The sequence below is a fragment of the Triticum aestivum genome, chromosome 7A (genome assembly GCF_018294505.1).
Source record: "Triticum aestivum cultivar Chinese Spring chromosome 7A, IWGSC CS RefSeq v2.1, whole genome shotgun sequence".
Classification (NCBI taxonomy): Eukaryota; Viridiplantae; Streptophyta; class Magnoliopsida; order Poales; family Poaceae; genus Triticum; species Triticum aestivum.
Genome location: NC_057812.1, coordinates 730455363 through 730524981, shown reverse-complemented (window position 1 = coordinate 730524981; position 69619 = coordinate 730455363). Strand labels below are relative to the sequence as shown.

General features: G+C 45.9%; 6 protein-coding genes, 1 long non-coding RNA gene, 1 other non-coding gene and 2 pseudogenes across 10 annotated transcripts in view; 6 read left to right on the top strand and 4 right to left on the bottom strand.

Moving 5' to 3' along the window:
* LOC123147176 (uncharacterized) overlaps positions 1-633 on the bottom strand; it is a 2111-nt gene extending 1478 nt beyond the window's left edge. The window contains exon 1 of the mRNA XM_044566409.1: positions 269-633. Within this exon, the coding sequence (XP_044422344.1) occupies positions 269-603 (335 nt within the window). The 5' untranslated portion in view covers positions 604-633. The remainder of the gene's footprint in view (positions 1-268) is intronic.
* A 12879-nt stretch (positions 634-13512) lies between these two features.
* Positions 13513-17427, top strand: LOC123149776 (probable serine/threonine-protein kinase PIX13). Its single transcript, XM_044569512.1, has 6 exons — positions 13513-13896; positions 14770-15122; positions 15782-15917; positions 16348-16490; positions 16582-16705; positions 16797-17427. The coding sequence occupies exons 1-6, from the start codon at positions 13818-13820 to the stop codon at positions 17210-17212; spliced, it is 1251 nt and encodes a 416-aa protein (XP_044425447.1). The 5' UTR covers positions 13513-13817; the 3' UTR covers positions 17213-17427.
* Positions 17428-20996: 3569 nt separating this feature from the next.
* On the top strand, positions 20997-24416 carry LOC123149775 (probable galacturonosyltransferase 3). The gene is made up of 8 exons (XM_044569511.1): positions 20997-21176; positions 21357-21427; positions 21518-21566; positions 21662-21808; positions 21887-21997; positions 22253-22587; positions 22693-23665; positions 23810-24416. Exons 1-8 carry the CDS (start codon positions 21072-21074, stop codon positions 24086-24088), a joined length of 2070 nt encoding a protein of 689 aa, XP_044425446.1. The 5' UTR covers positions 20997-21071; the 3' UTR covers positions 24089-24416.
* A 1519-nt stretch (positions 24417-25935) lies between these two features.
* Positions 25936-29485, bottom strand: LOC123149774 (probable LRR receptor-like serine/threonine-protein kinase At3g47570). The gene is made up of 2 exons (XM_044569510.1): positions 26686-29485; positions 25936-26530 (listed from the first exon to the last, which is right to left on the bottom strand). The coding sequence occupies exons 1-2, from the start codon at positions 29483-29485 to the stop codon at positions 26112-26114; spliced, it is 3219 nt and encodes a 1072-aa protein (XP_044425445.1). The 3' UTR covers positions 25936-26111.
* On the top strand, positions 28746-35385 carry LOC123149777 (uncharacterized). 2 transcript variants are annotated; one of them, XR_006474837.1, is made up of 4 exons: positions 28746-28941; positions 29048-30917; positions 31010-32677; positions 32803-35385. It is a non-coding gene; the product is annotated as an uncharacterized lncRNA (long non-coding RNA). The 2 variants fall into 2 exon arrangements; XR_006474836.1 differs by having other exon boundaries at positions 31010-35385.
* A 1349-nt stretch (positions 35386-36734) lies between these two features.
* LOC123155268 (uncharacterized) lies at positions 36735-36869 on the top strand (annotated as a pseudogene).
* A 420-nt stretch (positions 36870-37289) lies between these two features.
* On the bottom strand, positions 37290-39352 carry LOC123153903 (catalase isozyme 1-like; annotated as a pseudogene).
* A 2260-nt stretch (positions 39353-41612) lies between these two features.
* On the top strand, positions 41613-45191 carry LOC123147175 (protein FAR1-RELATED SEQUENCE 5-like). Its single transcript, XM_044566408.1, has 5 exons — positions 41613-42518; positions 42852-44429; positions 44600-44734; positions 44900-45007; positions 45171-45191. Exons 1-2 carry the CDS (start codon positions 41645-41647, stop codon positions 43961-43963), a joined length of 1986 nt encoding a protein of 661 aa, XP_044422343.1. The 5' UTR covers positions 41613-41644; the 3' UTR covers positions 43964-44429; positions 44600-44734; positions 44900-45007; positions 45171-45191.
* A 16447-nt stretch (positions 45192-61638) lies between these two features.
* Positions 61639-69322, bottom strand: LOC542902 (catalase isozyme 1). Of its 2 annotated transcripts, none has more exons than XM_044569507.1 (8): positions 69083-69322; positions 68839-68935; positions 67670-67947; positions 66432-67208; positions 66208-66297; positions 65973-66040; positions 65779-65872; positions 61639-61698 (listed from the first exon to the last, which is right to left on the bottom strand). In XM_044569507.1, exons 1-8 carry the CDS (start codon positions 69095-69097, stop codon positions 61639-61641), a joined length of 1479 nt encoding a protein of 492 aa, XP_044425442.1. In that variant the 5' UTR covers positions 69098-69322. The 2 variants fall into 2 exon arrangements, with proteins under 2 accessions (XP_044425442.1, XP_044425441.1); XM_044569506.1 differs by lacking the exon at positions 61639-61698 and adding an exon at positions 65364-65648.
* Positions 64953-65167, top strand: LOC123155262 (small nucleolar RNA U3). The gene has a single exon (XR_006477319.1). It is a non-coding gene; the product is annotated as a small nucleolar RNA U3 (small nucleolar RNA).
* Positions 69323-69619: the final 297 nt, after the last annotated feature.

The window sequence follows — 69619 nt, the reverse complement described above, 5'->3', positions numbered from 1 at the left end:
CAAGGAAGAAAAAAAATGAAAAGAAAATAACTTTTTAGGAGTACTTTTGAAGATCCTAATTAAAAACCAATCTTTGATTGCAATTTTTGTTGGTAGCTGACCAAGCGGACCAAAACCAATCTGGATTCTAACATCACACATATCTGCCATGCACAAACCAATTTGCCGCTGCCAAACATGGTCGTGTTTCTACTGCATGCATACTTTAACTGCATGTTCATTAACCAGTGGTGGATAAGGGAGCAAGTCAAAAAGTGAGTATCCCTACTCTGTGTCGCTGGGCTTGGGGTTGTAGTTGATGACTATATGCTCCGGCCAGCCCTCGGCGAGCTTGCGGTACCAGCGGACATGCTCCTCCTTGAACGCCTTGAAGGCGATCTTGGCATCCTCCGTGTCGCACCCGCTGTCGTCCATCTTCTCCAGCTCCTCGGCGCGCGCCAGGTGCTGCCGCTTCAGCTCCTCATGCGTTATGGAACCCAACTTCATCCTGACCTCCACTTCCAGCGGCAGGGTGCGCGGGAGCCTTCTCCATGTCCCGGGCTTCCTCTTCCTCGCCGGCGCCGCCGGCTCGCTCGACGACGAACCACTACAGCCGCCCTCCATCGGTTTGGACTTGGAATCGGTGATTTCTGCTGTCTAGGGTTTATCGGAGACGAGAGGAAGGCGCAAATCCTATAAAGCGCTTTACGCACCAGTTAACGTAATATCGGGACGCGGCGCACAGTAGCGAACCACTTGGGCCGGCCCATGTATAGGCACGTACGAGGGAGGATAGCGGTTTTTGCACTGTAGCGATGGTGGATCAGCTGATTGATATGGAAAACTGGACATGGAGGCGGGATTTGATCCGGTATGTGTTTGCTGCACCCGATGCTGATGCCATTTTAAATATCCCATTGCGTGTGGGCGGTGGTGATGACTTCCTAGCTTGGGTTCATGAGTGGAGTGGAATCTATTCTGTTAAATCTGTGTATCGGTCTCTGGTAACTTGCAAAGAGCGCTTAGCTCAAGAGGAAGGGACGATTACAAACACCTCACAGACTGAAGAACAGATGTGGAAGCGACTCTGGAAGCTCAAAGTTTTGCCAAAGGTGCGTGTCTTCTGGTGGAGAGTTATTCGGAAAATATTACCAGACGAATGTACACTGCGGCATCGACACATCAAAGCCATCAGTAGATGCAATGTTTGTCTTGCAATGGATGAGGATCTTATGCATGCACTAATGCATTGTTCTCATGCCAAATTGTTCTGGGAACAAGGGTTTGCACTCTTCGGTATTCGAAGGCCGCGCCTTCACCCAGATACATGGTCTCGGGATATTATTTGTGATGAGCAGTTCTCTGAAAATGAGAGGGCTCAAATGGTCTCTGTTATGTGGGCTATATGGCATTCAAGAAATCGAGTCACCCATGACGATGATCAGTTGGATCCGTTTGTGTCAGTGCAGCGCATCAGAGAAGACCTGGCGGTGTTGGATATTCCACAATCTCATGCTTCAGTGTTGCCGGGCTATGGATGGACTCCTCCAGAGGTAGGGGTGGTCAAAATTAATACTGATGTGGCTGTCAGTATGGATTCCGACAAGGTGGGCGCGGGTGATGTTGCCCGATCTTCCACGGCCTTGTTGGGTGCATGGAGCAAACCCCATCTGGGGGTTACAGATCCGTTCATTGGGGAAACCTTGGCGCTGCGCGATGGAGTAATTTTTGCTAATCTTCGTGGTTTCTCTCATGTGATTCTGGAAACAGACTGCCTGGAGATTGTCAATCTGTGGAATCATCGTCACAATGGTTTATCTATTGTGGCACCGCTACTTTTAGAAATTGGAGAGCTAGCTTCATCTTTTGCTTCTTTTCATATTCAACATGTATTAAGATCGGCCAATGTACCGGCCCATCTTTGTGCTAAACATGCATGCACACTGCTGGTTACCGAAAGTTGGACTGATTCTAGACCCTCTTTCCTGCTCACTAGCCTTCTGGCTGATGATCCCAGGAGCACTTTTGTTGAATAAAGCTCTCAAGTTGGATTGCAAAAAAAAAGTTTGTCTATTGAATCATCCCGGTTCATCATAGCGGACTGGCTACTTTAACGGATCAGATTTTGTATTTTTTTTCTTCACTTCAACCGAATTTTAAACGCAATTTTCTGAAAAGGCAGAAAAAATAATAAAAATATTTTTTCGAATTTATGATTAAACTTGGAAAAACAATAATATGTTTTGAAATTCTGAACAATTGAAGAAAGACGCAAACATTTTATGAAATTAGCAATTTATTTTTGAAAAAGCGAATATGTTTTGAGAACAACAACAATATTTTAAAAATACGCATTGCATTAAATTCCCGGATTATTTTCAGAAATACGGACATTTTTTGAAAAAAATTTGAATACAGGAATAATATTTTTTAAAGCACAAACTTTTCCTGAAATTCTTGGACTTTTTAGAAACAGAAATATATTTTAATTGAACTATGAAAGTGGGGAAAACTTTATAATATTCTTGGCAATTTTTGGGAAAAGGCGCAATTTTTTGAAATTTCAAAAAGATATTGTAAACATGAGCATTTTTTAAAAATTCCAATATATATTTGAAATTCCTGATTTTTTTTGAAAAGGGACAATATACTTGAAAAGAAGAAAAAAGAAAAATAAACCAGAAAAAGGAAACCAGAAAAAATGATAATTCCTAAAACCCTAAAAGAACTAGTTAAATAACCTTCTGGAAGGTCCCAGAACCTTTAGAAGGTTTCCAAAACCAAAACCGCAATTTTATTTAATGCTAAAATGGGCCGGCCCATTTACTCACGGGATGCGATAGTCCTATGCAAAGCGTCGACGATGTGACGCGATGAGACTGAAACATAGCTCCATTGTGATGCGACAAATATACAGCACGCGGGCGGCTGCTACAAGACCAAAACGGCTAGCAGCCTTCGTCAACAGCCGCCCACGACCGTCCGCCTCGCTGCCACCTCCAAATCTGCGACCGTCGCACCCTTCTACCTGCCCTCCGACCGCTGGACCATAGGATTCTCAACGCCGCAGTCAGAATCTGCCGCACAACCGCAATCAAAGTCCGCCGCATCCTCGTCGCCTCTCCTCATCGCCGCCTCCTTCCCTGACATCACCGCGTCCTCGCCAACCGCCGAAGGGCCTGGACACACTGGCGGATCTAGGCCCCAGGCCGGGGGGGCCAGGCCCGGGGCGTGAGGCCATTTTCTTTGTGGGCTGTAGGGAAATACTGTAGCAACTGCTACAGTATACAAAGGGGGCCCGAGGCGCTGGGCTGGGCTAGATCTGCCCCTGCCTGGACAAAGCCGACTTCAAGGGGGTGCAGCCGCAGTCGTCTAGTCAGTTTGTCTTCGAGTTCCAAGACGGCGGGGTTACTGTCTTGGCACCTACCCGAAAGGCGACATTATCGCTCGTGCCTACGACGTGGCGGCTTGGAGGCTCGGCCCACCACACAGGAGGCTAAACTTTTCGAAGATCGAGTCTCGGGCGGTGACAGAGCACATCGGGCCTCCGGTGACCATTGAGTCCAACCTGATCAAGCCGGCGACCCACATTGCCACTAACGAGCAAGACAAAATCCGAGAGAGCACCTAGAGTACGTGCAGAACGAGATGACTTCTACTAGAAGAGGGATCTCGAGAAGTCCAAGCGCAAGAACAATGCCGAAGCAGGGCCTTCATCCGGGGTAAAGAAGGAGGAGGGTTCCGACGATGATGGCATTAACTGGGATAGCCTGTAGTGTGTTTGTAGTTTGCATGGCGTATTTTATGTTTGCATGTCGAAGTTGAACTACGTTGCATATGTATAAACGTTGAATGTGGTTAAAGTATTTCCGAAGTATGAAATATGGTCAAACTAGTTTGAATGTTCGTTTAAAGAGATATTTAGGGCAGCGGGTTGAAGACGTCACTTTCTCCTGCCTAGAAAATGCGCCTTTTATGCTCTAAATTTTACTCCAAGCCCAAAAACAAAGCAACTATTGAAGATGCTGTGAGCCTCACACAGGACTACGCAATCTTAGAGCCTCCGTCTTCTTAGAGCAACTCTAGCAGATCCCGCATCCCGCCCCAACCCGTAAAATAACCGTCAAAATGCGGGTCGGAGCAGAAAAACATGCCCGATCAGACCCTGCATCCCGCCTTGATCCGCAAAAAAAATTGAGGGACGTGGCAAAATCTCGGTCTCAACCCGCAGATTCGCGGGTTTCCCCCTCGCCGCTGCGGTGCTCCATATATAAGCGGAAGCGGTTGGCGGGGGGACATTTCAGCCCGCGCTTTCCCCACCAACCACCTCTCCCGGCAGGAGCACGCCGAAAGGCCTCCCCTCCCTCCCCCGGGCCGCCGGATTTGGCTTTTCCAGTCGCCGGTTGCCGCGCCAAGCGATGGAGTGGTCGGGGAGCCTCTCCCGCAGCCCCGGCAAGGGCGCATCGCCGCATGCAGGTACGGGTTCGTTCGCCCGCCGCCGCCGACGGTTTCCGGGCATGGATTCGTCCGGCCGTCCACCGGGCTCGACGCTCGCGCAGCGTCTCTGTGGCTTGCCGATGCCGCTCATACAGTGCGACGACTGCACGCGGACTGTGATGCGGCTAACTTCGGGCACGCCGAAGCACCCCGAATGGGTGTTCTTCAAATGCGAAAACGACGGGGTACGTGCACTTGCGGTAGCTCTCATTTGATAGCACATTCTTTAGTTCAATTGCGGTAGCTCATTTCGAACTTGCTCATTCTTTTGTGTAGGACGATGGATGCTCATTTTGATTTTGGGAAGGCCAATACATTGATTTATTGATAGAAAGAAACTTAATAGATCTTGGTGCACTCCTTAATACAACCGAAGGCAATGATGCGGCTGCATGTGCAACTAGAGAGAAAGCAATGTCTACTTCTTTCGAACCAAAGATGAAGAAAGAAGAGTGCAAAATCAAGAATCCGCAGATAAACAATAAATGCATGAAGAAGATATTAGTCCAACTTGTGGGAGTAGTTATGGAAGTTGGAAATCTTCTTAAATGCATATTTGTGGTTCTTGTTTTTTCGGTCTTACTATTCTAGCAAAGATTTGGAGATGTCTATTGTATCCAATATTGTTGAAAAAGCAAAAAAATGCATTATGCTAGATCAAATTGGTGCAAATTTAAGTTTTGCGGGCCGGGAGGAGCTGCGGTAGATCAGACGCCGCAAAGCCGACCCGTAAAAAAGTATATTCCGATAATATCTTTTTTTACGGATCCATTATGCGGGGTCTGCAACCGCGGCCGTCCGCACCGGCCCGTAAAGACGTTTTTCCGTGAACTGCAAATACGTTTTGCGGGCCGGGAGAATGCGGGGTCTGCTAGAGTTGCTCTTAGCTGCCTGTCCGAAAATAGACCGGAGTAGTCGAGTAGATGCATACGATGGATGCATGCATGTGGATGACAGCCACTGAGCTTTCTTTTAACAACCATGACAAGCACTGAGCTGGCTAGACTCGATTCCGGCGCGTGCATAGCGTGCGTGGACTAGACAAGAAAGTCGACTACCAATGTGGCTGCCGATGCAACTTGAACTTGGTAGACGTACGAGTACGACTCACTCTGTCGGATTTTCACACGGCAACATCCGCTCCAAAACCCCCGTGCATGCATGCACCGACGGCGTAGGGTTGGTTCGTCTTCGTCGTGGAAAACCAAAGCAACTAATCTCATCAATGCATCAGGTTCTTCATTGGCACAAAATATCTCCTCAAATCCTAGTCCAGTTGCTACAATCCAGCGACAAAGATAAACTCGGGTCGGATTTCTTCCGCACAGGAGATCAGAATTGTAAATTGACGTACTTCTCGAGCATTTCGCAGGGACTGAACCATCTGGCCGGGCCGAATTTTTTTAGGCGATGCAGTCATGACAATTTGCACAATCTGGACGGTGTGATCATTGAAAGGTGGTCGGAGTTGGGCGATATCCTTATTTTTCACAAGTTGTATGAATCCCCATCAGATCCAATAATGCCTTGCCTTTTCGAATCTAGTGAGAGATCCCGCCGCCGAATCACTATTTAATTCAAGATCAATGTAGACTCAGTTCCACACAATCTCGCTAAAGGGATCGGCAAAATGATGCTCGAGGAGGCGGGGGCAACGTAAACGAGCCAGTCACTCCTGTTGTTCTGCACATCGTTGCACGTGGGTGATGTCGATGTCGAGCCACTGTCATGGACAATTTTTTTTTGATGATCTCTAGGTGAGCTCAAAGTAGATGTTGGTGAATACTCGAGGGATTGCTTGGGTGGCAACTCCGTTGTCTGGTCGGAGGCCGTGTTGCAGAGTTGTAGCCTTGTAGGGCATCGATTTTGCCGGCGATGAAGATCGAAAGCCATCCTAACCATGTTACCAACATGTGCAGCCCATACCTGGCATGCTGACTGTCATGGTAGTGTCCCATAAATATCCATCTGAGGGTAGAGCATTATGCATTAGGGACCTAGATGGTGCACATAAGAAAGATTTACTCAGGTTCAAGCCTTCAGGTCGAGGTAATATCCTACATCCTGATTGTCCCCATTGATGGCCTAACCTCATATGAGAACTATGGTTTGTGTGTACAAGGGGTCGATCATAGGATCGTATAGGGGTTGTCACCTCAGATGACTGTATGTGTAAAAAGATACCGATTAGGAGGCCCCTACCTCCCCATATATAGGTGGACGGGGAGTAGGATTACAAGAGTCATGGTCGGTTAAGGTAGAGTCTTAGTCAGTTTGCAACTAGTATTAGATAGAGTTATTGTCTTCTGCCCCACAATGGCAATGTGCCTTGTATTGTCACAGGAGTTCGAGGAGTGGGCTCGGGCCACACCGTGGTTGTTGGGCCTCTTTTGTCCTCTATAGCTATACCCTAGGGTCATGGCAACGTCAATTATTGTAAGAAGAGAGGGGGTGGGGTCAGAGATCTAATGAGTGTTCATTCTCAAAGAGACATGGGGGAGCGGTCGTGGTGCTAATGAGTGTTCATCCTCAATGGTTGCACACTTGCACCAACCAACTAAAAAGGGTTCACTGCTAAAAAAACTGAAAATGTTGTTCGCTCAAAAGAAAAAAAAACTGACTGAAATGGTGGGTACATCCGGAACTAACCCAACACGATCGAGGGCACACCGACCGTAGCACACGTAAGTAAGGTAGGAGTATAGTAAATATGATGAATGCATGTATGCATGCATGTAGATGGCTAGGGAGGCACAGAGGGCAACTCCAATCACGGTTCACCAAATGCACAACGTAAATGTCCGTGGACAGTGGTAGGGGACTCGACCATCCAACCGTATCCATCAAATATCCATCACTTTGTGGAATGAAAAGAGGAGGAAGAAGGGGGGGATGAGTTTATGGTGGGGTCTAAGGCTGAGTTGGCATGTTCATAATGTGTCCGGACTCTTCCAAATCACCCACAAGTTGACGTCCAGACGCGGATTTGATGTACGGGTTGGATGACAAAAATACCCCAACAACACGGACATTTGAGGGCATTTTGATGAACCGCGTTAAAGTTGCCCTGAGCTGGCTAGATTACATAGCTGACGCGTGCATAGCGTGCGTGGACTAGACGAGAAGGTCTACGTCACGAACGAAATTTGGCTGCCGGCCGATGCAACTTGGTACGAGACGACTGACTCGTCCTGTCGGAGTTTTTCCAGGAAAAACTTGCCCCCCACGGCCTCATGCATGCATCACCAACGTACGTTGGTTCATCGTCGTGGAAAAACTCGGCAGCTGCTCTGCGCCGCACGCGAACAAGATCGGCGAATTTTATTCAGCCAATTAAACCCGGTGACATGATGGTCGAGGCCGGACGGAAGAAAGTCCGATCCATGCGCCGTGGCGTCGCAGCTAGCCAGCTGCATGCAGCTAGTCGTCTGTCTTGGACATATTCGTCGTGAACACACATACACACTCTCAGGTCGCCTTCGTACGGGTCAATAACATATTTTATTATAAAAATAAAAAACATTTTTTATGTCAACCATATTCATATATGTATGCATCGACCCAACTTGAGTGCCGGATAAGGGCACAAATACCGATATATGCTGTAGACAACTTTGGGTCGTCCCGGGAGTGGAGAGCTAGAGGTTTTATTTTCTCTTTTGGCAAAGGCACAGTTTCAATTTTCATGCTCTGTGTGGCAAGGAAATGGTCTTTTTCAATGAAATCGGCCGGGGTACGGATGTATGGACGGATCGGCCTTAGCACATCAGTGGACTAATCTACCAATCTATACTCGAGTGTGACAGTAAGCGAGCAGTCCAGATAATTACTTCACCGGACCAAGATCGTTCCCGGTACTCGATGTTGATCACGGAGATCAAGAGACTCCTGAGTGAAAGAGAGTGTAGTGTTACTCATATTAGTAGAGAGCGAAATAATGTTAGCCATGTTTTGGCAAACGACGGTAGGACGGAGGATCGCACTGTGGTTTGGATTGGCTCCGATCCATGTAATATCCGTAATCTGTCTAGGGAAGAATTCCTTTGCTCTTGAGTAATACAAACTCCTTTACGCTGCAAAAAAAAATGCCAAGGGCTATCTTCTCCCCCAAAACAAAGACTTGGAATTTTCTCTACACATCCGAAGTGTTTGTTTTTTGTTATTGTTTTATGGTCCACTACTTGACCACATATGTGGAATTTCACATTTTTGCATGAAAGCTCCACTCCGCTCATGCATTTCACATTACTCTATCGGAGTTTTCAACACGATGGACACGTGAACCATATGTTCTTGCTCGTGATCCCCGGTTTAAAAGACAAAAATTGTCGTCATTTATAAGGCTCAGTGTATTCCTATGTCATCAATTTGACCAACGAAATACGGCTTATATGTCACAAAAGATATACCTTTAAATTTGTAGTCGAGAGAGGTGTTGAATGACATAGCTTTTATGACATAACTTGAAGTATTATATTGGTCAAATTGATAATTTTAAAATATGTGTATGCCTTATAAACTTGAAGTATTACGTTGCTTTGTCCTCCATCATGAGTTTATTTGAACTAGTGTCAACCGTGAGTTGGTGAACCTGAATTAGGACGATGTAAAACAGTCACAATTTTGGGTGTAATGCGAATGGGAGGGGCGGTGGCAAGGCTTACCGTTGACCCGTTTGATGAGGCCGGAGACTAGTCCTAGACGACAAGGCTAGTCTTCTTTTTTCTTTCGTTCACAACCGACAAGGCTGGACACTTGACTACTCCAAATTCTACGATAGACAAGGCCGAATAATACCTACCAGTGACCAATGAGGCTTTGGCACGTTGCCATCTGTTAGCTTGCATTATCGGTGCACGTTTGGAGAATGACTTTAGCTATAGCTATACAAGCCCGAATACGAAGACCGCCAGCAGGAGCTTAGTCGGAGGCTTGTGGATGTAATTAACCGGATCGTCTTACCAAACACGTATCGGTCAGATTCAACTGTACACAGCCCTGTGCGCGCGAGCTGTACATCGTTCCTACTAGTAGTTGTTTGCAATAACAAATGGAATACGTACGATCCCATGGCATGTCGACGATGGAATTGAATTGGGCATGGACAGATGCAACTTGGCAGTAGACGACTGACTCAACTCGTTCTGTCTGTCTCCCGGTAAAAGAAAAAGAAAGACTGGCTCTTCCGGTCGGAGTTCCCCACGGCACAGCTCGTCTTCGTCGTGGAAAACCCGGCAGCTATGGCCGCATGCACGACGCCGACGGCCGGACACGACGAATTTTAGTAGACCCGGCCAGCCGGCACTCCGGAAGATCCACCGATGCGTTGTAGCCGGACAGCTGCGGCCTATAAGGGCATGTACAATGGAGGCTCTTGGACCAGGCGTCAGGATTCGATTCCCAGCCATTACGGTTTAATTCCACTCGATGCTGGGATCTTGGCTAGCATCGATGCCAACTGAGGCTAGTCATAGTGGAAGTAACTTAGCTAGTAGCATAGTACACTTCGAGAAAATTTTGTTTATGTGGCAAGTAATTAATGAGAGGTGGTAACATAATATGTTACTGTAATATAGCGCTTTTCAAGACAAGATGAGTCTAGGAGCTAATAAAGGAAGTCATCTATGATACACTATTATGTTACTTTGCATTATGAAGGTAGTAACTTAGACTAGTGTCATATGCATGACACCGGTCTAAGTTACTCCCCATTATGACCAGCCTGAGTCGCCGGGCGCTTCGTTTGTTTTCTGTTTTGTGACCCCTTTTAACGAGCACTACGATTAATTTTTACGAGGAGAATAAAATCCGTTAGCGCTTAAATAGGCGCCCAAGCATTGTGCAAACAGACTCTTGTACCGATGCTATCTCCTTAATTGATTTTTTTTATTATCTAAGCGTCCAATAGGCGCCTCTCCATTGTAGATGCCCTGAAAGAGTCGACGGTTAACATGTTAACCGCATGCGGCATAATGCCAGGCCTTAATCAAGTGATGATTTTCTATTTATAAAATATACTCTATACTATAAAAGTTTATCGAAAGTATAAGACATCTCAAACATGACAAAAGATATATTGAGATCCGTTATCGTCGCCAGAACAAACCGCCGACGTGTTGCTGTCTCTGCTCCCATGCCGCAGCTGGCCTGAGCTCGTCGATGACAAACAGAGAGTCTTTTGTTCACGCCCCCCCCCCCCCCCCACACACACACAAACCATCGCCATAGAGTCGTTGAACGCTTGAATCGTTCTAAAGCGCCCGACACTAGATCTCGTCGTCATGCATGCATGACCAAAAACCCTAACCTTATCGCCCCAAGAAGACGGCAGCAGTCTACGCTGGAGCTCCGTCCTGATAGACGGATTCGAGGAGGATCAAAGCTCAGAGGACCAACTCAAAGATGAAGTATCATCATCAGTTCGAGCACCACCTCTGTGAGGACTACAAAACCCTAGCCTGAACTATTAGGCGGAGCCGAGGCACCGAGATTCTCCACCCTGCCACCAGCCTTCGGAGCGGCAGACTGAGTACAGGTGGAGCTTGGAGGGGAGGGGAACTTTGCCCTAGCCTCCTATGCGTGAGGGAAAGGAGAAGATCATTGATTTCTCTATGCAAACGCACCTGGATTGACCATAATAGCTTTTTCGCTCGCTTTTCCATCACTTGAACTGAGTGATCAAGTTTAAAAGGTATTTTAGAGACTCTCAGAGCACAATATACATTTTCGCTCGATTATTCTACTTTGTATTCTTCACTAGAGAAGAAACAAGAAGGTCGTTGTGCTAGCTTCCCTACTGATATGGGTTTTCAATGAAATCGATCAGCTAAGGGACACTTTTTTTCTAAAAGTAAAAGTTTTGTTCCTTTCTCCTGGTTTTTATCATTTCTCACAACTTTAGCTTGATAATAGACCTGGAATTCCATGAAGGTGCATTCAAACTTCTCACATCAACTCTTCTTTTTTCCTTCCTCTTTGACTATCTTCCTCTCAATCTCGCACATACCACACACTCCACCGCCCACGCACACACATACACACCGCACGCACACATGCACATATGTAGGTGTATCCTAGGTGCTAGGGACCGAGAGCTTTGGCATGTATTGTCTTGGATAGCTTGTTCTTCAATAATTTGGTTGTTTGTATCCTTGGCGGTGAAGAGGGCCAGAGTGAACTGATTCTTCCTTCACAGGATAACAGATATGACTCTGGAGCGAACACCTACCAATTTCTTAACCAGTGAATGATGCAATCGAGGCACGTGTCGTGGACGGACTCAGCCATGTTGCCTCCACCACGCGAAGAAACACAAATCAAATCAAGCGAATTGTGGGTGGACCGCATAGAAATGCAATTGATTGTTGTCTACTCCATCAGAAAATACTGTTGAATCGACTCCATATCAAACCTCTCGTAACCCCGTCTACAAGGCTCTTAGGCTTTCCGCTCCTTCCACCGGTGCCACCGCTGGTCCGCCTCTCCTTCGGTGGCCCCATGGGCCTTGGTGGCGGGGCTGGGCCCGGTCCTCGCTGGCGGGAGGAACCATATTCCGTTTTTGTTAAGGTTTGGTCCTGGTCGGGGTGGTGAGACGATGGTGATGACCTAAAGTCGGAATAATGTCCACCCGCCTAGTATTGGCTTCGACGGGGACGCGTGAAGGTTTGGTTCTGGTGGACCTGGTTAGATCCGGCAGTTTCTTTGGGTGCACTGGCACTGGTGTGCTTGCTCAAGCAACAGTGCGTGATGGCGCTCTTCTGATATTGTCCTGGATGATGGTGGTTGCTTGGGTGTTTACGACGGCTTGATGTTTTGCCTCCCTTCTTTATCTTCAATGGGGGAGGGTGCTTGATTTTATAGTAGCGCTCGAGTCTCTGGGCCAGCATTCCCATGTGATTTCGGCAACAACTTTGGTTTTTGGGATGTTGGGCCGACAGAGCTGGAGTGCCGATAACTTGCCATCTGCGATGAGCAAGGTTTGGCCGGCTTCAGTAGGGAATGTCGGGGCGCCATCGATCCACTTGTTTTGGTGGCCGAAGACGACATACTCCTCAATTCTATTTTCCCAAAAGAAGGTTGAAACCCGTGACATCTGCATCATTATGATGCACCTAACCATTTTTATTCTTAAATAGAGTGCAAAACAAAGGCAACCACCACTACAAGATATAAACACAAATGATTAACTCGACTTTTTCATAGCAATACATTCTAGGGTCGATAAACACCCTCATGCTACACTAGTGCACATGTAGATGCGACGACACCACCCCCTGATCTCATTGTCGCAGTCGTCGAGGGCCACCGCCGTGCCACAATGACCAGTGGAGTCCGTCGCCTCCTCCATGACGACTATCCTTCACAGGATCCAGCCCGCTGCCACTACGACGAACGGAGGCCGTGGCCCCCCGCCGGTGCGGCGACGTCGCTTCCCTTCCCCGGTTCCCATCCCTTAGAGGATAGAATATCACGTGAAAACAAAACATTCAGTGGAAAAGATGTTTCGAAGTTTCGAAAAAATCTAAAAAAAGAAGAGAGATGTTAAGAGGGTGATGTTGTGTCGCCATGCGAAATTTCAAGCTCAAAGGCGTTAGAAGATGCTAGGTATAAAAAAAACAACAAAATCAATGTTGAACAGTGCCAAACACAGTAATTTCGCATGACAACAGGACAAAAAAAAACCTCAACATCCCATATTTTCCCTCTTAGAATTGTTTCCAAAACTTTCAAACGTGGTTTCCAAACCGTACGGCGTTGGTCGATCGACGAGGACCAGGCGCTGCCTTGCTCGCCGGAAACCACGACGGGGTCCTTGTCGCCGGTCGGCGGTCGCGAGCCCGAGTTACAGACGACGAAAAACCGCCACGGTTATAATACGGGGGCAGCCAACCGGCCGTTGACCCCGTTGACCCAGGCAGGAGACGACACGCACCCCTCTCTCCCGGGGCCCCACGCGCCAGCGGCGGGGGCGCGCGTGAGAAATTCGGCGGGGCAGAGGTATATATTTTTCTCCTCTGAAAGTGAGGGGAGAGGGGAAGAAATCAAGAAACTGAGTGGAGCAACTCCCTCCCTCGCCCCCTCGCTCGGCGGTGGTTCTTCCTCCTCCTCCTCCTCGTCGTGGTCGTCCCAGACAACTTCCTCCCACCTTCCTCGCCGCTTCGCTCCCCCTTCCCTTCTCCTTCCTGGCTTCTTGGCTTCTTCTTCTTGGCTCCTCCCGGCCGGATTGGAACTTCTTCTTGGCGCGCTCTGCTCAGGGCGGTTGGTTGCTGCGGGGTCGCCGGCAGCTTCCCCGTCGCGCACGGCGGGCCGCCTGGCCCCGACCCTCCCTCCATCCGCGAGCGATGGGGAACTGCGCCAGCGCCATGGACGGCCTCATCCCGTGGGGCTGGGGCGCCAAGGCCGCCGCCGCCAATCCCGCAGGTACCGCTCGGATGCTAATCGATTCATTCGCCCACTCATTTTTATCTTGTTTTATTTATTATTGCCCCCTTCCATGTGAGAAGAATATTTTATCCTAGTCTCTGGGGCTTGCAGAGGCCTCTACAGACTGATTTCTTTCACAAATCTATGTGGTCATTTTTTAATTTTGTTACAGCAATCTCTGTGGCCAATTTTTTAAATTTTGTCACAGCAATCTCTGTGGCCAACTTGATGGCAGCCTTGACTAACTAATATGCAGTTGGAGATTTGTTTTTCCCCCTAATCCCCTCCCAGTTTTTGGTTTGGGATGGCCCTGTGCATTCTTAATGAATTCAACTGTGATATTCCATTCATGTGGCTGCAGAATATGTATCTCTGTTCATCATTGATTTGGCCATGTAGTACTAGTACTAGTACTAGTAGTTATCCTCTCCATGCTGCCACTTCTGTATTGGAACGCACATACTTCACCAATATATGATTATGTGCGTACGGGCCAACTGGGCCAACTTGCATGCCTATACATGTGGCTGCAATGAATCCAACATTCCTGCTCTTGAAAATCACTTCTGCTGATCGCTGCGTGCCAACCACCAAGTGCAGAAAATTTTCTGTACAAATTATGTTTTATGTGCCGATTAGTTTCTTTTAGTATGGATTCACTTGTTTCATTTCTTTCGTGAATAAGTAGTAACAATCTTGCCCAAATGATACGATTTAATTCGGCCCCCTCAACTTTTTTACTTCAGTGTCATAGTAACTCACATCATCAAATGCATTGGTAAATTTTATAAATAGCAGAAACATCACCATCTAGTATCCATAGTTGAAGCCTGCAGCGCCCAGCATTTGCTAATTATTATGCATGTGCAGGGATGTCTGCGTCGAAGAGGACCACGAGCTCCTCCACCACCGCCACAACAGGGAAGCTGTCGACGGTCAGCACCAGCACATTCATGGCGTCGACGGTCAGCGGCGCCAGCACCGACGACTGCTACGAGGAGGGGGGCCACATCCTCGAGTCCCCGAACCTCAAGATCTTCACCTTCGCCGAGCTCAGGGGCGCCTGCAAGAACTTCAAGCCCGAGACGGTGCTCGGCGAGGGCGGCTTCGGGAAGGTCTACAAGGGGTGGATCGACGTGAACCCGGCCAAGGGCAGCACCGCCATGGTCGTCGCCGTCAAGAAGCTCAACCCCGAGAGCGTGCAGGGGATGGAGCAATGGCAGGTGATTGTGATCCTGATGAATTGGTTACCTTTATATTTTTCTACAAGGAATTTCAGTGATATGATTTTTTTTAATGGTGCTTTCGGTTCTTAGGCAGATTTCAGTTTTCCTACAATCGTTAAAAGTTAGTGATAGTGTTGTCTTGTACTTTTGCACAAGTTGCAATTGCCACATTTGCATGCTTTCGGCCAAGTGAATAATGCTGAACCTTTGCATTATTTGCCATGGCCACAGTACTCAGGTTTCTTGTTTTTTGTGTATACTCCAATACCATTATCTCACTAGTCATTGAAAAATATTATATTTATGGCCTTTTTGGCAAGTACTGTTACTAATTATTGGCAAAATAGGATTTTCATGTTTCATTTTTAATTGCTATAAGTAGCACCACTCTCTTAGTCCTTATGTGTTTTTTTGCATATTCCAATACTCTGCTCTCACTAGTTATCGAGCGCTTCATATTTATGCTATTCTTGACAAGTATCGGTACCATAATTGATCGGTACTGCTTATTGGCTGACACTAGGAATTTGTATTGTGCTGTTGCTTTCATTTTATTTAGTTATCTATTTATTGCTAATTCTGGAAGTAGTACCAGATTCCTAAGATTTTCGTTATGCATTTCTCTAAAAAGGAATTGCTGTATCTTTTTTATGCAGTCTGAAGTGAATTTCCTTGGGAGAATTTCGCACCCCAACCTCGTCAAACTGTTGGGCTACTGCATGGAGGACAACGAGCTACTACTCGTGTACGAGTTCATGGCGAAGGGGAGCTTGGAGAACCACCTCTTCAGAAGTGAGTCTTCTTTCGGCCGCAGACGGCCTTTTTCAAACGATAAATATCTGAAACAGTTCTCCTTTTGTCAATCTGTTTTTCCTCTTTATGCCAACTTAGTCCGCAAAGTAGCACGCCTTGCAGATGCTGGTGAAACTGCAACATCGTTTTCATCGCATACTATATATCAAGCACCATAGTCCATAGTGCTATACAACTAACGACTAGCACTTTTCAAGGGCACGAGCATCCACTAAATTGTCTGAACCCAGCCAAATTCTTGCTGCTGCTGCCTTCCATCATTCTTGCCAGGTCAATTTGCAATAGAGGGTCAAAAGTAGGACTCGGATTTTTTCCCCCTGTTCTACTTTTTTGCTTAGCTGTCAAAGATTATTTGTGATCAAATTTACCTTTTAGCTCTGTTATGGTACTAATGCATTGATGTTATCAGGAGGGGCCATCTATGAGCCACTGCCTTGGAGCCTCCGGCTGAAGATTCTCATCGGTGCAGCCCGTGGCCTCGCCTTCCTTCATTCGTCCGAAAGGCAGATTATCTACCGGGACTTCAAGGCGTCCAATATACTACTAGATTCAGTATGCGCTATTGATTAATATCTTATATATTAGCAACAAACTTTAGTCCCTGAATAATACCCTGATCACCCTGCAACCATGTCATGTTCAGCACTTCAACCCGAAGCTCTCGGATTTTGGATTGGCCAAGCATGGCCCAGATGACGGGGAGTCTCATGTGACGACACGAGTCATGGGCACGTACGGGTATGCCGCTCCGGAGTACGTTTCTACCGGTATGTTCGTCAGTTAACGGTCACATTACAAACTAACAAGGTGCATCATCTGTTCGTAGCACTGACTAACACTGACCATCTTGCATTCCAGGCCACCTGTATGTGAAGAGTGATGTGTACGGCTTCGGCGTCGTGCTGCTCGAGATGCTCTGCGGCCTGAGGGCGCTGGACCCGAGCCGCCCCAGCGAGAAGCTCAACCTGGTGAACTGGGCGAAGCCACTCCTGTCAGACCGGAGGAGGCTGACCCAGCTGATGGACAGCCGGCTCGAGGGGCAGTACCATGCCAGAGGGGCCTTCCGCGCCGCTCAGCTCACTCTCAAGTGCCTGGCCGGCGAGCCCAAGAGCCGGCCGTCCATGAAGGAGGTCGTGGAGGCGCTCGAGCAGATCGAGGCGATGAAGAGCAAGTCCAAGTCGAGGGAGGCCAGGCGAGACAGCCCGTCGATGCCGCGTGGCCGGGGGAACTCGCCGAGGAGCGACGGCGCTAGGACCAACTCTAGGGGCAGATGATCATGATCAGGAGTGTCTATAGGATATGTAACCATGTAACCGATATCCATTTGGAGAATGTAAAGGTAGACCACCACACCATGCCATTGTTTCCCGTTGTCATGACGAAGTTTGCACCGATCATGATGATCAATGTAATAGTGTAGCGATATACGGAGATATTTAGCTGTTGCCATACTCGTACGCATGAATTCAATGATTTTTTTCCACTGAAATGCCATGGGTTGGTTGCATTGCATCAGGTTGCACTAAGAACAGCATTCAGTCATTATCAGTTATATAATGCCCCCTTTTCTGGGTCTTGCCAACAACATGCTTCTGTACAAGTGCTGAAATTCCATACATCTTCTGCTCTGAAGAACGCAAACATTTGACTCATTACCAGAAATATTTCACCAAAAAAATTTCTGGTTGGATATTTTAGTTTGGTTGCTGAAAATCATGAGACAGAAAAAGTGATGGTAGACTTTCAAGCATGGTTCTGTTCAAGTGTTGAAGTTCTGTACATTTTCCTGCTGTGAAGAAAGCAAACCTTTGAATCATTACCTGAAAGATCTTAACAATCTATGTTAAAAAAAGATCTTAACAATCTTGCTTTCACCTTTTTTAATCGAAAAGGGGTGTTTTAACATTTTCCGGCAGGATATTTCTGATGCGGTCAAGATTTTGTTTTGTTGCTGAAAAAACATTTCTTCAAATTCTACCTATCAATGCAATGATACACAAGCCTTTTGCGTATTCGCGAAAAAAGAGACAGAAAGTGATGGTGGACTTTTGCTTTCTGCTAACTACTGCAGATTACTCCTGGATGAAGCTGGTTAAAGTGCTAGACTGAACCAAAGTTCTTCAGAACAATTTAGGCACCCTTTCACTTTCCCTTTTCTTTGTTTGCTCCTAGTGGGAAGCTCACTAACAAAGCCCCAATCTTATTATCAAATAAGGAGCTTTCTTCAGTGGATACAAATGATTTGAGGACGCTTAGAGGATCAGATCATGCTTTGATGCCTTCCTTGCAGTAAAATAAAACTGAGGATATGATGCTGCACTAGGAGAATGGCTGGTCAAAAAAGTTGGAGCTTTGTTGGAAGTTGGAACTATACCTACCTGTTTGTGTTATCACTGCAAAAAATATTTGTCTATCCTCTACATGGCTAATATTCTACCTTCTAATAAAACAAAGATTGTGCCGTCGAAGTAGAGACCGATGTTTATATTGTTTTTTTGTGGGGTCCGATGTTTATATTCTTTTTAATAAATTTGCAGGAAGACACTCCTTCAATTAGGACATAGTTAAATCTACACATGAACTTGTTTTTGGTAAAAACAAGCTTACGTTCCCGTCATTTATATGTGAAGTGCGTCCAAAATGGCGTTCTACGTACCCTCTCCGTCCGAAAATAGGTGTCTCAAGTTTAGTACAACTATACTTCCTTTATTTAAGGCAAAAATATGTTACAACCCCCCAATAGATTAACCCAAGGACGTTGAAGTCATGCATGCTCCTTTCCTTGCACACACTTAACATGACATACACATTGGTTGTGGTCCAAGGATGCATTTAGACTCGCATTCCACCAATCATCGACCGATGGGAACGAGGGTTGATGGGAAACTCCACGCCAAACCACTAGTTGACAACCATACCACACTTTGTACGGTGAAAGAGCAATCTTTATGAAGGCAAGAAACCCTCTTTTGGACCGGAAAGACAAAATTGACATGTGGAGTTGTGAGGCCATGATCGCAATCACAAAGCACGAGCACGACAAGAGGTTGCGCTTGGGGCGTGCCCTCCCAACCCCTGTCGGCCAAAAAGGCCTATCTTGGTTTCGCCCTCGATCTTTTCATGAAAGGGCGTATCTAGACAAATTTAAGACAAGAATTTTGGGACGGAGGGAGTACTACGCAGTTGTGGTTTTACTCGCGGTATTCTTCTCCACCCGTAATAATTCTCAAATTCAAGAACAACTAGCACGTCACAAGACTCGCGCAAATATGAGTGGAAAAAAGGAAAGAACTAGACCAATGTACCTTATCCAATGGTGGAGCTCGGTGAGGATAGTGGCACAAAAATTTGATGCAAAATGTTAGCAAGAGTCAATAATGTTGGAAAAGATTCACAAATTCGCAAGTGAAACAAGTAGACCAATAGCAATATGTGGCACACGGAAACACACACACAGATAGATAAATGGGGTCGTGCAACCAAGGAATGAGCACAAAATGTGGAATCCACGGGAAACGCTTGTGTTGCACAACTCAAGAGAGACGCTAGCACGATTGCTCAATAGGCGGATACGACACTTGTGCACAACCTATAAGATGCAAAATGTATGAGCTTTCTATCCCAAGTATGCTATATGTATGATGTTCCCGTTGTTCTTCTCAAGATGATCCAAGATGATCGGATATGACAATCTTATGTGCAACGTGGTATTATGCTATCGCACTTGCTTACAAGCTCTTTGCTCTTTCTCTTCTTTTGCTTAAAAGCTTATTCTTTTCTTTTTTTGTATATGGCCACTTTGCGAAATGCACAAACCAAGATAGTGATTGTGTATATGCGGGAACAAACTTGAGGCACAAGGGATGATATGATACCGATATGATATGATATGTATGCAATGGGAGGTGTAGATCACTAATGTGCACAAGTAACGTTGCCGGCAATACTCAAATGGCTAGTCTCGATAGGCAAGTGACGCAAAATGGGCTAGGGGTTATCAATGCAATTGCAAGGGTGATTGTACAATGGTGTCGTCGAGGTTACCGTCCTTGAAGATGGTGAGTGGCGGTGTTCTTGATGTAGATACCAAGATGATGGAGACTCGTCCCTAAGTAGCCGAAACACCTTAGGAAACGGAAAAACCGCGAACTCAAAATCTCAAGGACAAAAGTCAAATGGTGGTAGTGGAGATGGCAATGTGGAAGTGGTGGTGGTGGATGATGAAGAAGCAACCGTCCCTAAGTAGCCGAAACACCTTAGGAGACTCAAGTCACCACTCAAACAACCACAAATGCTAAATGGAGCAAAATGGGTTAGGTTGCAGAAGGCTATGGTGGATTTTGCGGATAATATGGTGGAAGGCCTAGTTAAAGAAGCCAAAATGTCAAAACTTTGATGGAGTCAAATGGTGATGGAACCTATCTAGGTGGATGGGGATGTCAATAGCTACTCAACGAGCTAAAGAACGCAAAAATCGGACTCCGGATGTGGAAGTTATGGGCGAAATGGTGAAGTACTCACGACTGTCCTGGGGGTCGTGCGCACGGGGGTAGGAGCCCGTGGGCACGGGGTCCCGTGCGCACGGTACAGGTCCGTGGGTACGGGGTGTCCAGAGACTTTTCGGGGGCCCGTGCGCACGGGGTCTGGGGTCCGTGGGCACGGGTGGGCAGAAATTTCGCGATTTCGTGGCGGAAAATGGAGATTTCTTGGGCAAAATTAGGGAGATTTTGGGGATGGATGGTGGGGAAAAGATGGAGGAAAGCTAGATCCACTTGAAACCAAGCAAATTCATGGATCAAATCCAACAAAACATCATCAAAACCGACAAATCACAAAAAAATTTGAAACTATTTTTGATGAGGAATTTTTGAATTTAGGACGAAATTAACAAAACTAGGCTAGAAAACAAAGAGGGGAGCTTCAATTTCGTGAGAAACCATGGCTCATGATACCAAATGGACGCCGCCACTGCCTTGGGTGTACCACCACATGTGGCCGTAACAGTTTCCCCTCCATTCCCGTTGCGATCCGAACGGAAAAACGGCGGCCCTGCTCCCGCTAGCGCCACCCGGCGATTCGTCCCCCGAAAAATCGACACCGGCCCCACCCCCATCACCCCACCTCCACTCCTCCATGGCGTTCCCCTCCCTGCCCCCCAACCCCTCGTCGGCGGCGGCGTGGCGGCGGCGCTCCGGCCTCGTCGCGCTCCTCCTGCTCCTCCTCTTCCTCTCCTTCCAGGTACCCCTCCCCTCCCGTCCGCACCGCTCACCAGCCCGCACGCACGCGCACTCTTATCCCCTGCCCTCGCCGGCCGCAATGGCGGAATGCGGCGGCGCAGCACGAGCCCGCGGAAAAAAAGGGGTTCTTTTCCTCCTTCCTTCCTCGCTCCTGACGATTCCTCCCGCTCCGGCCCCGCAGGTCGTCGTCCACGTCCCCTCCGTCAGATCGGCGGTGTCGCGGCGGCTCTTCTCCGACCACCGCCACCGAGCGTAAGTACCGCCGTTGCCGCCAGACTCTCCGTTCCGACGCCCGCGCCGCGCTTGAAATTCTCTCATTCTGACGCCACCTTCATTTTCCAGCGCACGGGAGGCCAGTCCCCGGAGCTGCCCCGGGTGCGGCGATTTGCAGGTTATACTGTACCTGACTTCTCAGCCCAGGAATTTTGGAACCGTGTGTGTGATTGTGCAATGTGAAACAATGTGGGGTTATGTTTGCTTGGGCAGGATGTGGAGGATTTCAACAAGACCATCGCGTACACGGACCAGGATGGCCGGATCAAGCTGTTCAAGGTCACCGCCAGGGAGTTCGCGTCGTCCTCTATCTGGGAGAACCCTCTGCTGCCCAGAGATAGCTATCCGGCTGCTGAAATTGTATGCCATGAACAAAAATATTTGGCTCACTGTTTTAGTTTCTAATTCTCACCGGTGGTTCTTCTTCTGTTATGGTAGCAAGAGACTGTAGAGGAGCAGCAACTGGCCGCTGGATCAGAAGCCAACAATGTTTCAACTGCAGCGGTTTCGGCAACCCAAAGACCCGATCCAATAAAGCTAAAGCGAGAGGTCAAATATTATTTGTCTTGCATAGTTGTTTTGTAAGATGGTGGATATTCGTTCATCTTTACTTCCTCCGTTCCAAATTACTCGTCGCAGAAATGGATGTATCTAGAACTAAAATACATCTAGATACATCCATACCTGCGACAAGTAATTCGGAACGGAGGGAGTACATCGCAAGTGTTTCTGGTTCACTCCCTAAATTGTCAAGCTCATATTCATTGTTGCCGCCTTGTTGTAAACATCACACGGTTCCTGCAGGTATTTCGACGTAGAAGAAAGGAGCAGCGGATTCAAGAGTTGCTTCAGATGGACAAGGAGGCCGAGCTCCAGCTGCGAAATGCGGCCACAAACAGCTCGAGGAACTTTGATAATAAAGTGAAAGTCAGTTACAATATCTGGAGGCAGGAGTTTCACCACACAAATACAGACTCCACGGTGAAGCTCATGATAGATCAGATAATAATGGCAAAGGTGTACGCCACCATTGCACGTTCCCAGAATGAGCCCGACTTGTATGCATCACTCATGAAGTGCATAAAAGAAAGCAAAGCAGCTATTGGAGATGCACATATGGACAGTGAACTGGATTCAAGGTACTTCATTTTACACCTCTGAATTTTTTCAGACTTTTCTTCAGTTTCTTGTTCACATTGGCATGGAACGATGTGTTATATTTATCACCCTCTCTTGTTCTGCAGCGCTTTAGAGAGAGCAAAAGCAATGGGGCATGTGTTGTCTTCAGCTAGAGATGTTCTGTACAACTCTGATGAAGTATCCAGAAGATTGCGTGTTATGCTGCAGTCCGCGGAACTTAATATCGACACTGCGAAAAAGCAAAACACATTCCTGGTTCAGCATGCTGCAAAGACGGTTCCCATGCCCTTGCACTGCCTACATATGCAGTTGATAACCGATTATCATCTCCGTGATGGTGTGATCAAGGAGTATTTTCAAGCTGCTGCTTTGAAGGACGAAGAAGATAAAGCAAAGCTCGAGGATCGGTCACTCTATCACTATGCTATATTTTCTGATAATGTCCTTGCAGCCTCAGTAGTTGTCAGATCAACCGTGACAAATGCCAAGGAGCCAAATAAGCATGTGTTCCACATCGTCACTGACAAGCTTAATTTTGCAGCTATGAAGATGTGGTTCATCAGTCATTCTCCCCGCCCTGCTACTGTCCACGTGGAGAACATTGACAATTTCAAGTGGCTCAATTCGTCTTATTGTTTGGTTATGCGGCAACTTGAGTCAGCTCGTCTCAAGGAATTCTACTTTAAAGCACATGACCCGTCATCACTCTCTGATGGGACTGAAAATCTGAAGTACAGGAACCCAAAATATTTGTCTATGCTCAACCATCTAAGGTTCTACATGCCAGAGATACATCCCAAGCTTGACAAGATACTGTTTCTCGATGATGATGTTGTTGTGCAGAAGGACTTGACACCCCTCTGGGATGTTGATCTTAAAGGGATGGTAAATGGTGCTGTTGAAACCTGCAAAGAAAGTTTCCATCGCTTCGACACTTATCTCAACTTCTCACATCCTAAGATCTCTGAGAACTTTGATCCACGTGCTTGTGGTTGGGCTTTTGGAATGAACATGTTTGACCTGAAGGAGTGGAAGAAGCGAAACATCACTGGAATATACCATTATTGGCAAAATTTGGTAAGTAATGGAGCAAAAAAATATTGTTATATTGTTGAACTACATTTATCCTACCGTGTATGTTATGTCTACGGTGTATCTTACAACAATCGCTTGTCAGTAGCTTTTATTGGTTTCACTTACTAAGAGAAGCTCTTTTGGCAGAATGAGGATCGCAAGTTGTGGAAGCTGGGCACATTACCTCCAGGACTAATTACATTCTACAATTTGACACACCCATTGGATCACACTTGGCATGTCTTGGGCCTTGGCTATGATCCTGCTGTTGACATTGCTGAAATCGAGAATGCAGCGGTAGTTCACTATAATGGGAATTACAAGCCCTGGCTGGACCTTGCCGTTTCCAAGTACAAGGCCTACTGGTCCAAGTATGTCGATGTTGACAGCTCACACATTCGGCATTGCTACGCAAGCAAACAATGACATATGTATCATTCTGTTTTGGTACTTTTGTGCCACGAGTTTTTCACCAGGAGCGAGTTAGGTAGAGCAGTGATATGTCTAACATTGTTCAGCATCATAATCTTGTCATTCTTGTGCTTAATAATCTACTCCCTTCATCCCATAATGTAAGACGTTTTTTAACACTGCACTAGTGTCAAAAGACGTCTTACATTATGGGACGGAGGGAGTAGCTTTTTCTCATGTATCAACTACATGCACAGTGATTTCTAAGTCACAGCATAGTAAATATTCTTCTGCTCATTCAAGGATACAAAAATGAATTGGAAGAACAGTAAATGTTCAACAAGGTAATAAAGAAACCCAACTGTTTATTATCTGGTATATGAATTACAGGCCCAATAAGTATGGAGTAATTATGCGTAAGAATTTGGAAACAAATGGAGTAATTTTTCTATGCCTTCTCTAAGAAGAAAAGAGAAGCTGAGAGTGGAGAATGAACAGGTAGCTGTTTGCGTAGAGCTTGTGCTGGATTTTTTTTAGGGAAAAAGGAAGGTTCAGTGCTCATTCCCTATGAATACTAGAACTGAACCTGAAGTTGTTCCCTTTGAAGTAGCACTGAACCTGAAGTTGCAGCAAGAATCTGAGTCAACGAGGGATAGTGCTTCAACAAAGGTGGCTAGAAATGCAACAAAAGGTAACTCTGGAGAACTGACTCAGTTATGTCTAGTGATGTGCTCATGTAGAACCTTTTTACAGCACCCATTTTAATTGAATTTTCTCTTCACATGTAGCACCTTTTTTCACCTCATCTGGTAGTGATATTTTTTGTTGGTTAATACAGTACCAGCTCATAGTTTGAATCACAATATACTACCGATTCAAGAATAAATTCAGAGAACCCTTGTTAATCGGCATGTGGTACTGGTTTGTTCATATGATTTGACATGAATTAATCACTGATTACTGAGGTAGGTGTCTCTGATAGCATGCATCTCTGCAGCAGCGTCACTTGTAGACATTCCTTTTCTAGGCAGTTGTTTGAGCATAGGACACCAAACTGGATGATGGCAGCCAAACATTCCTGGTCTCTGGTTATATTTTCTGTATTAGTGCTATTGTTTGCTTCATCATGCAGCCAGATGTTGGAATCTGCTATTTTCATGACATTCGCAGGAAGACTTGCTGCATGTGCAAAGTATTGCAGGGTTTAACCCATCTCCAAGTACAAGGCATACTGGTCCAAGTACGTCGATATTGACAGCTCACACATTCGGTATGTTTTGGCATGTTTTTCACCAGGAGGGAGTTAGGTAGAGTAGTTTAGCTTCATAATCTTGTCATTCTTGCGCTTAATAATCTAGCTATTACCATTGTTGAGGAAATCGTTACCTGGTAGCTGCTCGTTTGGCTGGCGAGTAGGGGATTAATAGGCTACGGCAAGTTAATCGGCTGATTTATCAGTTTATCGGCTACTCGCTGACCGTACGAGTAGAGATTAATCGGACGAATCCTTGAACAGGGGCTATTACTTATGTATCAACTGTGTGTACTGTGTACAGTGATGAATGGTTAGTAAATATTCTTATCATTGTTGTTTTTAGTAAATATTTTCTTTTATTTGCTCAAGGGTACACTAGATATTCTATGGAATATGAATTGACAAAAAGTAATTGTTCAAGAAGATAATAAAGAAATTCAAATGTGTATGCTCTGCTATGAGTTATAGGCCCAATTAAGAATGGAGTAATCATGCTTAAGAATGTGAAACCAAATGAGGAATTCTCAATCTCAGAACCATATGCAGCTTAGAAACAAAAGTCACCCCGAGCCGCGACTCTTCTCTTGCAGAGCCTGGTTGATTCAGGAATTGGTTAACTGAAATAAATTGATGGAGGGCATATGTCTGTCTTATTTATACCCTAGACCACACCAATGTTGGCAAAAATGATAACACGTATAAGGTGGATAATACAGTACCAGTTGATAGAGTTTACACCACAATATAACTACAGATTTCAATAATCAATTTGGAGAACCCATGCTAATCAGCATATGGTAGTGGTTTCTTCATATAGTTCGACATCACTTCATCACTATTACCGAGGTAGGCATCTCTGATGGCATGCATCTCTGCAGCAGCATCACTTGTTGACAGCCGCTCTCTAGGCAATTGCTTTGAGCATAAGACACCAAGCTTGATAACGGCAGCCAAACATTCCTTAGCTATAGTTACATGTTCTGTATCATTGCAATCATTTGCTTCATCATGCAGCCAGATGTTGGAGTCTGCTATCTCCATGACATTCCCAGGAATACCACCTGACTTTGCGAAGTATTGCAGGGTTAACCCATCTCTGAACATATCATCTGTCGGGCACCGTCCGGTAAACATCTCGATCAAGGTGATCCCGAGGCTGTACACATCACCATAAGTTGATACGGAAGGCCCTTCTCCATATTCTGCATTGGATTGAAACAATTTGGAGTTCAAACAGGTATGCACAGAAGTTTTTTTTTTTTTTTTTTGCGGGGAAGTTATGCACAGAAGTTGTTTCATGAACATATACCTAATCTGGTGTTATCATGTGAAGCATAGGGGGAGCATATTCAGTTACCTGGAGCAACATATCCAATGGATCCTCTTATTCTGATGGAGCTAAGGGAATTTGCAGAAGCTTCGCTTCCACCTTCATTAAGAATTCTAGCGATACCAAAATCCCCAATACGAGCCCTCATGTCACCAGTGAGAAGAATGTTGCTTGGCTTGAGATCGCAATGGATGATGGAAGGTTGGCATCCATTGTGTAGATAGTCTAAAGCATCCACAAGGTCAACAGCGATATCTAACCTCTGTGACAAGCTGAGTGTTCCATTTCTGTTTTGACTTTCAATGTCTGGGTGGATCCAGCGGTCTAAGCTGCCATTAGGCATGAGCTCGAAGACTAGTGCTCTGAAGTCTTGGCCTTGGTGGTTGATGCTTGAACAGCACGTGACGATTTTTACAAGGCAACGGTGCCTAACTCTTCTTAGTGCCTCACATTCATCCTGGAAGCTTTTGTAGGATCCGGATTGCTGCAGATTAAACACCTTCACAGCCGCAGCGAAATTTTCTAGAGTACCTTTGTATACAGTACCATATCTTCCCTTCCCGAGCAGATTGGCTTCTGAAAACCCATCCGTTGCTTTGAGTATGTCGTTGTATGAAACCATTGGAAGGTCAATCTTGGTCGTCTGAGGTGACCGTAGTTCTTTCCTCAACCCTGGCTTAAATTTTGTGTACAGAAATCCAGCTAAAGCAAGAGCTGCAAGGAAGACCAGGATACCTCCTGTTGTAGGGACAACTATTCTCAGAGACTTTGGCAAGCCTTTCTTGGAGCTTGGGCATTTTGGCAGTTGAATCTGTGGTATTCCACCACATAACTCATTGTTGCCAACAATTGATAGTCCAGTTAAATTCCTGAAAATCCCTTCTTTTGGTACCTCACCTTGTAAATTGTTGAAGGATATGTCGAGGTGGAACAGTGATGTTGAATAACCTAGGAGTTCAGGTATTGGCCCTGATAGATCATTATGTGCAAGATACAATTCCTCCAAGCTGGTAATATTGCTCAGGTCCCCTGGAATGCTTCCATTCAGTTTGTTGTTCGTCAAATTCAGCACAGTAAGCCCTTTTATGTTCTTCAAACTGGGAGGGATGTTTCCTTGGAATGAATTGCCATCCATTAAGAGGGTTTCCAGGACTACGCAGCCACCAATGGTTGCAGGTATTTTACCAGACAGTTGGTTCCCGGATAGAAGAAGCTGCCCGAGATTTACCAACTTACCAACTTCTGAAGGAAGAGGTCCCTTCAGCAAGTTGTAAGACAAAGCCAAATATATTGAGATCGATGATAGTTGCATAATTTCACTTGGAATTGTGCCATTAAGATGGTTTCTCGATAGATCTAGTTGTGAAAGTTTGGTCAATTTTCCGATGCTTGATGGGATTGGTCCCTCCAAGCTGTTGAAGCTTGCATCAAACTTAGACAGACCGGTGAGGTTTCCAATGGAGGACGGGATAAATCCTGATAAGTTGTTGTAGCCCAGGTGTAGCTCCTTCAATTGTGTAAGCTTCCCTATGCTATCAGGAATTATCCCGGTGAGTAAGTTGTGACCAAGATGAAGCACCTCCAGACCTATGAAATTTCCAATATCTGATGGGATAGTACCAGATATATTGTTGGCCAAAATACTTAGCTCTTGGATGTTTGTGGATAAGTTAGACACTGAGGTTGGCAATTGCCCCGAGAACCTGTTTTGTTCTATAGACATCAGTCGCAGCCTGCTACAGTTTGTCAAAGAAATAAGGAATTGCCATTCTCGCTCATTGTTTGCCTCGAACTTGTTCACATCCAGACAAAACCATCTAAGATACTGCAATCTTCCCAACTCCGAAGGGACAACCCCACTGAATCCGTTATTTGGAGCATCAAAAACCTGGAGTCTGGAGAGATTAGTTAGTGATGGAGGCACAACTCCAGTAAATTGATTGTCCCCCATTGCAAACTGTTGCATGTTTGGAAGGCCTCTCCCCAGATCAGCTGGTAGACGGCCGTGCAGGTTGTTGTCCGCCACATAAAATCTGTGCAGAGATGACTGGTTGTACAGCGAAAGAGGAAACAAACCTGAGAGGTTATTTATGGCCAGCTGAAGGAACTCGAGAGATGGGATGTTCCCAATGCCCTCAGGGATCGATCCCTGGAGATGGTTAGCTGCCAGGGACAAGATGGACACCTGGGAGAGGTTCCCTAGTGATGACGGGATGGTCCCGGTGAGGCTGTTGTTGTATAGGTGTACAAGACGTAGCGATTGCATGTTGCCGATCTCAGAAGGTATGCTTCCTTGCAACCCCTTATTGTCAGCAATTACCATCTTCCTGAGGCTGCTGCAGTGGCTAATGTTGCTTGGGATCGCACCGGTGAGCATGTTCCCTTGCAGGCCAAGGTACCTGAGGCGGTGGAGGGAGCCGATGCTGGGAGGGATCTTACCGTACAAGGGGTTGAGGCTCAAGTTGAGTGTGCGGAGGAACGTGAGGTTGCCGACGGCAGGGGAGATGGTGCCGGCGAGCCCCTGGGAGTTGAGGTCCAGAGCGACCACCCTCGATCGGTGCCTCTGGCTGCACGTGACGCCCTCCCAGGCGCAGTAACTGATGCTCCTGTTCCAGGAGGACAGCACCCTTGAATGGTCTGAAATCCTTTCCTTGAATGCTTCGAGAGCGCTCTCATCTCCGTCATGTGCGCGCGTCACCCCCATGGTGGAGAGCAGGAGAAGCACAAGACATTTGATTCCGACGAGGCGCCGTGGCAGCGGTGTACCCCTCCGCCACATGGTTCTGTGCGTGGTTATTTTCACTCTCTCTTCCTTGGTATGGAACATTGGAGCTACAAGTTCTAGCTTTCTGATACAGAATTTGCACGATGTTGGTGTGCCTTTCGCGAAATTAAAATAGTACTGGTACCAAGTTGTCGATGTTAGTGACCTCGGACTGAATCTGACCACTTATGCAGCTGTGTTGAAACTGACGTGCTGTCCCTGATTAATTGCTCCTCAGCTGCACCTGGTCCCAGTGATGTAGTCCAGGAGGTCCCAATGCAATGAATAAAACAATCAAGACTGTCTCTGTCTGATGGGAACCAATTAGCCTGAATTCTTCTATGTTTTTTGTCAAAAAAAAAGAGTATAGATGAGAACGCGTGGCTGGTGTTTAGGGGCCCATAGTTGAACAAGTGCTCGTGTTGGATTTTTTTTGAAGGAAAAGGAAAGTTCGGTGTTTCGTTCCCTTTGAACTAGCCCTGAAGTTGAAGTTGAAGTTGCAGCATGTAGTTTCCCCAGTGAAGTTGATAATTCAACAAAAGAGGCCGGAAGTGCAACAGAATTGACTTTGGAAGACGAGTCTGCAAAGAGAGTTGGTGTATGTCTTGTGATGTACTGGATACTTTACACACACATTTCTTGAGTTTTGTTCTTCTCACGTAGCACCCCTCTTTCCTCTCTTGAATTAGCCCTGAGGTTGCAGCATGCCAGCATCTAGTTGATACCGACAAAGGATGATACTTCAGCAAAAGTGGCTGGAAGCGCAACACAAGTAACTTGGAAACAAAAGCCAGTGCTGAAATTTGGATTAAACAGTAGGCGAGCCGCGACTCGTTTCTTGCACTTAGCGGCTGGTTGATTCAGAAATTGGTTGACTGGAATAAAACTGATGGAAGGCATATGTTCTTGTGTTCTTTATACCCTAGACCACAGCAATGCTGTCACAAATGATAACGTGTATAAAGTGAATAATACAGTACCAGTTGATAGACTTTACATCACAACATAGTACAGATCTCAATAATATACTTGGAGAACCCATGGTTATCGGCATTTGGTAGTGGTTTCTTCATATGATTTAACATCACTTCACTGACTACTGAGGTAGGCATCTCTGATGGCATGCATCTCTGCAGCAGCATCACTTGTTGACATCCTTTCTCTGGGCAATTGCTTTGAGCATAGGACACAAAGCTGGATGATGGCAGCCAAACATTCCTTGGCTCTGCTTATATTTTCTGTATCAGTGCTATCGTTTGCTTCATCATGCAGCCAGATGTTGGAGTCTGCTATCTTCATGACATTCCCAGATAGACCTGCTGCCTCTGCAAAGTATTGCAGGGTTAACCCATCTCTAAACATATCATCTGTCGGGCACCTTCCAGTAAACATCTCGATCAAGGTGATCCCAAGGCTGTACACATCACCATAAGTAGATACTGGAAGCCCTTCTCCATATTCTACAATGGATTGAAACAATTCGGGGTATAAACAGGTATGCACAGAAGTTATTTCATAAACATATATTGTATCTAATTAAGCCTTAAAAAACATATATCTAATTAAATGTGATCATTTCAAGCATAGGGGGAGCATATTCAGTTACCTGGAGCAACATATCCAATGGATCCTCTTATTCCCATGGAGCTAAGGGAACTTGCAGAAGCTTCGCTTGCAGCTTCTTTTAGAATTCTAGCAATGCCAAAATCCCCAACACGAGCCCTCATGTCCTCTGTGAGAAGAATGTTGCTTGGCTTGAGATCGCAATGGATGATGGAAGGTTGGCAACCATTGTGAAGATAGTCTATAGCATCCACGAGGTCAACGGCGATATCTAACCTCTGTGACAGGCTGAGTGTTCCCATTCTGTTTTGGCTTTCAATATCTGGGTGGATCCAGCGGTCTAAGCTGAAATTGGGCATGAGCTCGAAGACTAGCGCTCTGAAGTCTTGGCCTTGGTGGTTGATGCTTGAACAACATGTGATGATCTTTACAAGGCAACGGTGCCTAACTCTTCTTAGTGCCTCACATTCATCCAGGAAGCTCTTGTAGGATCCAGATTGCTGCAGATTAAACACCTTCACAGCGGCAGCAAAATTTTCTAGAGTGCCTTTGTATACAGTACCATATCTTCCCTTCCCAAGCAGATTGGCTTCTGAAAACCCGTCCGTTGCTTTGAGTATGTCGTTGTATGAAACCGTTGGAAGGTCAATCTTCTGAGGTGACAGTTGTTCTTTCCTCAATCCTGACTTAAATTTTCTGTACAGAAATCCAGCTAAAGCAAGAGCTACAAGTAAGACTAGGATACCAACTGCTGCAGGGACAGCTATTCTCAGGGACTTTGGCAAGCCTCTCTTGGAGCTTGGACATTTTGGCAGTTGAAGCTGTGGTATTCCACCACATAACTCATTGTTTCCAAAAATTGATAGTCCAGTTAAATTCCTGAAAATCCCTTCTTTTGGTACCTCACCTTGTAAATTGTTGAACGATATGTCGAGGTGGAGCAGAGATGTTGAATAACCAAGGAGTTCAGGGATTGACCCTGACAGATCATTATGTGCAAGATACAGTTCCTGCAAGCTGGTAATGTTGCTCAGTTCCCCTGGGATGCTACCGTTCAGTTTGTTGTTCGTCAAATTCAGTACAGTAAGCCCTTTGATGTTCTTCAAAGTGGGAGGGATGTTTCCTTGGAATGAATTGCCATCCATCAAGAGGGTTTCCAGGACCACGCAGCCACCAATGGCTGCAGGTATTTTACCAGACAACTGGTTCCCTGATAGGATAAGCTGTTCGAGATTTACCAAATTGCCAATCTCTGAAGGTAGAGGTCCCTCCAGCAAGTTGTAAGACAAAGCCAAATAAATTGAGATGGATGATAGTTGCATAATTTCCTTTGGAATTGAGCCAGAAAGATGGTTCGTCGATATATCTAGTGCTGAAAGTTTTGTCAAATTCCCAATGCTTGATGGAATCGGTCCCTCCAAGCTGTTGAAGCTTGCACCAAGCCTATAAAGACCAGCGAGGTTTCCGATGGAAGAGGGGATGAATCCTGATAAGTTGTTGGAACTCAGATGTAGCCTCTTCAATTGTATAAGTTTCCCTATGGTCTCAGGAATGGCCCCAGTGAGCAAGTTGCCAGCAAGAATAAGCACCTCAAGACCTATCAAATTTCCAATATCTGATGGAATAGTACCAGATATATTGTTGTTAAAAATATCTAGCTCTTGGATGTTTGTGGACAAGTTAGACAATGAGGTTGGTAATTGCCCCGAGAACCTGTTCTGTTCTATATTTATCTGTTGCAACCTGCTACAGTTTGTCAAAGAAGTAAGGAATTGCCATTCTTGCTCATTGTTTGCCTCAAACTTGTTTCCAACCAGATTAAACCTTCTAAGATACTGCAATTTTCCCAAGTCTGAAGGGACAACCCCACTGAATCCGTTATTTGCAACATCAAAAAGCTGGAGTCTGGAGATATTAGTCAGTGATGGAGGCACAACTCCAGTGAATCGGTTATTCCCAAATCCAAACTGCTGTATGCTAGGAAGGCTTCTTCCCAGATGAGCTGGTAGACGGCCATGCAGGTAGTTGTCCGTCACAAAAAACATGTACAGAGATGACTGGTTGTACAGCGAAAGAGGAAGCAAACCTGAGAGGTTGTTCATGGCCAGCTGAAGGAACCCGAGATGTGCATTGTTCCCAATGCTCTCGGGGATTGATCCCTCGAGATGGTTAGCTGCCAGGGACAAGATGGTCACCTGTGAGAGGTTCCCAAGTGATGAGGGGATGGTCCCAGTGAGGCTGTTGTTGTATAGGTGTACAACACGTAGCGATTGCATGTTGCCGATCTCAGAAGGTATGCTTCCTTGCAACCCCTTGTTGTCAGCAATTATCATCACCCTGAGGTTGGTGCAGCGGCTAATGTTGCTTGGGATCGCACCAGTGAGCATGTTCCCTTGGAGTCCAAGGTACTTGAGACGGCGGAGGGAGCCGATGCTGGGAGGAATCTTGCCGTGCAAGGGATTGAGGCTCAAGTTGAGCGTGCGGAGGAACGTGAGGTTGCCGATGGCAGGGGAGATAGTGCCGGAGATCCCCTGAGAGTTTAGGTCCAGAGCAACCACCCTCGACCGATGTCTCCGGCTGCACGTGACGCCCTCCCAGGCACAGTAGCTGATGCTCCGGTTCCAGGAGGCCAGCACCCCGGAATGGTCTGAAATCCTTTCCTTGAAAGCCGTGAGAGCTCCCTCGTTGTCGTCGTGTGCGTGCATGACCCCCATGGTGGAGAGTAGGAGAAGCACAAGACATCTGATTCCGAAGAGGCGCCGTGGCAGCGGTGTACCCCTCCGCCACATGGTTTGCTGCATCGGGCTGGTTATTTGGGTGGTTCTTTTCTCTCTCTCCTCGGTATGGATCATTGGAGCTACAAGCTCTTTCTTTCTGATACAGAATTTGGATGATGCCGGCGAGCCTTTTGCCGGATTAAATTAGTACCGGTACCATTATTCATGTTAGTGACCTAGGACTGAATTTGACCACTTCTGCACCTGTGCCGAAACTGACTTGCTCTCCCTGATTAAAATACAGAATTTGGATGATGCCGGCGAGCCTTTTGCCGGATTAAATTAGTACCGGTACCATTGCCGAAACTGACTTGCTCTCCCTGATTAAATGCTCCTGAGCTGCACCTGCCCCCCATGATGTAGTCCAGGAGGCCCCAGTGATTTATCAAGGCGCGGTGCAATGAATGAAACAATCGGGTCCATCTGTTTGATGGAAACCAATTAGCATTAGTTCTTCTATGTTTTTATTACTCCCTTCGATCCATATTAATTGACTTTGGGATGCAAAGCAGGTCCCGTTTAAACCCACTTATGGTCTTAACAGTTCAATAATTTGTTTTTTTTCCAGGGAGAATGAACTATCAAGCTAGATAAAGCTAACTAAACGGGACTTGTGGACGCTGTTTATTTGCCATTTACATCCCGCTGTGCAAGCTTCCCTATGCTCTCATGAATTATCCCATTGAGCAAGTTGCGACCAAGAACAAGCACCTCCAGGCCTATCAAGTTTCCGATATCCGATGGGATAGTGCCAGATATATTGTTGGCAAAAATATTTAGCTCTTGTATGTTTCTGGACAAGTTAGACAATGAGGTTGGCAATTGCCCCGAAAAACCTGTTCTGTTCTATTGACATCAGTTGCAACCTGCTACAGTTTGTCAAAGAAGGAATTGCCATTCTTGTTCATTGTTTTGCCTGATGGGAACAATCAAAACTGCCTGATGAGAACCAATGATAAGTTTTTCTATTCCTTATGTAGGAAGAAAACAGAAGTTCAGGGTGAAGAAGGAAAGAACAGGTGGCTGTTTTGTGGCGTGTGTTGGATCTTTTTAAGGAAAAGGAAAAGGAAAAGGAAAGAACAGGTGGCTGTTTTTGTGACTGAGCCAACAAAAACAACTTTTGAAGATTAGCAGCACAGGCAGTTCCAGCACAACACTGAGACCAACTTCAGCAAATGAAGAAGGTCAAGGAAAAGGGAAGTTGGGTGATTATTCCCTGAACCTGCAGCAAGAAGCTGAGCCCACAAGGTGGGACACTGGGACAGTGCTTCAACAGAGAGCGCTGGAAATGCAACAAAAGTAGCTTAGCCAACAAAGTGGACTGGAAATTCGACAGAATTAACTTTGAAGAAGTGAGCCAGCAAAGAGAAGAAGCGCATGTTTTTTTTATGTTATATCATATAGCAACTTTTTTTTTACTTCATTATCATGTACGGAACTCAATTTTGTTCTTATTTATTAGCTGGCAGTGTGCTGGCCACTTTTCCAATGTTTTTTTTTCTGTTGGGTTAATAACCGTGGAGCTTTTCCCCTGGACCAGTTTAATTGTATTTCGGAAAATGCTGCATGGGTATACACTTTTTGATGTAAAAAATAGAGAATGCAAGTATACTGGAAAAACAACTTAACAAAGTTTCTCAGGTATTCCCTAAAAACATTTCTCGGATACTTACCAAAAAAGAAAATTCCATCTTCTTTGCGGAAGAAAACGAAATTAATTCGAAATCACAGGGAATAAAAACGAAAAGCCTTTTTTTATGCAAAGAAAAAAAGAGAGAGCAGATTTTTGCAACGAAAAAGGAAAGAAAAGACATACGAAACAGGTACTTCTCATATGGGCTGGCTGAGCTCTGTCTACGTATCTCACTCAGATGGGCCGCGCTGTGTCTATTCTCCAGCCCAACCGCATGGGCCAACGACCCCACGAGCCTGCGACCGAGAGGAGGCGCTGCGCTCAGGGCCGGTCCTGACTTTTCAGAGGCCCGGGGCGAACTTAAAAAGTGGGCCTAATATAGTGAAAAATATATATTACATCGATGCATAGCACAATCGGTGCAAAAAAAAGATACAAAGCACAACATTTTTATGCCTAAAAAACATCCTTTTTTCATTACTAAATAAAATATATTGGATCTAACTTATCTGCTAGCATTTTCTTTCTTCTTTCTCAAAATCATGTTTTTAGCCAACATTTTACAAGAAAGGAGTCGAAATACCTGAATTTGTCTGATGAAAAATAGAAAAATCCAGCTATCCAATCCCAAGCATATCAGGTCTTCCTAGGGTCCTCGTATCCTCAAATGAACAACCCCGTACAGAAATAGAAGATCAGTCAGGGAATCGCTGAAAAACAAAGAAAAACAGAACAAAAATCAAGCGGAAAAGGACTATGAAATCACAAGAACTTTGTAGGCCTTTGACCCAAGAAAATGTCCTGCTGCAACTTGCAAAGTAACTGAGCTTATGAAGTGTTGTCTCTGCCTGTGGCCGTCCGCTAGATGAGAATAGTTATAGGCAAATTCATAGAGGAGTGAGATGGAGAAACTGAAAGGGTATCAAAGGAATCAAGTATAGCAGCAATATCCATTAATTTGCTAGGCATGCTGCATGCTTCGGGAGTAGGAGCAGAACGGGGAACGAGGATACAGGAATAAGAAACGACGGCGGCTGGTGTTATGAGATGGATCGATTGAAACGAGACTGGGATTGTGCCTTTCACAATTCAAGTAACCTACTAGTTTTTTTAACAGTACGTGCGCTACATGCTTTAAGGCCCGTCTTGTTCGGTTGTGTAGTATATATATGCACAGGGTCGGGGCCCCCAATCGGGCTGGGCCTAGGGCGTCGCCCTTCTTGCCCCTACCCAGGGCCGGCCCTGGCTGCGCTGCTGCGCGCCCCCCTACATTAGTCCCACCTTGCTAGTTCGCGGGGAGCGGCACCAGTTTATAAGACGAGGCGCTGCAGCTTGTAGCACGACCTTACTTGAACAGGATCTGTTCTATAGGCTCGTACCGCTGCATCCTTTACCAATAAGGAGGCAAGCACTTCAGTCTGGTTGATGAACTCTGACCTCTGTGCAGGGTGGCCTAGAGGTTGTCTGACAGACTCTAAAAACTTTTTTTCCTTCCTATTTGAATTTTTTTCCGGCAGAAAAATCTCTTCATCTGAAATTAGGTGCACTTTTGTTTATGAAAAGTACCACATTTCAAATTATGAAACAGCAGTGGCAGGAGAGCCAAACAAAATGGATCATCAAAGCTTCTATCAGACTGAAGATGGAACACATCAAAGATTAACCAACACATTGTCTTTTATTTTCTCTTTTGCACAGACACAGTACGACAGAAGAACCCGGCAACACCGGTTCACAACACCAACTATCATTGTTCATCGGTATTACATACGATATTCATTTCACTGTTACACATTTTTATTCATGGCTACACCCACAGAGCACATATTCAGTTCATGCTGCACCCTCCTTGGCTCGATCTGACACCAACCGAGGCGGGTGAGCCACTGGTTCTCTCCTTATTGCCCATCTACATGTTCGGCTTCATCTTGAGCCGCGACGCCAGCTTCTGCCCGAGGGACGCGTCACACTGCAAACAGCATTGGTAAAAGCATGGTTGGTTTCAGTGTGTTTCAATAATCCCAGATACATGTAACAGTAGAGCAGTGTGCATGGTCAACTGAAAATAAAGAACAAAAGTGTACCTGTGACCAGTATGACACCCAGATGCCCTGGATTTCATGGGTTACGCGAGCATCAGTGAGCGCATCAACCCACCGCTGGAGGAAACGGTCTTGCCTGCGTGTTCATATAAGAAACAGTTCGGTTAGCAACGCTGCTTGATTTCTTCTATGTGCCTAAAGACTTGGAACAAATCAAACTGAGTTTGGGATGGAACCTGGCAGGGTCGAAGGAACGGTATCTCTCGCCAGCCTGCTTGAAATTGTTCTCTTTCTCGATAATACACCGCAGTTCCAAAATTACAAATGTAGCAAACAATTTGTCAAAACACATGGTAGGAGTTTAATTCACAGAGTATTTTAGTCATCATTAGCAAATAGCAATAAATAATAACTGGAAACAGTTTGGCTACATGCAAAGGGACTGGCAGTAGTACGAATAGAATTAGAATTCTAACATTCCAATTTGCATACCTTTTCCCGGCAGCCAGACAGAACACGAGGAGGAATAGGGTACTGTTCAGCATGACGAGTAGAATCAAACCTTGAAGGGAAGTAGTTCACCTGAAAATCAAGCCAAATATATGTAACTGCAGTGAACTTGAAACATAACTTAACTATACATTATTTCTGTCAATCGGAGGAAATACTGCATCATGCAAGCAGAAGGGGATGCAAAAGTTTTAAAGAACAATGTACCTCCTCATCCCTGTGCATGAAATTCATTAAGCCACCATGATGGTTGTTGTGGTGAGCACATTTCGGGGCATTCACAGGAAGCATCAAGTAGTTTGGACCGAGACGGTGCCTTTGGGTATCAGCATAGGAAAAATCCTTGTCTGGAGCAGCTTATCATCAGAGTAGTGGATTCCAGGGACAGTGACTGCTGGGCAGAAAGCAAGCTGTTCGTTTTCTGCGAAGAAATTATCGATGTTCTTGTTCAGGACCATCCGTCCAACTGGTTGCAGTGGGATGATATCCTCTGGCCAGGTCTTGGTGACATCAAGAGGGTCAAAGTCAAATCTATCCTCATGATCAGCATCAATGGTCTGAATGAAGAGCTTCCATTCTGGGTAATTCCCAGCTGCAATAGCATCAGTCAAGTCCTTTGTGGCATGGGTGTGGCAGGTGCCTCCAACAGTAACGGCTTCATCATCTAAGAGGCACTTGACACCACATGTAGGCTTCCAATGGAACTTAACAAGGTGAGCCTTTCCATCCCTGCTGATCAAGGTGTAGGTGTTGACACCAAAACCGTCCATGTGCCTGTAGTTGAGTGGGATGCCAACATCATCAAAGAGGAAGGTGAACATGTGCAGACTCTCCGGGTGGTGCGAGAAGAAGTCAACTATTCTCCAGTTCTCCTGCATGTTGGTCCTATCTACATCCAGTTAGTGCTAAGAGCTAATCTACAGAAGAGTAACGGACCACCAGATAGTCCAGACAGATCACTATCTAGGAGCCTCCAATCGTCTCACATGATCGGATAATCACTATGATTGGATCGCGACAAGCCGTGTGAAAAAGGTATTGCTTCTTATCTTCCCCATTGATTGAGCAATCCTATGGCATGGCAGTGACTGACGAAAATATCAAGCGTCTTATGTTTGCAACAAAAGTTTTGTCAGGCTGGACCATGGAACACGGCATGTTGTGAAGCTACAAGGAGTGCCCACAGCATTCAACCAAGTGCTTACAGAAACCAAACCTAATCCGGTAGGTGAATATATCGAATACTAGTAGATGTAAATGGCATGTGAATTGACAGCAGATCCGAGACAATCGAGCCGAATAGCCCCTGAATCTGTGCACCGTATGCTTGAATTATTTTTTATTATCAATAACTCTAAGATTTTTCCTTGGACAAATTTAGTTTGCATTGCTGACAATGCTGCATGGGCAGTACGTTTGTAAGTAATGGCTGGGTGTTGTTATCTACCATTTTCTTCTCAAGTAAAGAAAGATGGTAGTACGAACTAAGAAAATAATACGAGCACTGAAAAGAAGAACTAGTTTCTCTGCTATTCCTGCCAAAAATAAGCATTTATTGGATACATTCTTTTCTCAACTCGGCTGGCCACCAACATTCTTTTCTCAGTTTATTTTTAGTTTTCATTTTTTTATTTTAGACTTTACATGTGCACCTATTGCACAACCTGCAAATTATTAGATTTTGAGCCTTAGAGTAGTAAAATAGAGTAATATTAGCAAAATTAAAAAAAAATAAAAAGACTAATAAAAGAAAAGAAAAAATATTAGGTAAAGAAAAAAAGTTTGTTTATTTTTAGTTTTTATTTTATACTTTACATGTGCACCTGTTGCACAACCTGCAAAATATTAATATATGAGCCTTAGAGTAGTAAGAAGGAAAAAAATATTAGGAAAATAAAAATTAAAAAGAGTAATAAAAGAAAGTCTAGTGGGCGGCCGGCCGCCCTGGGATCGCTAGCCAGCGGCCACCCGAAAAAGGAAACCACCTGGTCCCCCCTCGAGCGAAAGAGGAAACAGTCCCCCGCTCGCCCACGTGGTCCACCTGGTCCCCGCCCGTCGGAGCGAAAAAGGCAACTGCCCCGCCCGCCAGCTGGCCGCGGGATCACGTGCACCCTCCTCGCCAAACCATGCCCCGCGGGATCACGTGCACCCTCCTCGCCAAACTGCGCCCTGGCTATCTTCTTCTTCCTCACGAAAGAAGGAGGATCTGCCCAGGTTGCAGAATCCACGCCATCGCTCGCCCCCACGCCTCAGCCCCACCGACGATGCCTTCTTCTTCTGCACGCCAGAAACAGATCCAAACGCAATCGCCCCCAGCCCTTCTTCCTCCTCCTAGACAGCCGCCATGGGAGCCCCAAAGTAGGAGCTGCTTCAAGATCTAAAGGGCAGGGTGGTCAGAGCCATACCAGGCAGTAAGATCGAGCAGGTAAGCCCCCTCTCCACTTCACTTCCCCCTTCTCCATGGATCCATGGAGAATCTGCTTCAAAAAAGAGGTGAATCTGGCACATCACACCAGATGTTAAACATGCTGGATGTGTTAAACATGCCAAAAACTACCACCTGGATGTGTTAAAACAAGCCAACTAAAAACGAGTTCTCTGACCAATTAAAACATGATTAAAGCCAACTTCTAGTTATTGTTTGCAAAATGAACAAAAAATTGACTGCCCAATGCTTTGTTGAACATGTGCAACGAAAAATTCATAAATGTGCAACTGAACATGCATCCCAGCCAACTAAACATGTATCCTGGCCAACTAAACATGTATCCTGCCAACTAAACATATATTTGGCAATACATGTTTCTGAGTGAACACTTTGGAAAAAATGTAGTATATGTGGAAATAAAAAACATGTTTTCTGGCCAACTAAACATGCATGTTGGCCAAAAACTGATGACCAACTAAGACATATATTCTAGGCAACTAAGACATCTATTCTAGCCAACTGAATGCATTAACTGTCCAACTGAACATGCATGTTGGCCACAAACTGAAAAAATGCAACCTGACCAGCTGAGACATCTATTCTAGCCAACTAAAAGCATTGAATGTCCAACTGAATATGTATGCTGGCCAAGTGGAAATCCTGGAAATTGAGACATCTATTCTAGCGAAAACCAGAAATCTGTAGTGCAACAGGAAAAACATAGGAACTTTTGTCCATGGCTAATGAAGCCACAAACCATATTAACATATTCACACACGTAATCTTGTCCCACGCATATATTCTGGTCCCACACCTATTGCAAACCATATTAATATGTTCAAATATACCAGATCTAGAACCATATTAACTATAATCTGTCCTCCAATTCTTCTTTCTTCTTTCACCTGGATTTTCCTTCTCAAATGTAGCATCCAATTATGTGCAGAAAAATCTGAAAAGAGCTCCTTGCGAAACGGAAACCTACAGATCATTGCAACAAAACAAAACGGGAAAAGGTAAGAAAAACTCTGTAGCAAAAAGAAGTCATGCTCTTGCCAGTTATTTACTGCAAACTGTGCAACTAACATAACAACTCTGTGCAAACAAAAAAAATTCATAACTGTTATAATAAAAGATTATGCTATGGTCATGTTGCTTTTAGGTTGTTTGAAACACAATTTTTCTGTGGGTACCAACTGATGACATCAATTTCTTCTTTTTTTATATGTGCAGGGAGTGTGTGGCAGCATCCAAAAACAAAAGGAAAAAATGCTTGATCTTAATGAGTTGCCTCCAGATCTCAATGAGCTTCCTCATGATATGGATCAGCAGCAACCCAGCATACAACAAGGAAACTGGACAGAAAATGGTCGATCTGTTTACTACACGCAGGCAAGTCGTGATGGTAACCCTACGGGCCATGACAATGTGGCAGGCCAGTCATCAGCCCATGGTGCCCCTGTAGTGGTGTCTTTGCAGTCAGAGAGCCATACTCTTGATGACACAGGAACCAAGGCAAATGTTCCTGGTCCAACCAGGACTGAGCTAGGAGCTCGGGCTGTTGACGGAGCTGTGCAAGTAGAAGAAGGAGAGGATGAGGCTGGTTCTCAACCTATGAAACCCTATGTTGGCATGATGTTTGACAGCCTTCAAATTGCTAAGGATCACTACAACAGTTACGCACTACGGATGGGTTTCTCTATCAAGATGAACACCTCTAGACGGACACACCGCACCAATGAATTGATAAAACAACAGTTTTGCTGCAACAAGTTCAAGAAGCCCAAAGCTGATGATGGAGGAGCTGAGGCTCCTCCTTACCTGGACCCTATTCCAGATCCAACATCTGTTAACAGTGATGAGGAGATGGAAGAAGAACCTCCAATATTTGCTGAAGAGGAGGCTGGTACTAGTAAGAAGAAGAAGAAGCGCAAACGCGAGACAATAAAGCAGACTGAATGCAAGGCGAAAATGTTGGTGAAGCTGATAGATGGGCGATGGGAGGTGACGCACTTTGTTCGTGACCACAATCATCCGCTCGTGAACAAACCTTCATTGTCCAAATACTTGAGATCCTACCAAGGCATCTCACCTGATGAAAAGGAGTTTCTGCGCATCTTGTATAACTGCAACTTGACTACAGGTGTGGTGTTTCTCTATATCCCTTGAAAAATTAAGTTTCCCTCTAGGCAGTCCAGTGTGCAACTGAAATGGCTTAACTATGAAACTGCTGTCCTACTTTCCATGCTTTTTATATTTCACTTTTGGTGCTTCTTGTGCAACTAGATTGTCTTTACTGTGCAAATACACAATGTCCTGTATGCAAAAATTGCAAAATGTTTTTAAAAAAGTGCAGCTAGGTGTCCATTTCCTGTGATTATCTTCTGTGCCAACACGTGTCCTATTACTGTGCAGCTGGATGTGCGCATTTGTGCAACTAAAAAAAGGATATACTGTTTGTTTTTGTATTATGCAGGACGAATGATGCATGTAATGGCAGAGTTCTATGGATCTGAGATGATGGTGCCGTTCGGACCAAAGGCAATAACAAATCTTTGTACAAGTTTCCATAGAGATGACACAAAGAAGGGTGATCTGATTGAGACAATTGCGCACTTCAAGGATATACAAAAAACCGATCCAGACTTCTTCTATAAGGTGAAATATGATGAAGAGGACAGAGTTGTCAACATATTTTGGGTGGACGGCTTAGCTCGAAAAGCTTACGCGGAGGCGTACCACGATTGCATATCGTTTGACACCACCTACATGACCAACTTGTACAATATGCTGTTCGCGCCCTTCATAGGAATAAACCGACATGGCCAATCTTTCATGCTGGGTTGCGCGTTTGTGAGGCAGGAGTTGGCATCGAGCTTTGATTGGGTCTTTGGAGCATTCCTAGAGGCTATGGATGGCAAACCTCCTGACAACTTCATCACCGATCAGGATGGTGCGATAAGGCAGTCAATACAGAGCATCTTTCCAACCATCGTGCACCGTTGTTGTCGATGGCACATCATGAAAAAGGCCCAGGAAAAGGTTGGTTGGTTGCTGTGCCGGAATCCAGGACTCTCTGATGATTTCAACAAGTGTGTTGACTTCAGCTTCACTATAGACGAGTTTGAGCAGAATTGGGCTGGGTTAATGATGAAGTATGAGGCTATGGCATGCATGCACTTTGAGAAGTTGTACGAATACAGGTCAACTTGGGTGCCGTGCTACTTCAAACACAGGTTCTTTCCCTTCCTCCAGTCTACACAGCGTAGTGAGGGGTTCAACGCCGTCCTCAAAAGATATGTGAACCCACACAACTCAATGCTGAACTTCGTCAAGCAATATAAAAAAATACAGAACCACATCCTTGCCAAGGAAGGCTGCAATGATTACAGGACACAACACCTTGAGATTGAGTTGTGGTCCAACTTCCCAATAGAGAAGCAAGCTTACAAAACCTATACTAGAGACCTTTACCGCAAGTTTAGAGAAGAGTTTGAGCTGATTGGACGTTATAATGCATTCCAAGTTGGTGCTGATGCGTTTGAGCTCAGACCGAACCAGGAATTTATTGCGAAATATGGTTCTTGAAACTACTTGGTGCAGGCAAGGGTGGAGGAGGGTTCCTATTTGTGTTAGTGTTGTAAAATGGACAAGGACGGCATCCTTTGTTGCCACATCCTCAAGGTGTTCACCCATGTTGGCGTTGATGTCATACCGGAAAGGTACCTGTTAAGACGGTGGACACCTACTGCTGTACCTAGTGCGCCAAGGACTAGTTATGAGCAACCGGATGAAATGCCTCCTCAATCAAAGAAGCAGATAAGGGAGAGGAACATAATATACGATTTTCGGAAACTAGCAAAGTTTGCGAGTGGTTCTGATCCAGCACAATCTATTGTATACAAGCATATGCGTGCAGCACGTACCGAGATCGGCCACCTGAACAAGTCCAAGAAAAAGAAAAAACCGACTGCTGCAACGGGGCCATCAGATGATGGCAACCCTCGAGGACCTCCACCACCTCCAGGCAGCAATCAGGGGGCTCATCATCCAGGTAATTACCCGTCCCAACTCCTGATCTAACTAGGTGTGTAACTTCAGTTGCACACATCATTGTGCCCAGTTGCACACACCATGGTAGCCACTTGGACAGAACATACTGCCTAGTTGCGCATGCTGTGTTAGTTCAAGCATCAAGATAACACAGCTAACTTATTTTTCCAGTTATGCATATATGTGATGTCAACCCTCAAGGACCTCCTCCCCCTCCTGGCTGTACACGGCATCCTCCGCCACCTCCTCCCCTGCATGCTCCTCCCAATGGCCCTACAGGCAGCACTCAGGGGGCTCGTCGTCTAGGTAATTACATGCCCCCAACTCCCCATCAAACTAGGTCTGTAACTCCAATTGCACACATCATGGTGCTCAGTTGCACCGAACAGGCTACCTAGTTGCGCATGCTGTGTTAGTTCGAGCATCAAAAAGATAAACACAACTGACTTGTTTGTCCTGTTCTGCCTATAGGTGATGCCAACCCTCAAATACCTCCTCCCCCGCCAGGCCCAACTAGCAGTGCCCTTTGTGCTACTCCCAATGGACCTACAGGTAGGACTCAGGGGGCTCATAACCCAGGTTAGTACCTTCACCGACTCCAAAACAAAAACTATGGTGAGTGACTTTAGTTGCACATATCATAGTGCCCAGTTGAACAGAAACATGCTGCCTAGTTGCATGCGCTGTGTTAGTTTGAGGATCAAGCTAAAAATCTAACTTGTTTTTCATGTTCTGCCCATAGGCGACTACAATCCAAGTACCATGACAGGCCGTGCTACTGCAGGTATTTTTTTCAACTTAACTTGCACACAACAACTAGTTAGTTGCACAAAATGTACTGTGTGGTTGCACAGAACATCAGTGCTGGTTGCACAATAACAAAAATACTAAACTTTTTATATGATTATTACACAGGTGATCGTGACGGTCCTACTGCCCCGTTGGAGGCTGCATCCCTTGCACAAGCTTCTGATGATTTTGTGCCCAGGGATCCTCCAAGGTCTACTACAAAGGGTAGGGCAAAGAGTCGACGGTACAAATCGGCGCTGGAGCTACACCCAAAGAAGAAAAACAAATGCAGCCAGTGCCAATCTACAGAGCACACTGTTGGTGTGTGTCCACAGAGGCTCCTGTGATTCTGTTTCCTCATTTGTAACTTTGGAACAAAAAAGGAAAATAATGATGTCTTTTTTAGCAATGTTGGGACCAAGTGGACACATTCAACATCTATGATTCCTCTTTATCTAATTTATGCTTCTTGAATTAGTTCATGCACTGTGTAAAAAAAGTTGCTATTTGTGCCTTTGTTGGCAACTGGTTAAATATTTAGTTGTTGAACAATTGTATATCCAGTGCTCCTAATGTATCAACAAAAGTGATGATATTGAGTTGCAAACGCAATTACTAGCAGTGTGCAACTACAAAATCTACTTAATAAAATTGTACAAACCAGCAACTTCCTCCATGGAGCAGAAAAAAAATAGTACTGATCTACTCCTTGTCGTATCTTAGCAACTTCCTTCATGGGGCGGTGTTGTGCACGCTGGTGACCCAATCATACGTCAGCTTCTTCCTGATGTTGAGTACTTCCTTGGGGTCGTAGTTGGGCAGTTGGCTACCATTCCACTCGGTGGCGTTAAGCAGTGCGAACAACCCACACTCATTACTGCAAAAAATGGGCAAAAAAAATTGTCACATAAAATTAAAACCAAATAATTGGGTCAACTACTTATGTCCTACTATGCAACTGCTTGTGTTCTACTGCAACTCATTATGTGCCACTGTGCAACTACTTATGCGCCACTCTGCAACTAGCTAGATAATCCATTAGAAACTCATAAAAATGATAAAACAGATTGAAGACTAGTACTGTGTCTAAAAAATACTAAAGATTGCACATGTAGAAAAATTTAAAAACTACAAAATGATTGTATTTGATTGAGAAGGAATGAAATGCTTATTGTCTTACTTGCCAAGCTGCTTTGGTATGTCAATGTCAATAATATGGAAGTGCTCGATGCTGAACTTTGGGTAATGCTTCCTCCATAGCTGGCGTACTGCCCCCGCAATGGTAGAGGCGTTGTTCATTAGCTCAATGTTGTCCAGCGTTCTGCTTGAATTAAGAACTTCGAAGCGTCCGTCCCTCAAGTTGACACTAAAGACCCAATAATGCCTCCCTCCGTCCTTATCGGTTACATCTGCGCACTCGAGCACTGGCAGCATGACCTGCAAGCGTGAACGATTTCAGACACAAATACAAGATGTAGCTAAGAAAAACAGTAAAAGACTTGGTCAAGTTAAAAACGGGTTGCAACAAGTATCTGCCAACTAACAGATGTGTCATGTGCAACTGGACATGTTGTGGGTGCCAACTAAAAAAAGATTGATGATGTGGGCACAACACTCACCAAGTCTTTCTTGTCGAGACGGTTCTTATAATCAAACTTCTTGTTCATCTCATTCATATTGTGGATCCCTTGCTGTAATTTTATCTGCAGAGATTATAAAACATGGCTCAAAACTCCTTAGTAGGTGAAAGGCCTCCCTCAAATGGTCAACGAAAAAGTGCTACAGAACAAAGATGAGGGTAAAAAGAAGGTTTTGGAAAAACTTACAGAAAACCTCAGTGGCATAACAACCTTCTTTGACCCTTCTGGTAAGTTATCCATTATGTGTAAGATTCTAGTCTCAATAACAATTTTTGACAACCATTGAACCGGCTTCATCGAATCAACTAACTCCTTTAAAGAAGTGTAGAAAGCACCATACCTGATTATCTCAGGGCTGATTTTTTTTGAAAGCAATAAAAAGACAAGTTAGCTCGAAGGGTCACAGCAGCAAAAAAAAATGTGCATGAAAATGAAAAAAGAATAATGTGCAACTAAAAGCCCTGTTCTGTGCAACATACTATGCTTTCTGTGCAACTAAGTGGCTGATACTATGCAACTGAAAAAGATATGTATGTAGGCTGTGGGGAGTTAGTTTACCTGGTAGCTCCATCATCTGCTCCTTTGTGATGCCTGACCCAATACAAGAGGGCAGTGTAAAGCTTGTTCACTACCTCATTGGTGCTGAAAGTCTTGTTCTTGTTGTAGTCGATGAATGGAGACCTTTGAGATGCTGCGGGCCTTCTTACCCTCCTCTGTCTTCGTGCAAGAGGTGGCCCCGAAGAACTGCTCGTGCCAAGTTCTGGTTCTGCGCATATCCGGGTGTGGCAATTCTCTGGTGAACCAACATCTAGTTCTTGAGCTATTGCCTTGCCAGCATCAGCAGCATCACATCCTTCATTCACAGCTGCTGGGTATAACTCACACTCATCGATGCTGATCACACCGGCTTCCGCTGTTTCTGCTGCTGGAGCAGGTGCTGGAGCATCACCATCTATGCCGAGGTCAAAAGATGGTGCATCGCAGAACCCGTCACCATGATAAGAGTTTGATCTTCGTAAGGGTTCAAAGACCAGGGCATCTCCTTGCAGCACAAACACGGGTGCATCATTCACTGACTTGGTTCGCAATAGTGTTGTAGTTGGCGGCCTTGGAGGCTTGCACCTACTTATAATGTCGAACACCTCCTCTTGTGTTAATGGTTGCTGAAAGATAGCTCTTGGGGACGACACTTTGACAGTTGGATGACCTCCTTTTGTGTTTGGCATTGAAGCATCTCTATCAGTAGGCACCTTGGGACTTGCAGTTGCAGTGGTGCCTTCCTAGCCAGCTGTGGTGGTTTTGACTGTGACCATGCTGCTAACTGACACATCAGTTGGCACACTGGTATCTGTAGTTGGCATCTTTCCAGTCTGAGTTGGCAGCAACCTGGCAGAACTTGGCACCCCTGCATCAATGGCTGCGGCTCGCAGCTCTCTCTCGTCTCTGAACCCCAAATCTTTTGTGGCCTGTTCCCCCTTTGCGCCCCTGGCAAACTTGATAATCTTCTGCTTAGGTGGTTTTGGTGGGACTGTTGAAAGGGGAGTCTTCCCCTTGATCTGTTGAACTTCTCTGACATTGGTTGGCTCTCTGCTCACTACTGTTGGCATATCAGTTTGAAGCACAGCTTTCTTGATCATATTTACTTCAGCACCTGCACTCACCATCTTCTCCTTGATTTGAGGCAACTGCAGATTCTTCTTAATTGAAACTTCTTTACGCTTCTGAACCACGTGAGGGTTTGCCGTGGATGCTGCCTTGCTCTTGCTGGAGCTTAGGTCTGGGAGCTGCTTTAAATATTCCTTGTATTTTTCCTTTGAATGAACCCAGTCAAGACCCTTTCCTGCTTCCTCCATGTCAATTTGATTCTTTTCAGCATCAGTTGATAAGAACAGGCTCTTGTCAATGGCAAAGTTGATCTTTTCACACATATCTTTGTCGCTGAAATCTGGCACGGGAAAGGTGGTTGGCAAAGCTGGCTTCAAATTGCAGAGCTTGAACATATCAATGCTGCCCTGAGACTCTGCTTCGTCATTTTTCTTTGACTTTGGAAAATCCTTGTCTTTCCAGCAAGTCTTGTCAATCAACATCTGTAGTGTGCTCCTGCTACTCAATGAATTGCTGCTGCTCGCAGGGTTGGCATGAGTGCTAGTCCTCCTGGATGTGTTGCCACCTGTACCACCAGAACCAGGGGCGTTGTCATCATCATCGTCATCGCTGCTGTCGCTGCCTCCATTGGATCCCCCTTTATCATCACCATAATCATCCTCGTCTTCTTCCCTCTCACTGCCATCAGCTGTTGCGCCTTTGTCTTCTCCCCTCTCACTGCCATCAACCGCTGCCCCTTTGTCCCCGTCCCCCTCTCTGGCCTCACCTTCTTCTTCCTCCTCCTCTGCATCACTATCTTCTTCCTTGTCCTCCTCCTCTCCTTTGTCCTCTTCTTGTTTGTCCTCCTCCTCCTCCTCCTTCTCCTCCTCCTCCTCTTCCTTCTCATCCTCCTCCTCGTCTGCATCTTCTTCATTGTCATCCTCATCCTTGTCCTCCTCATATGATTCATCCGCATCTGTCTCCTCATCGTCGTCAGCATCTATCGCTGCTTCCATTTCCTCATCTTCTTCTGAATCATCCTCAACAAATTCTTCTTCTTCTTGTATAGTTGACCGCCGTCTCTTTCTTTTTGGAGCACGGCGTGATGCCCCAGTTTGCATTGATGGCTGCTGTACGTAAGGATCAATATCTGGTTCCTCGTCATCAATCTTGGCAACTTCTTCAATGAAGGTGCCAACCTGTTCAGTTACAGCCTTGCACAGCTCATTGACCACTTTCGCAATTTTTGCCTTTTTCTGCATCAACACAAAAAAGATTCAGTACTGATTCAGTTAGAAAAAATAATAAAAAGTAAAAATGTCTGTAACTGACCATGATGTGATAAGCAAAAATGACTAATACACACTTTCTAGCCAACTAAAAACATGATTCTAGCCAACTACAAAATGCACTGTGGCACAAAGTAAAAACCATGCATTTCTGCCAAAAGTTGATGACAATGGTTGTAAATGAACACTTTGACTATCCAAAAGAACATGTGCAACTACAAAAGCTTATATGTGCAACTGAACATACATCACAGCCAACTAAATTCTGTATTTTCGCCACTACAAAAGTTATACATGTCCAACTGAACATACATCCCAGCCAATAGAAAAAATATTAGTAAGTGATACAAGTTTCTGTATGCAAAACACTAACCTGCGGATTGTATGTTATTGGTAATTTGGATGCCACAAATGCTTCAGCTTGCAAAATTCCACCAAACAGTGGTGTCTGCTCCGTGCCTCTATACTCCTCTTTAAGCTGATGTGAAAAAAAAAAGTGAAACAGAAAATAACAAGGTTATCAAAATAGATGTGTGTGTTGAATGAAACCACACATTACAACCTGTGCAACTACAACAAGATACTGGAGTAGACAAATTCAACTATACATATATGCAACTGAACAAAGACACAAAAACTGTGCAACACACATGGCACCTAAAAAAAGTTCCTACCAACTGATGCAACACATCTGTGCAACAAGATTAGTAAAACTGTGCAACTTAAAAAAGATGGTGTGCCAATTTAAAATGAACATGTGTGCAGATTGCCAAACTTAAAGCTATAATCTGTGCAACTACATGCATTGTTGTGCCAACTGATGACAGTTTTCTGTGCAATTTCCAAAAAAGAGTGACCAGACATCAAAAGAACATAGAAGGAAGACACGATTGGAAAAAAACAAAAAATAACTCACTTGCAATTTGCCGAACACACCAGGAGAGATAGTATCCTTCTTGATCACCTTGGCAATTAGAGTACTATCCCATGCATTCGATCGTATCGCGCAGTTGCTTACTGGGATGTCATGTACGAGCGCATCAAGGTATAGTATCTGCACCAGACCCAAACAAAAGAAAAAGCCAAGTTCAGTTATTGTTATGAGAATTCCAGCAAACTATAACTGCACAGAAAGAACAGGAACAGATGGAAAAAAGTGGTCGTTTTCACTAACCATCAAGTGATACAAGCAGCAACAAATAGTTTGCTTCTCCTGGTCCATGTTCCGGAAAGCTTCGTTAATGTGTTCTGCTACAAAGAGGCAGATGTTTATATTCTTTAGCATTTGATGATCTAGCACAAGTCCATAACACTTTGGGCTGAGCTTCAAGGCCGTGGTTGGTGCTAGAAAAGTGCTGAAGGCAACCGCAAGCCAGGCCATAAAGAATGTGTCATCCGTTCTTCCAGCCATATGCTCAATCATCTTGAGCCATGTAGTGATCTAGGGATGAGAATTTCCAGTTATGTTGAAAGCCTGTCTGAATCTCCTAGTGGCATCCTTGTCAACTAAATATCTAACTTTTGGACCCTTGTTTGGGAGATCAAATACCCTCTGAACACTGTCAGCATTGACACGGATCCTTCCCCTTCCTGGGAAAACCATTTCAGAGGTCTGTGGCTGGTAGGACTGCACCAGGAACTTAGTGAGGTCCGCTGGAAGTGTGTCTGATAAGTTCAATAGCCCCCCGACCGACCTCGAAACTAGCTCTGATTTCTGTAGTGGGGTTAGAGAGGCGTTGAAATTTGCAAAGCGCGCTGGTGATACCCTTATCCTGCCTGCTTGTGATGGTCGCTCCACATCTTCCCCTGGAGGCACCTCAACTCCTTCACCGCTGCCCTGTTGATTAGAAAATGAAAACATTACACAAACATTAAACACAAGAGAAAAAACAAGAATGAAAAAAAACTAGCAATCATCATTTGAATCAGTATTAGAATGAGCTATATATTCATAAAATGGATCATGCCAACTAATATGATGTATTTGTGCAACTAATAAAGCTCATGAGGACAACTGCAAAGACTGCCAGTGTGCAACTGAATGTGCAACAATAAAACAGTAAATAAAAAAAGAACGAGACCTGGCAGCTACAAAAAGTTCTAGTGTATGTGCAACAATAAGAAATGATATTGCAACACAAGAAAAACAGTAACTGAAAAAAAGGTTTGCAAAGAACTATTCAAATAGCTCATAAACACACACAAAAACCCACATACCTCAGCATCTGCTGCGGAAGATGCGACAGCTTCTCCAGCAACTGCTGCCTGCACAAAAAAATGACCACTGATGTCAACTATGAAAAGATGCCAACTAGTGAACTATAAGATGCCAACTAATGCCAACTAATGTCAACTGTATTTAAATCAAAATGACTAGAGATGTCAACTACAAAAGGTTGTTATTGACAGACTAAAAACAAAAATACTGTTCGGAACTGCTGCATAATTTCATCATTATCTAAAAAAGCGAGAAAAACACTTATATTTGAGATTTTACTTACCCTAGAAGATGACTCAGCTCCCTTGCCAAGTGCTGCACGTCTAGTCCGCTTTACAACACAGAACTGTTCAGCATCCTAAGAAAAAAAATAAAAAACATAATCATGGGAAAAAATAAAAAAATGTTATATGACCCAAACAAAACCAAAAAAATGGACTTGTGTCATCAACATGCCACTTACCTCAACATCCTCTCCCTGCTCAACACTCTGTGCAGGTCGTGGCTGGCGATTAGCAGGACGCTTCGAGTTCCGGCGAAGAGGCTGACTTCCAGAACGCTGATTAAGCAACCAAAAGAAAACATGAAAAAAAGACATTAGCATACATGCATAAGTTGAAAAACAACTCAAAAACAAAAGAAAAAAAGTGAATAAAAATACATCTCCTTGATTGCCACCCGCATCTCCTCCTATTATAACCATTTTTGCCCTGCGGCAGGAAATACAACAAAAAAACATAGTTAGAAGATATGGACAACCAACTACTACAATGATGCAGCCAACTGGGCAGTAAACCTTGTGCAAACTGGACATCAAATAAGCCAACTAACTTTTTTCTGCCTAATTATTACTTGCCAACTGTGACAAGTAATACCTAGACAGAAAAAAGTTAAGTAAAGGCAACAAGCTCAGTGAGATAACTTATTCTGAAAAAAGCGTCCCTAGTTGAACATGAAGGGAGACACATGAAAACAACCACATCCACAACAAAAGACTTGCACATTGAGAAAAATTAAAATGGAAAATTGGCAAGCATTGGTACTAATTTGCACAAATCAAGGGGTCCTAGTTGCACAAAGCAGGAGAATAACACATAAACCACCACATCCACCACAATGCTGGTGGATTTGATAGATTATATTGGAAAACTAGCAAACATTGGTGCTAAAATTGTACAAACAAGAGTCCCTAGTTGCACACAGCAGAGGGGGAAACAGCCAACTAGTAAAAGTGTATAACATATGCAACTAAGTAAAACCAACTAAGTAGAGCAACTGGCACAAGTGTATAACATATGAATAGCCAACTTAGTAAAAGTGATGCAGCCAACCAAGCAGGCAACTTGTGCAACTGAACACAGTATAGACAACCACCTAGTACAAAAACAGTGAGCCAACTGACCAAAACAACTGCTGCAACTGCAGAGCATATGGACAGCCAAGTACTATATGGACGCAGCCAACTGAGGAGAATTTTGTGCAACTAACCACTTAAATCTCTGAACACCAACTACGAAATCAGCCAATGCATTGCACACAACATTGCGCACATCTAATACAAACTTACAGAATAACTAAGAATCATGAACAGATCTCAAATCTCTGCAAAATTGAATGGAACATGAAGTAAACAGCCAAATCGCCCTAAAATCGCGCAAACGGGGACTACACGTTGACCCTGTCCAGCCACCCCCGTGCCGTGAACTACGCCTCCAACGATTCCCCCGCGAGGAGAACCACCCGCAAGCCGTCGCCAAACTGAGCACTCCGCCGCGACACCCCTTTTGGTGGAGAGGATGGCGAGGAGGAAGACGAAGACGGAATGGGGAGAGAACTCGCTGTGTTGAGGGATTTCAGGCCACCTTGTAGATCCCGACCACCGTTGGGCGCGTGCTGCGAGATGGGAGAACGGAACTCAACGTGACCTCGCATTCCCCTCGCCCTAAAATCGCCCTAAAATCGCAGGAAATCGAAGATAAGCGGGGGTAGTTCGCGCCGTTCCCGAACCCTAGAGAGCATTCTTCTCGCATTTCGGCACCATCCGCGCTCCGCGAGATAGAGAAAGGGAGGAGAAGCATGTAGAAGTGGAGGGAGAGCATACCTCCGGCGGCGAGGAGCACCAGCGATTCCCCGGCGAGGAGAACCACCCGCAAGCCGCCGTCAAATCTGAGCACTCCGCCCGCCACGCCCCGTTCGGTGAAGAGGATGGCGAGGAGGAAGACGATGAAGGAATGGGGAGAGAGAGCACACTGCGGCGAGGGATTTCAGGCGCAGATTTCGAAAACCGCCACCCACGACCCCCACTACTCTCTCCTCTATCACTTACAGGTGGGCCTCCCACGTCCGGATGCGGACAAAACCGCCCACGACCGCGGTGCGCGACCAGGTGGCACCTGGCGGATCTGGGAGCGATCGCTCGCGCGATCGAACGGCCACGGGCCGGCCGCCCGTTTCGGTCAGTTAGTGGCAGGCCGCTTTTTAGATTTCAGGTAAAAGAAAAGGAAAAAACCCTCCATAGTTTATTTTAGACTTTACATGTGCACATGTTGCACAACCTGCAAAATATGAAAGAAAAGTAATAAAGGGTCACAGGCCGCCGGGACAGGCCCGGCCAGAAGTGCGTAGCGACTGCTTTCGCCTCGGCTGAGCTGATGAATCAGCTCTGCGTCCTCGGCGATGGAAACGTCGGCACCTGGGCTATTTAAGCCGCGTAAAATGTTTCTAGCCAAGCGATGTGGTGCTAAACGTTTCCAGGGGCTGCGTTAGTTTATTCCCAGACTGGGCCGTCGCGTTCGTCCGCTGGCCCACGACCTTAGCCAACGCGCTAGTGAGCCGCGACAGCCGAAATTGTTTCGGAGGACGGCGCTCAGTGGGCTCGGTATCCAGGCCATCGTTGGTTGTATTGGCTGGTGTTAAATTCGCAGGCTGGCCCACTGGCCCCGCAAGAAAGACCAGGACGCCGTACGAGATAGGACCGTAGGAGGCATGCCACGGCACAGGTATGTACCATGGCTGTGTCACGGTGCAGAGTTTCAGTCATCAATTATGAATGACACACTGCCTAATTCACTCGTCTAGGCTAATGAGGGCATGTACAAAGGTTTAGACGGCTGCTGTCTTTTTTTTTCTTTTTTTTCATGGTAATACGTGTCTCATTTATAAAATAAAGATCCGGTTACAAGGCACGTAAGCACCGACATTACAAGGCTGAAAAAATAGGATAATCCTATGCAAAATATCAGCGCATGTTCCTCTCCTCCGCACCACCGAAGTGGCCACCAAAGAGAAAGAAAACAGATCACCTCTTCACCCGAGCTCAACGCGGCTCCATCGCTGATCAGCAGCTTTACGGACCTCGAAAGTAGTTTGTCAAAAGCAAAACCATTGCCGTTGAAAGAATCGGACCGGGGCAACATGTCCCCGGACACGCCATCGAACTCTAGATCAGACACCCCAGCACGACAACGACGTCGAAGGAGGAAACCAGAACTATCAGCCACCAACCACAAACCCAGCACGGGATGCACCATCTTCCAGCTGTCACTTGCGCAGACAGCCGTCTGCGCGTACTCCTGGATGACAAAACCTCTCTGCTCCACCATGACGTTGGAGACAACGCCACAGCAACGGGGACAGAGCGGAAGGAGAGACACACCTGATGGAGTCGCCGTCGCTGCCTCGCCGACATCATCCATGAACCCTAACAGAACCGATCCGAAGGATAGGCAATCACACGATGCCATCAACTCCGAGACGCCACCATGAACGACACTGCCGGTGTGGGAGTGAAGCTGAGGCAGACTTATTCGTCTGGGCGCCGCTCCCACCACCCCAACGGCGCACCACGATCTACAAATCCAAAACCTAACTACATAGCGGAGGAATGGGGTGTTGGGGAACGTAGTAATTTCAAAAATTTCCTACACACACAGTATCATGGTGATGCATAGGAACAAGAGGGGAGAGTGTCGTCCACGTACCCTCGTAGACTGTTAAGCGGAAGCGTTAGCACAACACGATTGATGTAGTCGTACGTCTTCATGATCCGACCGATCCAAGTACCGAACGCATGACACCTCCGAGTTCAGCACACGTTCAGCTCGATGACATCCCTCGAACTCCGATCCAGCCGAGCTTTGAGGGAGAGTTCCGTCAGCACGGCGTGGTGACGATGATGATGTTCTACCGACGCAGGGCTTCGCCTAAACACCCCTACGATATTATCGAGGTGGACTATGGTGGAGGGGGGCACCGTACACGGCTAAGAGATCCAAGAGATCAATTGTTGTGTCTCTGGGATGCCCCCCTGTCCCCGTATATAAAGGAGCAAGGGAGGGAGAGGCGGCCGGCCAGGAGGAGGCGCGCCAGGAGGAGGGAGAGAGGAAGGAAAGGGGGGGCGCCGACCCCTCCTTGTCCAATTCAGACTAGAGGGGGAGGGGGGGCGCGGCCTGCCCTGGCCGCCCCTTCTCTTCTTCACTAAGGCCCATGTAGGCCCATTAAACCCTCGGGGGTTCCGGTAACCCCCGGTACTCCAGTAAAATCTTGAAGTTTAAACATGATGCAAACAAGGAGAGCTATCCTAGTGTATTGTCAAACTAGGGATGTCACAATTTTTAAACCCAGACGGAGGTACTCCCTCCGTCCCATAATGTAAGACGTTTTTCGACACTAGTCTTACATTATGTGATGGAGGGAGTAGTATTTAACAAAAATAAAACTAATTACATAGAATAAAATGAAATGCAGTTTCAACAAAAGAAAAGGGCATACTTTTTTAGGGTGGTAAAGCCATACGGGACAAGTATTTCTCAGAACTGTTTTTTGAGAATGTAAGTATTTCTCAGATGGGCTGAGCTTCCGTCTATGCATCTCACTCGCTCAGCTCCGTTCGATTTGCATGAAACTTTACAGGCTTGCTTTCCTTGAAAAAATAAGCTGTGATGCGTGCTAATTTTTTTAAATAATATATTTTTTAATTAATTTTCACAAATATTACGCCGAAAAATTAATTTACGAAAATAATATACCGTCAGCCCGCAGCAGGCCGACTGGTAGCCTAAATTATTTTTTCAGCATAATATTTTTGCGAATTAATAAAAAAATGTATTATTTAAAAAAATTAGCGTGATGCGTTCGGTTCAAAGGGTCATTCCTCACTCCTCCCTGCAGTCCGATGGCTGTAGAAGTCGTTCTGCCTGTGCAAGGTAGCCTAGAGGTTGTCTGACGTACTACACAATATTTTTTTTTGTTTCTAAAGAAAAAAGCACACACACACAATCTTTTTTTCTAAAAAATCTTTGTTTTGCTTCCTTGATGACTTTTTTAGCTGCAGAAAATCTCCAGATCTAGTAAAAGGGAGCGACTAGGGAGCGGCCGGCTGCTCCCTAGCGTTCCCCGGCGGCCGCTAGGAAAGGAAAGATTCTGCCCCCCCCCCCCCCCCCCCCCCCCTCATCTCAGAAAAGGAAAGCCCTTCCCCGGTAGCAACAGGGGACGTGGTCCCCAGGCCATCACATGCCCTTCCCTCCCCTCCTGAAGCTCTCACGCCCCTCTGACCACCAACTTCTTTTTCCCCACGCCTCTGCCTGCCCCACCTTCTTACCCATGAAACAAAGGGGTTTTCATGTCTGGATCTCCATTGCTAGAGCTGCCATGGCAGATGAATCAAAGTTCAATAAGAGTGGAACTGGAACAATTTGGTGCAAAAAAAAGAAGAGAGAGGGATGATAGATCAGAACGTACCAGGCAGTAGGCACCAGCAAGGGTGGAAAAAGAGGTGATCCTTTCTCCTCCTGTTCAGGTCCTTCCTCCTTGCCTTTCCCTTTCTCCCTCACCAAATTTCTCTTTGCAAAAGTAGCTTCTCCATAGTTGTTGAAGATAGCATAAACAGAGATTAAAACGGGGAGATCTGGTACTTGTGCTCTTTTAACTGATTTTCGTGCAACTACATCATGGGACAAGCCAACTTTTACAACATGTGTGTAACAAAACGCAGAAAATGTGCAAAAATATAGGAGAGTGCACATAGAGAATCTTATTCACACATAATGCAGAAGAACAGATGTACATGTAGCAAAAAAAAGTGTTGTAGCTACTATGAAAAGATAACTACCTACTGGACAAGAATCTGGTTTGGAAGTGTTTTTTTCCTTTGATCTTTCCACACAGTAGTATATGTGACTTTGTAGCTGAGAATTGTGTGCACAAATCTATAGCAGCTCCTCTACCCCCATAACCTGTAAAACCTACACATCATGCAAAAATGAAGCCTTAGAAAAATGAACCAGCTCTGGGTTGTATCTGTGCAACTTAACCATCACAAGTGTGCAACTGACAACACTGCCATATCCATCTACTTGTGGGGTCTGAATTTCAGTAGTTGGCATCTGCAACTCATAAAAAGTTGAAGATGCCAACTCATATAATTTTAGATTCATTTTGGTTTGGCTAAAATTTTGTATGCAAAATTCCAAATGGAAAAACTTATACTAGTTGTTGTGCAACTAGATCATCTATTTTGTGCAACTGCAAGTACTCCTGCATGCAATTCATATTGCATGTTTGTTCAACTATGTAATGAATTTTGAACTGATGAACTTGATGAATTTAGCATGTCTGGACACAAGAAATGGAAAAAAATAGTGAATTCTAAAAGATTACAATCTTGCAAATAAGTAGTGCAACTACATTCAAGTGCATGCATGTGAATACATGAGGATGCCAACTACTTAATGGTTCTTGTGCAAGTAAAGAAGTTGAAGATGCCTCCCTCAAAAAAAAGTTGAAGATGCCAACTCATGTGGCATTGTTGTGCAACTATTAAGAAAAGTTGGGGATGCCAACTCCTGATTGGTTCTTGTGCAACTAAAATAGTTGAGGATGCCAACTCAGTGATACTATTGTGGGACTATTTAAAAAGCTGAGACTGCCAGCTCCAAAATGGTTCTGGTGCAACTACGAAAGTTGAGGATGCCAACTCGTATGATACCGTTGTGCAACTATTTGAAAAGTTGAGGATAACAACTCTTAATTAATTTTTGTGCAACTATAAAAGTTCGGGATGCCAGTATCTAGCTGGTTCTTATGCAACTGTGTAAAAGAATCACATCCCAGGCTTCTTTGTGTAGAAAAAAGAAAAGAAAAATGCCTAATACCATTTCATGTTACCTCAACAACTGTTGCAAACGATGTGCCATCTTCATACACAACTCCCACCAGCGCGGCCGCCTTCCATTTCCATCGTTTCACAATGCAGAATTGGTCACCAACCTAAAGGATGCATGAAAGAAGTTACTTGTGTGTATGCAGGAAAGGGGAATGCACCCACAGTGCTTGCTCGATACTTACCTCATCATCCTCTACCTCCCTATCGATATCAACACGACGAGACTGCCGATCAGCATGCCGTTTCGAATTCTGCCGAGAAGAACGGTTTGCAGACCCCTGCATAAAACAAACAAAACATAGAACATGGTAGGAAAACCCCAAAATAATAGTTATTATAATTGAAAACAAAACTGCTACAAGGATAAATGAAAAACGACGAAAAAGCGAGCATGCCTATCCTTCACTAGGAGCCACATCTCCTTCTACAACCATTTTTGGTCTGCTAAAAAAAGCGAACAAACAAATTAGTCGTAGCAACCAAATGTATAAAGAAAAATGGAGCAAGAACAATTGATATCAAAAAAGTGCCATGAGGTAAGCAACTCATGCTGATTTTTCAAAGCACACCTACCAAACAAAACAAAATTGTGTGCAACTTGATGCACTGTATGGCCAACTGGGCAGATATTAGTGTGCAACCAAAAAAAAAATCAACATACACACTGCCTGAAGATGACGTAGGCACTGGAGCCAAAACTAAACTAGCCGATAGCCATTCCCTGTGAAACTGCATAACCGTGGCAAAGCCAACTAGGATATGAACTGTTTAGATCTACAAACTCCTCACGTATACACTTGAAAACAGGGCACACTTGAGTGTGCAACCAAAGAACCACACGCACACATGACTGTGCCGACACACGTGTGCACCTCTGTGGCCGTGCGTGTGCGACTGCTTGGAAGTGAGTGTGCACCTCCGTGATCGTGTGTGTGCGACTACGTACGCGGACGAGAGTGTGCAACTCTGCGGCCGGGCGTGTGCTCCTATGCCGACAAGAGTCGACAAGAGTGTGCAACTCCGCAGGAGTGCATGCGTGACTACTCGAACAAGAGCGTGCAACTCCACGGCCGGGCATGTGCTTCTATACCGGCAAGAGTGTGCAACTCTGCGGGCATGCATGTGCGACTACGCGGCCGGGCATGTGCCAAAGAGTGTGCAACTACGCGACCAAGCGTGTGCGACTATACCAACTAGAGCGTGCAACTCTGCGGCCACGCGCGAATATGTGTGTGTGCAACATTTTCGGCTGGTCCCTAAATGAGTTGTGGCTGAAGTGCTTCTTTTTTGCATGATATTACCTCAGTAGTATAGTGTTTGGCTAGAATCCAAAAGCTTTGAACTCTGAAAAATTTAGCAAAATGGCGTGACGGATCTGAAAGAGCAACTCAATCCCTTGAGGAGAATGGAATGACAGAAATCAGCTGTTAATGCGTAAACGTTGAGCAGTAGTAGTCTGTTTGTTCAACCAAGAATTGATAAAAAAAAGTAGGAGAAGGAAGCTAAGCTACCAAAGGGGGCTGCTGTTGTTGGTCATCAAATTACCGAATCAATGAAGGAGTCCAGGCATCGTGTGAAGCCGCAGATGGAGGAGTCCAGGCACGTCGAGCCTCAGCGAGCGCCCGAGCTCTGGGGACAGCCTGATGACGCCCCAAAGTCGGCCGCCACCATAGTCGTCCCCACCACCAGCCGCCGCCGGAACACGGACGCCAGCCCCGCGAACTCCTGCGCCGGCGAGCTGGAGCACCGCAACGACGTCGGGCCCCCGCAGCCGCCGCCCATCGCCGGATGGTGGCGCCTCACCGTGTCCATCCCGCCTTGCCGATCTAGTCTTTTTTGTCACTGCCCGCACAGTTGCCAGATCCACAAAGAGATCTCTTCGCCTGGCCGCTACTGCACCAATCTCCCCTTTGCACGCAGTCATGGCGGCGATTCCCCGCCAGCCGTGCCCTTCCTTCTTTGCCGCTGATCGATGGGATTTGGGTGCAGATGTGGGGGATTTCTGTTTTGACAACGAACAGGAGAGATGAAGGAGAGAAAGGGATCGGGGAGAGACAGTCGTCTGTGCGCCGCTCGAACCGTCCACTCCCTTCCACGGCTTGTGGGGCCATTGACGTGTCGCAAGGTGGGTTGTGTGTACGCCTGCACGGTCCTGACCAGGTCGCACCTGACGCACGCTTCAGATCAGGACGCGATCGTGCGGTCAATAACCGGCCGCTTGAGTTGATTAAATAGTGCGCGTGCACTTTTAAGTTTTCAGGCTAGTAAAAACAACTGCAAATTAGCTGCACTTTTGATTATGAAAGATTAAACAGTCTATGGCACATCTGAAATTATGATTTGAACAACGGAACACAGCAAGATTAACCATCACATTTTGTCTTTTATTATTCATATCAATGTTACACAATTTTATTCATGGCTACACCCACACAAAGACAAATTCAGTTCATGCTGCCCCCTCCTTGGCCCGCTCGATCGACACCCACCAAGGCGAGTGAGTGACTGCTTCTCTCCTCCTTGGCCATCTACATGTTCGGCTTCATCCTGAGCCGCGACGCCAGCTTCTGCCCGAGGGACGCGTCACACTGCAAATAGCATTGGTAAAAACATTGGTTGGTTACAATGTGTGTGTTCATATGATCCAGGTATACATAAGTACATACACTCCATTACTGAATTATTAGGGCATCTTCAGCCGCGCCCCCAACAGGCCCCCCCCCAGGCCACTTTTTCGGCGCCGGCGCCGAAAAAACGGCCCATTCGCGCCCCCAGGACGCCGAAAATCGTCGGTTTGGACCTTTTTTCTGCCCGGCGGTCACAGGTCGAACCCGGCACGCTGGGGAGCAGTTTGGGGCTCTAGCGCTAGGGAAAAGCACGCCTGGGCCACACCGATAGGGGAAAAGTCAAGGTTTTCTTCCCCCGACTCGCCTCGCACCCCCCGCGCCCCACTAGCTATATCCCGGCGACGGCCGCCGCCCTACTCCGGTAGATAGCCATTCCCCGCCGGAAAATAGCAGCGCTTCGCCGCGGCAGCCCCTCCCAAGCAGTTGGGCGTTTTCGGCCGCGGAGGCGCGGTTTAACGACGGGTACACGCCCACCGAGCGCAAGGTGTTCGGCGTTTTGCTTGTCTCGGCGATGGACTCGGATGAGGAGGAAGAGCTCGCCGCGCTGCTGGAGAAGGAAGCCGTGGCCGACGACCAGGAAGAAGAGCATCTCATGGTGCTCGCCGCCCTCGCCCAGCTGCTGGCGAGCAATGAAAATCCGCGGCGAGGTGGCTCGGCGCCGGGGCGGGTGAAAGCAAAGAACCAGCATCGTCTCCAAGGCTACTGCATGCTCTACTCCGACTACTTCGCCGATGCTCCACTTCATGGCGAGAGAACATTTCGGCGCCGTTATCGGATGAGCCGAAAGCTCTTTCTCAGGATTGTGAATTCCATCCGGGAGTTTGACAACTACTTCAAGTGCAAGATGGATTGCACTGGCGCTCTTGGGTTCATCTCCATTCAGAAGTGCACGACATCGATGAGGATGCTTGCATATGGAGCTCCCAGTGATTCACTCGACGACTATGGGCGCATGGCCGAGTCCACCAGCATAGAGTATTTCTACAAGTTCTGTCGGGCACTGGTGGCAGTGTTTGGGCCACAATACTTGAGAACACCCAATGCGGAAGACACTGCTCGGATCCTAGCCCAGAATGCAGCAAGAGGATTTCCTGGGATGCTTGGAAGCACCAACTGCATGCATTGGAAATGGAAGAACTACCCATTTGGTTGGCAGGGGATGTACAAAGGCGCCAAAGGCGGTTGCAGTGTGGTGCTTGAGGCGGTAGCCACACAGGACCTCTGGATTTGGCACTCCTTCTTCGGTATGCCAGGAACTCACAATGACATCAACGTGCTGCAGTGCTCTCCTGTTTTTGCCAAGCTCGTTGAGGGCCATTCTCCTCCGGTGAACTTCGAGATCAATGGGCACCAATACAACAAGGGGTACTATCTAGCTGACGGCATCTATCCGAGATGATCGACATTTGTGAAGACGATCTCAAACCCTGTGGCAGGAGGCAAGAACGCCTGGTTTGCGAAGCTTCAGGAGGCTTGCAGGAAGGATGTCGAGCGGGCATTTGGTGTGCTCCAATCTCGATTTGTTGTTGTTCGGTACCCCGCTCAGACCTGGTCCAAAGATGAAATGTGGGAGATTATGACTTGCTGTGTCATCTTGCACAACATGATCATCGAGAGCGAGCAAGAAGACCCAGTGTTTGACACTGAACCATACTACAGGCAGGGTCCTCTAGCCGAAGTTGATCACCAGCTACCGGCAACTTGGACTGCCTATCTCAGTATGCGTCAGGAGATCCGAGACCCACAGGTGCATCATCAACTGCAGAAAGATCTGATTGAGCACCTATGGAGGCTCAAGGGGGACGCCGTGTGATGAAATACGAGTTTTTATTTATTGAACTATATAATTTGTATTGAACTATTTGTTGTTGTACTATTTTGTTGAAGTATTTGATTTTGCTGTGATGAAATATGTGATAAGAAATAATTGTGTTGATAATTGAACGCCAAGACACGGCGAAACCACGTCGAATATGAGCCTATTCTCGCCCATATGGGCCCTTTATTCGCCGAAATTGGGCTGCAAAGTGGGCCAATTTCGGCGCCTGGGGGCGACGACTGGGCGCAAAATCGCCCCAGCGCCGAGTGTATCTCCGGCTCGCCCCCAGGGGGCGATTTTTATGCGTCCTGGGGGGCCAACGGCTGGAGATGCCCTTAACTGTTATTATCTACTTAACTTACATGTCTAATATCTGCACCCCAACTTTCAGGCCTGTACAGAAATAGCGATGCACCTGTTTAATAGCAGCACCAACCTTTTCCTGTTTGTGACATCAGACCGAATTCTGACTTGCTGACCCTGATTAATTGGAGCTGCACCTGGCCCCATCCTCCCACATGCATCCATGGTGTTGAAACCCAAGGATAAGCTTGTCTATGCCTTCTGCCCGCGGGGAGAAAAGGCAAGTTGAGAATGGAGAAGGGAAGAGCAGGTGGCTGTTTTTGTAGATTGTCTGTTGGTTTTTTATGCAAGGGTCAGCAACTTCAGAGAAGTTCAATGATTATTCCCTGAACATGCAGCAAGAAGCTGAGGCTGAGCCGATGTTGGACAATACTTCGAAAATGAGCACTGGAAATGCAACAAAAGTACACGGACCGAGCCAGTCCTCAGCTCATTCATCCCTCTTTGAATCAGCCCTGAGCCTGAAACTGCAGCAACAGAGGTAACTTTGAAGAACCGAGCCAGCAAAGAGAACAAGTGCATGCCGCATGGGTGTTTTTATTAATATTTAATAGTAATGCGATGAGCTAACAAGAGAATACGCGTACACTGGAAAAGCAACTTAATGTTCTCAGGTATCCCCGCCCAAAAAAACATTTCTCATATACTTTGACAAAAAAGAAAAAAATATCAAAATCTCGGGAAGGAAATGAAAAGCTGATGCAACTGCCGTACAGGAAAGAAAATAATAATCCAAGTTCACAGGAAAGAAAAGCCATACTCTTTTTTTTTGGGGAGGGAAGAAAGAAAAGCCATACTACAGCAGGACAAGTATTTCTCAGATGGGCCTATCTCTGTCTACGTATCGTATCTCACTCAGATGGGCCGCGCTGCATGTCTTCTCCAGCCCAACCACATGGGCCAACAGCCCACGAGCCCTTCTGCGACCGAGGAGGAGGCGCTGCGCTGCTGCGCGCTCCCTTATATTAGTCCCACCTCGCTAGTTCACGCGGAGAGGTACCGGTTTATAAGGCGAGGCGCTGCAGCTTGTAGCACGACCTTACTTGAACAGGATCTGTTCTATAGGCTCGTACCGTTGCATCCTTTACCAATAAGGAGGCAAGCACTCAAGTCTGGTTGATGACCTCTGACCTCTGGGCCAGAGCGTGATTAACGGCCAGGATTCATCTGCTGGATCCGACGGCTGTAGAGGATCGTTCCTGCCTGGCTCAGCCTGTGCAGGGTGGCCCAGAGGTTGTCTGACAGACTCCAAAATCTTTTTTTTTTTTGCGTTCCTATTTGAAATTTTTAGTAGCATAAAAATCTCTTGATCTGAAATTAGGTGCCCTTTTGTTTATGGCAATTACCACATCTGAAATTATGATACAACAGTGGCAGGAAAGCCAAACAAAAGTGGATCATCAAAAACTTCTACTATCAGACTGAAGATGGAACACAGCAAAGATTAACCAACACATTGTCTTTTATTTTCTCTTTTGCACAGACACAATACGACAGACGAACTGTATCACAACACCCACCATCATGGGTATTACATACAATATTCATTACACATTTTTATTCATGGCTACACCCACACAGAGACAGATTCAGTTCATGCTGCACCCTCCTTGGCTCGATCGACGCCAACCGAGGCGGGTGAGCGACTGGTTCCCTCCTCCTTTTCCATCTACATGCTCGGCTTAATCTTGAGCCGCGATGCCAGCTTCTTCCCGAGGGACGCGTCACACTGCAACAGCATTGGTAAAAAGCATGGTTGGTTTCAGTGTGTTTAGATGATACAGACACAAATAACAGTAGAGCAGTGTGCATGGTCACCCACTGGCAACTGGGAGTGAATAAAAGACAGAAGAATGTACCTGTGACCAGTATGAGACCCAGATGCCCTGGATTTCATGGGTAACACGAGCATCAGTGAGCGCATCAACCCAGCGCTGTAGGAAACGGTCTTGCCTGTGTTTTCATATAAGAAACAGTTCGGTTAGCAACGATGCTTGATTTCTTCTATGTGCCTAAAGACTTGAAACAAATCAAACTGAGTTTGGGATGGAACCTGGCAGGGCCGAAGGAACGGTATCTCTCGCCAGCCTGCTTGAAATTGTTCTCCTTTTCGATGATGCACTGCAGTTCCAAAAGTACAAATGTAGCAAACCATTTGTCAAACACATGGTGGTTTTTAATTCACAGAGTATTTTAGTCATAAATAATAACTGGAAACAGTTCTTATGGCTCAATGGCCGACGAATGGCAGTAGTGAGACAAGAATTCTGTCATTCCAAGTTGCATACCTTCTCCCGGCAGCCAGATAGAACGCGAGGAGGGACAGGGTACTGTTCAGCATGACGAGTAGGATCAAACCTTGAAGGGAAGTAGTTCACCTGGAAATCAAGCCAAATATATGTAAATGCAGTGAACTTGAAACATAACTACGTACATATTATTTCTGTCAATCGGAGGAAATACTGCATCATGCAAGCAGAAGGGGATGAAAAAGTTTTAAAGAACAATGTACCTCCTCATCCCTGTGCATGAAATTCATTAAGCCATCATGATGGTTGTTGTGGTGAGCACATTTCGGGGCATTCACAGGAAGCATCAAGTAGTTTGGACCGAGACGGTGCCTTTGGGTATCAGCATAGGAGAAAATCCTTGTCTGGAGCAGCTTATCATCAGAGTAGTGGATTCCAGGGACAGTGACTGCTGGGCAGAAAGCAAGTTGTTCATTTTCTGCAAAGAAATTATCAATGTTCTTGTTGAGCACCATCCGTCCAACTGGTTGCAGTGGGATGATATCCTCTGGCCAGGTCTTGGTGACATCAAGAGGGTCAAAGTCAAATTTATCCTCATGATCAGCATCAATGGTCTGAATGAAAAGCTTCCATTCTGGGTAATTCCCAGCTGCAATAGCATCAGTCAGGTCCTTTGTGGCATGGGTGTGGCAGGTGCCTCCTACAGTAACGGCTTCATCATCTAAGAGGCACTTCACACCACATGTAGGCTTCCAATGGAACTTAACAAGGTGCGCCTTTCCATCCCTGCTGATTAAGGTGTAGGTGTTGACACCAAAACCGTCCATGTGCCTGTAGTTGAGTGGAATGCCAACATCATCAAAGAGGAAGGTGAACATGTGCAGACTCTCCGGGTGGTGCGAGAAGAAGTCAACTATTCTCCAGTTCTCCTGCATGTTGGTCTTTGGACTTGGCTTGAAAGCATGGACCATGTCAGGGAACTTCATCCCATCTCGGATGAAAAACACAGGCATATTGTTCCCAACAAGGTCAAAGTTACCCTGAAAAATGCATGCCACGAGATGTCAGTTAAACTTACAGGTTGACTGAAAAGGTCTGCAGCAATAATTATCCAAGTGCAGATGATAAACAGTTTACTACATAAGGGAAAATAAGGTGGGACAGAGGACTCAATCCTTATAAACAATGGTAAATTTATACTACTACATAATGGAACATGTGCTATGGTTTCAACTTCCATCTTCCAATAGCCACACGCTGGCAATTGTTGATAGAACTAAAAAGGCATTCAAAGCAGCCAGAATTTTACTGTACCAGCTAAAACAGGCTAAAGAGTCTTTTACTATTTAACAGGCTTGGACAAAAAGGCATTATGGCGAATGACATGCTAACAGAAGATAAACTGCTCAAATGTGATTGTACACAGCATAAAGTAGCTGTAATAATAATCTCATCTCAAAAGGGTAACATGAAATATGACACTAAGAATGATCATTAGTACCTCTCTGGTGTAGAACTTCACTGCAAAACCACGTGGATCCCTCAAGGTCTCAGGGCTTCCACGCTCATGCACAACGGTAGAGAACCGGACAATAACCGGGGTCTGAACCCCAGGAGCCCGGAGGAAATCAGCGCAAGTGAGCTGAGAAACATCATGAGTCACCTCAAAGAACCCCTTAGCACTGGCTCCCCGTGCATGAACAACACGTTCAGGGATACGCTCCCGGTCAAACTGTGCAAGCTTTTCAATCAGATGGTAATCCTCAAGAAGGATAGGTCCTGTGAAAGGAAGAATTCATCATTATGCCGAGTAACAAATTATCCACGGGAGAAGATAAGAAAAGCAGAAGCTTCTGGGCATAGCTACAGATACAAAAGAGGAAAAATCACATCGGGCAACTTCAGGTAGCTTTTGCAATCACTTTCAGGAAAATTGGCATTTTGTTACGACAGACAGCCATGTTTGGAGTTTGGAATTCCAATCGCTTTCAAAGTTGGGGAGTTATGCTGAACAATCAAACTTTGATTTTGAACCAGTTTTGAAGCTTGCGCTATGCCAAACATAGATGAATTGTTGTAAGATTATCTTTTCTTGTGGGTGCAGAACTTGGTCCCTACCTACATCAGGTTAGTGCTATGAGCAAATGCACTGAAGAGTAACGGACCACCAGACGGCCCAGACAGATCACTATCTAGGAGCCTCCAACCATCTCTCATGATCGGATAATCACTATGACTGGACCGTGACATGCCATGCCGTGTGAAAAAGGTATTGCTTGTTAGCTTCCCCGTTGATTGAGCAACCCTATGGCATGACAGTGACTGACGAAAATATCAAGCTTCCTATATGTTTGCAACAAAAGTTTTGTCAGGCTGGACCACGGAGCACGGCGTGTTGTGAATGAAGCTACAAGGAGCGCCCACAGAATTCAATCAAGCGCTTACAGGAACCAAACCTAAGCCGGTAGGTGAATGTATCGAATACTAGTAGTAGATGTAAACGGCATGTGAATTGACAGCAAGGCCAGGGTGCTAACGCCACAGCAGAGGGAAACTTTCGCAGATCCAGAGGCAATCGAGCCGAATAGCCCCCGAATCTGGCCACCAGAGAGGTGATCCAAACTAAGCTAAGCTACGCTTAGAGGCAGGTGGTTGGGGTGGGTTACCGACCTCGCTGGCCGACGGTGAGGGCGTTGTTGTTGTTCCAGACGGGCGCGCCGGAGTTGGTGGTCCAGTAGCCGGAGTTGGCCCCGCTCGTCGGCCGGTGCTGCAAACAACACAAGAAACCAAGAGAACCGAGCGCGTCAGATCAGCGGATCGCGGGGCGACAGGGACATCCGAACCGGCGATCCGGGCCGGCCGGCTGGCCGGCGAGGCCGGATCGGCGGGGGAAGAAGGGGAGGGGAGGTGCTACCTTGTAGGGATCCATGGCCGGCGCCGGCGACCCGGGCGCTCGCGTGTCCGGATGGGGGAGGGTGGTGGGCGATGAGGTCGAGAGAGGGGGAGGAAGAAGGAAGAGAGAGAGCTGATGGGCGAAGGAAGCGGCGGGTCGGGTCGGCCTTTTCTAGTTGGTGGGCCGCCCACCTTTGTTCCGGCGGGCCGGCGGGTGGGCCCCGCGCGCAGTGGGGGAGACGGGCGTGGGCTGCGCGGATGGTGGTCGTGGCCGTCACGTACGCCGCTAGTGATCGGTTTGCTTGCATCATCGCGCCGGATGGGGATGGAAAGATAGAGATAGGGTTTCTCAAAAAAAAAAAAAAAATAGAGATAGGGGGATAGGGGGCGTTGGTTAGAGATGGATGGATAGCAGATGGAACAAAAGTCGGTGATGATTTGTTTATTTTTCCTCTCGCGGCACGGCACGGCACGGCCGATGATGGGGATCAGATGGAGATTAGGTTGTTGTAATGGGGAGTATCATATATTAGTATCGTGCATATGATACTAGTGTATT

Coding starts and splice junctions, on each gene's coding strand:
- LOC123149776 (XM_044569512.1), top strand. CDS start 13,818: ATGGGGAACTGCGCCAGCGCCATGGACGGCCTCATCCCGTGGGGCTGG. Junction 13,897..14,769: donor CGCCGCCGCCAATCCCGCAG/GTACCGCTCGGA, acceptor ATGCATGTGCAG/GGATGTCTGCGTCGAAGAGG. Junction 16,706..16,796: donor TCCGGAGTACGTTTCTACCG/GTATGTTCGTCA, acceptor CTTGCATTCCAG/GCCACCTGTATGTGAAGAGT.
- LOC123149775 (XM_044569511.1), top strand. CDS start 21,072: ATGGCGTTCCCCTCCCTGCCCCCCAACCCCTCGTCGGCGGCGGCGTGG. Junction 21,567..21,661: donor CCGGGTGCGGCGATTTGCAG/GTTATACTGTAC, acceptor TTGCTTGGGCAG/GATGTGGAGGATTTCAACAA. Junction 23,666..23,809: donor ACCATTATTGGCAAAATTTG/GTAAGTAATGGA, acceptor CTCTTTTGGCAG/AATGAGGATCGCAAGTTGTG.
- LOC123149774 (XM_044569510.1), bottom strand. CDS start 29,485: ATGTTCCATACCAAGGAAGAGAGAGTGAAAATAACCACGCACAGAACC. Junction 26,531..26,685: donor CATTGGATATGTTGCTCCAG/GTAACTGAATAT, acceptor AATCCAATGCAG/AATATGGAGAAGGGCCTTCC.
- LOC123147175 (XM_044566408.1), top strand. CDS start 41,645: ATGCTTGATCTTAATGAGTTGCCTCCAGATCTCAATGAGCTTCCTCAT. Junction 42,519..42,851: donor TAACTGCAACTTGACTACAG/GTGTGGTGTTTC, acceptor TGTATTATGCAG/GACGAATGATGCATGTAATG.
- LOC542902 (XM_044569507.1), bottom strand. Junction 67,948..68,838: donor CCTCACCGTCGGCCAGCGAG/GTCGGTAACCCA, acceptor TTCCTTTCACAG/GACCTATCCTTCTTGAGGAT. Junction 65,873..65,972: donor CGTTCCTTCGGCCCTGCCAG/GTTCCATCCCAA, acceptor ATGAAAACACAG/GCAAGACCGTTTCCTACAGC.